The sequence below is a fragment of the Etheostoma spectabile genome, chromosome 23 (genome assembly GCF_008692095.1).
Source record: "Etheostoma spectabile isolate EspeVRDwgs_2016 chromosome 23, UIUC_Espe_1.0, whole genome shotgun sequence".
Classification (NCBI taxonomy): Eukaryota; Metazoa; Chordata; class Actinopteri; order Perciformes; family Percidae; genus Etheostoma; species Etheostoma spectabile.
In genome coordinates, this window is record NC_045755.1 from 1,791,497 (window position 1) to 1,856,815 (window position 65,319).

The 65,319-nt window shown below is 42.1% G+C and overlaps 3 protein-coding genes and 1 pseudogene across 8 annotated transcripts in view; 2 read left to right on the forward strand and 2 right to left on the reverse strand.

The window, feature by feature from the left end:
* Nucleotides 1-2,441, forward strand: part of LOC116673142 (RAC-beta serine/threonine-protein kinase) — a 42,809-nt gene extending 40,368 nt beyond the window's left edge. For all 6 annotated transcript variants that reach the window (XM_032505306.1, XM_032505309.1, XM_032505307.1 and 3 more), the window contains 2 exons: nucleotides 11-113; nucleotides 230-2,441. In XM_032505306.1, the coding sequence (XP_032361197.1) occupies nucleotides 11-113; nucleotides 230-309 (183 nt within the window). In that variant the 3' untranslated portion in view covers nucleotides 310-2,441. The remainder of the gene's footprint in view (nucleotides 1-10; nucleotides 114-229) is intronic.
* A 34,334-nt stretch (nucleotides 2,442-36,775) lies between these two features.
* Nucleotides 36,776-41,926, reverse strand: LOC116673136 (uncharacterized). Its single transcript, XM_032505291.1, has 2 exons — nucleotides 41,881-41,926; nucleotides 36,776-39,740 (listed from the first exon to the last, which is right to left on the reverse strand). The coding sequence occupies exon 2, from the start codon at nucleotides 39,505-39,507 to the stop codon at nucleotides 38,428-38,430; it is 1,080 nt and encodes a 359-aa protein (XP_032361182.1). The 5' UTR covers nucleotides 39,508-39,740; nucleotides 41,881-41,926; the 3' UTR covers nucleotides 36,776-38,427.
* Nucleotides 41,927-45,009: 3,083 nt separating this feature from the next.
* LOC116673456 (centrosomal protein of 112 kDa-like) lies at nucleotides 45,010-45,942 on the reverse strand (annotated as a pseudogene).
* Nucleotides 45,943-57,391: 11,449 nt separating this feature from the next.
* On the forward strand, nucleotides 57,392-60,491 carry LOC116673457 (fish-egg lectin). Its single transcript, XM_032505811.1, has 5 exons — nucleotides 57,392-57,440; nucleotides 58,444-58,680; nucleotides 59,084-59,307; nucleotides 59,424-59,551; nucleotides 60,350-60,491. Exons 1-5 carry the CDS (start codon nucleotides 57,392-57,394, stop codon nucleotides 60,489-60,491), a joined length of 780 nt encoding a protein of 259 aa, XP_032361702.1.
* The last annotated feature ends 4,828 nt before the right edge of the window (nucleotides 60,492-65,319 follow it).

Genomic DNA, 65,319 nt, shown 5'->3' on the forward strand with positions numbered 1-65,319 from the left:
CCTGCGCCAGCTTACCCCACTGTTCAAACCACAAGTGACATCAGAGACAGACACCCGGTACTTTGATGATGAGTTCACAGCACAGACCATCACGCTCACTCCTCCAGATAAGTGTAGGTATCCCCTGACTGGACAGCGACACTCAGTGTCAGTGCCTGATCCACCACTTTCCATGATCACACTCTTTACTTGAATGCGACGACTGACTTCTGCTTTCTTGTTCTTACAGATAACAGTCTGGACTGTGAGGACCCTGGCCAGCAAGCGCATTTCCCACAGTTCTCCTACTCTGCTAGCATAAGAGAGTGATAGCATCTCTGCTACACACACACACACAAACACACAACAAAACAAATGAGGCATGAACACCTTGGCCACATCCTTACAGCTATAAAATGATCAGAACCTCCATCTTTAATGAGGTTTAGTTCATCAGCATCAAAGTGCCTCAGCTAGCGTCCATATTGTTTTATAGAAGCCCCTTCTGTCAACACTACGGGCAAAGCCTCCACATACTGACTGTACTGTATCAAACGGGACTTCAAGACCTCACAAAGTCATCAGCACAACTGAAAAACAACTGTCTGAACCATCTTTGGATGGCCTTTAACTACTGCTGCTTTTCAATATAAACCGTTCATTTTTAGCACTCTTTTAATGGCCTTCATGAACAGTTTCTTTCATGATGTTTCCAAGTGCTCTTCTTCAAACTAGCTGTTACAACTGGTGATAGACAGGTTTGTATATGAGAAAGTTGCGGGGCAGTTTGTTGGGTGTTTCTATTAGGTGTGTGTGGATCTTTTTTCTCTCTTTCTTTTTTTTGAGAAAAAGGAGGGCATCAAGTCCAAACTGGATGCCATCAGTTGATAAAGAGGTGTTTTATGGGTCTTAATACAACACCTGCCCAACATGCATTAACAGATTAATTGATAATTCATGATTATCAAAGTGTCTCCACGGGGAAAAGCTTTGAGTAGAAGATGAGGTGTTGGCGATAGAGGCTGCCCTTTAACTGTATGCAATGAAAACACATCACTTGTTTATTAGTTTGCTCTCATCTCAAACTTTGATCATGTGACACATCCATTAATGGAAATTGGGAATACCTTTATGCACAAGGTGTATGTTATTTTTTAAGACTTAATTCTAACACATTTTTTTAAATCTTTTTTGATCAGCAAAATATACACCATGTGATTTAGGCGGATTAATAAGCACTTAGTGATTTAAAGCAGACCTCGTTTTTCTCAGATGGACCATGTTTATAATGTAACTTAAAGCATCCTGGATTGATGTCGGTGCTTATTGTTTTTTAACATCTCATGGATATGTGTATGTTGCACTGAGTATCAAAAACTGTGAGATACCAGAAACTGGTATCAAATATCTGGTCAGATTTGTTGTCTTCTAACCTTCTGTGGTCAGATTTACATTAACCATTGGTTCTAGAGTGGATGCATGTGTTTCAAAAATATTTAACATTGGAGAACTTTTACTTTGGTTAAATGAGATATAAAATGTAGAAACCCTCAAAGTAAGGTTTAAAAAGTATTGTATCTGTATTGAAACTTAGGTGTTTTATCACACTATTGGGGAAAAAAGCACCAAACCGAATTCTAGCACTTTCAGAGTTCATGTTCATATTTTGAGTGTCATCTTTTCTTAGCATTCAAAGCTAATTCTGTAATATTTCCAATTCACTTATACCTATGTTATAACATATATTAGTAGCCTTTCTATGAAAGTAGTCTTTCCTCAGATCACAATTCACCATTTTAAACTTTACCTGCTTGATAATTAAAAAGTTTGAAGTTATGGATGAAAATCCACTTGTTTTAATGTTCTCCTGGCTATTCTTACTATGTTCGAGTGCATCTACACCACTGCTGGTTTGAAGACTTGACTGTTCCAGTAGATTTGATTAAACATAAATTAGCTGGAGAGCTATCCTCTAGAAATCTAGGAATCCTCTAGGAAGCTGTGAATATCATGAACATGGTCCATTGTGAGATTTTTTTCATTTGAGTGCAATGGAGACTTGCAGGGATGTATTTTTTTTATTATTTTCAACTCTTCCCATCTATTGTAAAATGCACCCAACATTGTATTGGTGCAATGTTGTTTAGGCACTGGTAATAAATGCAGAACTTGTGCAGAAAACCTGCTCAACTTCCCGTTACACACAGAGCCTTCTATCACCTCTGTTGTTTGAAAGAAAAAAAGAAAAAATCAATTTGTTTTTCCGGTTTACTCCTCAACTTGCTGTTTTCCCCTCATCCTTCCTGTACCCTGAACCTCATTAGCAGATTAAGACAAGTCATAATAGTTGAAAGGAGATGTAAGTTTTCAGTTACATTTTCAATTCAAACAACGGATTTCTATTTGTCTTTGAATGTAATTTTGAAAGACAGTGATCCAATACACATTTTTAACTGCCTTAACACATCCTCATGTTTGTGTCTTGATTCCTTTCATCCTTCCACTGTAAGGAAACGGAAGCTTTGTTTCCACATTTGGTTTAGTAATACAGGTAACAACCACTGCAAAGCATAAACTGATTAAACTCTATACCTAGAGACAGAAAGTGTATTGTTATTTCTGCCTTCCTCACCTAAATTAGGCAGATTTAATGACTTGTAAGGTTTAGCTCCTATTTGTTTTAACGTGTTTCCAGCAGCCAATCTGAGATCACTAAAAGCTGAGCTGATAAACTGGGTGTTTACTGGCACACACTTAGCCTTGCTGATGCTTTTCTCTGCTGTAACTAACTGCAGCCTCAACCACAGCAGAGTGACTACACAAAATAGCAGCCCAGATCACTCTCCAAAGCTACAGCTGTTACATTCTGAACACAGACTGTTCATACACAGGAAGAACTTGCTTTTCAGTTTTTGCTTTACATGATTTGATGCATCTCTGCCAACTACACGCAAAGACTGTAAATGCAGTGATCACAACTTCAAATGCATTAACTTTAACTGAGTGTGGTTCATTTCACACAGTTGTCGTTACTTTTTTCACAAGCATCACATAGAAAACATAGCGTACAGAACATTTCAACCCAGAGTCTTCTGCCCACAATATTCTCAATCTAGTTCCTAATGAGAATATTTTCTGCAGACAAATGTAAAGGGAACATCAGGTTTGTTAAATGATGTAAAGGAAACAACACTTATATTGTATATAATATATTATATTGGACAATGTGAGGGTCCATTAGACTGGCAGTTATTTCAAAAGTGTCTCCATCCAAGAATATAATGGTCTTTTCCTCACAATAGTAACTTATATTTATTTCAATTTGTGTGGAATATTAACAAACGCAAATCTCATGTGCGCACTCAGAGGTACACTACCTTCAAAAGTTTGGGTCACATTAATGTCCTTATTTTTTTAAGAAAGCACTGTACTTTCAATGAAGATACTTTAAAAACTATTAACTTTGAAGAAATCACTCTATACATTGCTATGTGGTAATGACTATTCTAGCTGCAAATGTCTGGTTTTTGGTGCAATCATCTACATAGGTGTATAGAGGCCCACTTTCCAGCAACTATCTCCTCCAGTGTTCTAATGGTAACAATGTGTTTGCTCATTGGCTCAGAAGGCTAATTGATGATTAGAAAACCCTTGTGCATCATGTGTCCACATCTGAAAACAGTTTAGGTCGTTACAGAAGCTACAAAACTGACTTCCTTTGAGCAATTGAGTTTCTGAGCTCACATTTGTGGGTCAATTAAACGCTCAAAATGGCCATAAAGAGAACTTTCATCTCGAAACTCGACAGTCTATTCTTGTCCTTAGAAATGAAGGCTATTCCATTCGAGACATTGCTAAGCAATTGAAGATTTCCCCACAACGGTGTGTACTACTCCCTCAGAGGACGCACAACAGGCTCTAACCAGAGTAAAAAGAAGTGGGAGGCCGCGTTGCACAACTGAGTCAAGAAGATAAGTCTTGAGTCTCTAGTTTGAGAACAGACGCCTCACAGGTCCCAACTGGCATCATCATGAAATAGTACCCGCAAACACCAGTGTCACATCTACAGTGAAGAGCGGCTGCGGATCTGGGCTTCAGGGCAGAGTGGCAAAGAAAAGCCATATCTGAGACTGGCCAATACAAAAAAAAGATTAGATGAGGCAAAAGAACACAGACTTGGACAGAGGAAACTGGAAAAAGTGTTGTGGACGGATGAATCCAAGTTTTGAGGTGTTTGGATCACAAAGAGAAAGTTTGTGAGACGCAGATCAATGAAAGATGCTGGAAGATTGCCTGACTCCATCTGTTAGCATGGTGGAGGTAATATGATGGTCTGGGGTTTCTTTGGTGCTGGTAAGGTGGGAGATTTGTACAGGTAAAAGGATTCTGAATAAGTGAAGGCTATCACTCCATTTTGCAACGCCATGCCAACCCAGTGGCACAGCGCTTGATTGGAGCCAATTTCATCCTACACAGGACAATGACCCTAAACACCTCCAAATTGTGCAGAACTATTTAGAGCAGAAGCAGGCAGCTGGTATTCTATCGGTAATGGAGTGGCCAGCGCAGTCACCAGATCTGAACCCCCATTGAGCGTTGTGGGAGCAGCTTTGACCGTATGGTACGCAAGAAGTGCCCATCCACCATCCAACTTGTGGAGCTGCTTCTGAAGCGTGGGGTGCAATTTCTGCCAATACCTCACAATAACAGCTAGAATGCCAAATGTCTGCAATGCTGTAATTGCTGCAATGGAGGATTTCTTTACAAAAGCAAAGTTTGATGTAAAAAAAATCTTATTTCAAATCAAATCTTTCTTCTAACCTTGTCAATGTCTTGACTCTATTTCTATTCATTTCACACGTATGGTGGTGAATAAGTGTGACTTTTCAAGAAAACACAAATTTTTTTGGGTGACCCCAAACTTTTGACGGTAGTGTACGTGAACATCCTGCAGTTGGATATAAACACCAACAAGTGGAGATACGTGCTGAGCCCCCTCCTGTACTGTCTCTACACCCACAACTGCGTCCGGCCCACAGCAACACCTCATCGTCAAGTTTGCTGACGAAACCACAGTGTCGAACTCATTTCAAAGGAGACGAGGCAGCCTACAGAGAGGAGGTCCTGAACTTGGCAGCTTGGTGTTCAGAGAAACACCTGGCTCTGAACACCAAGAAAACCTGGAGATTATCGTCGACTTCAGGACAAAACGCACGGACCTAGCCCCCCTGTACTCAACGGCGAGTGCGTGAGAGGTCCACACCTTCCGGTTTTTCCTCGCGTCCTCATCTCAGCTGACATCTCCTGGACGCCAACATCACAGCGGTCATCAAGAAGGCCAAGCAGCGACTACACTTCCTAAGGGTCCTCAGGAAGTACAACCTGGACTCCAACCTGCTGCTGACCTTCCACCGCTCGTCCATTGAGAGCCTGCTGACCTACTGCATCACAGTCTGGTACGGCAGCTGCACCGTGGCAGACAGGGAGAGGCTGCAGAGGGTTGTAAGGTCAGCATAAAAGATCATTGGCTGCCCTCTCCCCTCCCTGACGGATATCTACACCTCCCGCTGCCTCAGCAGAGCAGAGAACATTATCAAGGACATCTCCCACCCCGGCTCTGATCTGTTTGACCTGTTGCTCTCAGGAAGGCGCTACAGGTGCATCAGAGCACGGACCAACAGACTCAAGAACAGTTTCTTCCCAAAGGCCATAACCACCCTTAGTTCACATATCCACTGACTCCACTCCACAGTCCCCCCCCCCATCCTCCGGACTTTCTTCTTCTTCCCTCCGACTGTGCAATGCTCTTACACTGTTATATATAATACCTCAAAGGTCACTGGAATCTGTGCAATTTCATATAGGGCAATATTTAATATTTAAATATTCCATTTCATTACTGCGCAAAATGTATCTATTTGTTTTATACTTATCTCCTTTCACACAATGTGTATTCAAGCCGTTTTTATATATGCATACAGTTGCTCTCCCGACTGCACCTGCCCCCCCCCCCCCTTATTTTTTCTCTGCACTACCTACATTGTACATTTTTTTTTAATTTTTGACTTTTGATATTTTTGATATTTTAAATTCTTTTCTTATATTTTTGTGTCAACACTGTAAAGGGATTGCTTCAATCTCATCGCACAGGTACTGTGTACTTGTGCATAATGACAATAAAGGCATTCTATTCTATTCTATTCTATGGGGTGTCAGGTGTGTTTTTGTCGGCGAATTCTGGCTAGATGGATCTTGCCCGAGTTTCTGACTTGGTATTTCGTCTTAAATTAACTTTCATTGCTCTATTCCTGTGTTGTTTGTTTCACGTGCAATGCTGGATGCAGCATAATGCCAGGTGTGAACTGATGTATACACAGTTGTGGAAAAAACAGATCTGAGTCACATATGAGCAATAGCCTATACTATATTAGATAGGGACACTTTTGGTTGCAGTCTAATTCTAGCCTTTTTTTATTAGACAGTAGAGCTGCTGTGTGCTGAGACACAGCAGCCTCGCGGGGCTTTTCAACACTCCTCCAGCACGGAACACGTGCTGCCCAGGAGCTTCCACCCGCCTGTCTCACACCCACTGTCTCCTACTCTCATGTCCTTTAGGAATACAAGGCATTAATCAGCTGTTCACTGCAATAGTTGTGATCACAAAATTAGCATCGGCAAAACTATTGATTGTGTTTTTTGGTAGGCCATTTCATCATTAACAACTGAGCAATTCCCTTGTAAATATAGCAGGCTAATTCAGGAATCTTAGGAAGTTGAGATGTATTACCATATCAGGTATTACTATATCAGGTAGGCTACTGGTGCTGTTGGTGGTATCTGACCTAGTCGCAGTTTATTGCAACATGTGAGACCTGCCATAGACGTTTTTTGTCAGAGAGTCGAACTATTGGCCCCTTGTGTAGATTTGGCACAGACTATATCAGAATTAACTTTTAAAGGTCAAGGATGTTTGTTTTATTTCAATTTCTGGCATTTTTTTTAGGTCAATTTTTGTCTGGTTTATTTGCAGAGATAAATTAATGTTTACAATTCATCAATTCCTTGTCTGTTATTGAGTTAACATTCGATGAATTGTAATAAAATTGCAGAGGCATTATCCTTGTTTTGCCCAGTGAACCCTGGTTTCCCTGGCCTGGACCCAAACACGTAACTATGAAGCGGTATTTCCTGTAAAATATTTAATACCTTTGACTCACCTGAACATGCTCCATGCCGTGCAGCAGGCTGTTGTCCAGTGGGTGCGTTATCCCAGCCCTTCCAGTCTGGAGTCACGTGTTGTCTGCAAAAAAGTGATTGCCATCTGCGGGTGCGCCCTGTGCCCTAGATTATACATCGCCAATTCATCCTTTTTTCCACTTGCCAAAAAAGGATTGCAGCTTCTACCTTGTCACTAAAATGTTGATTATGCCTAAAAATGATGATTTTATTTGAGGCTTATAACTGACAAATTATAGCCCACCCATTATTTTTTACCTGTTGAAATACATTTTTAAAGGGGCATTGTAACCCATAAAATGCACTCTTGCACTTGCCAAAAATGGATTGCAGGTCCAAAATTACTTGATTTAGTTCACAAGGCTTATAATTGACAACTTATAGCTTACCCAATACTACCTGTTGAAATACCTTTAAAGGGCCAATAACATAGTAACACACTTCAAGTGAGCTGCGGACATAAACCGGGCTGTGAGCTTTAACAGGTTGTGCACACTTTGCATGGATGTCCCACGGTCACAGATGGCAATCAGTTTTCTAGGATTGCATGACCCGCCCTTCTCTGCCTCTGATTGGCTAGTACTCTTTGTCTTTATTGGTTGGATTGGTTTAGGCATGAGGAGTGAGATTGGTTAGGGTTAGAATACAGGTAAGCCAATCAGAAGCTGAGTAAGACAGTGTAGGGCGAGACATATGCCTTCACCAGGAAACGCAATGCTATATACACTCACCTAAAGGATTATTAGGAACACCTGTTCAATTTCTCATTAATGCAATTATCTAATCAACCAATCACATGGCAGTTACTTCAATGCATTTATGGGTGTGGTCCTGGTCAAGACTTTCTCCTGAACTCCAAACTGAATGTCAGAATGGGAAAGAAAGGTGATTTAAGCAATTTTGAGCGTGGCATGGTTGTTGGTGCCAGACGGGCCGGTCTGAGTATTTCACAATCTGCTCAGTTACTGGGATTTTCACGCACAACCATTTCTAGGGTTTACAAAGAATGGTGTGAAATAGGAGAAACATCCAGTATGCGGCAGTTCTGTAGGCGAAAATGCCTTGTTGATGTTAGAGGTCAGAGGAGAATGGGCCAACTGATTCAAGCTGATAGAAGAGCAACTTTAACTGAAATAACCACTTGTTACAACCGATGTTTGCAGCAAAGCATTTGTGAAGCCACAACACACGCACAACCTTGAGGCGGATTGGCTACAACAGCAGAAGACCCCACCGGGTACCACTCATCTCCACTACAAATAGGAAAAAGAGGCTACAATTTGCAAGAGCTCACCAAAATTGGACAGTTGAAGACTGGAAAAATGTTGCCTGGTCTGATGAGTGTCGATTCCAGACATTTCAATGACAAGATGACCCTTAATGTAAAAAACAATTTTTACGGTTTCTGCCTTTTTGCCCTGTTTTCTTTCCCTTCTTTGTGTTCCCTCCCTGGTCTTGTGTGTGGGTCTTGTTTTTCCTGGGTCTTGTGTTGTTGTTCTTGTCCTGTGTTCCCCTTAGTGCCTGTATGTTCTTTTTCCTTTTTCATTTTTAATTCAGTTTTCTGTCTTGTCTTGCCGTTAGGTTTACTTCCTATGTCTTCCCGCTCCTGTGATTACCTGATGTTTTCCACCTGATTCCCTGCCCTCCTGTTACCTGCCTCTCGTTACCTCTTTACCTTGTGTATTTAATGTCTGTGCTTCCCTTGTCTTTTTTCAGATCCTTCCGTATTGTCGATGTGTCCAGTCTGCGTGCCTGCTCCTGCTCCTGCTTCTTCCCGGGAGTTTGTTCCAGATCTTCCCCATGGGTTTTTCCCTGTCCCAGCCTTCCTGTTTTTTTGCATTGCCTCCCTCTCGAACCTGGTTGTGGACATTTTACGTTTGGACTTTTTGGATTTGTTGGACTTGCCTGCTCCTCTGCTCCCTGTGCCTCCTTGTGCTCTGCTTTTGGGTCCTCATTCCTGCCTACACACAACAAGCAATACTAGCAATGCATGTTAAATGTCAGATTTAATAGAATTAGACTCATTGCATTTGGTTTTTATTTCTTATAAAGGCCAAGTTATGGCCAATGTCAGAATAGGAAATGACCTTGACCCAGGTCAAAAATCTGCCAATATGGTCATGACAATATCGGAAATCAATTCCACACACCATAATAAGTCTAATTGGAGGTACCATCATTATTTGTATTCATCAATACCATATACAATCTAATTGGATGACAATATACTATACGATGCACTTGACGCACCCCTAACGGTAGGGTTCCACACAGCGAATCACCTTGCAAACTTTTTCCTTGGGGGTGTGGTCGTGAAAACAACAGGGCCAACAGGCAAAACCGCAACAGAAGAGCTGAATTATCCCCCGCAAGCAATCATTGTCCGCTTCTTGGACGCACGTGTGAAAGAGCAAGTTATACAGCAAGCATGGAAACAGAAGACTACATACGAGGGACAAACTATCTACTTCAATCAAGACTACACAAATGAAATACAAAAGAAGAGGAAACTGGTACAGGACGTCATAAAAAAACTTAAAGAGAAGAATGTGAAGGCGCAGTCTCCATATCCTGCACAATTGAAAGTGTTCCTCGACTCTGGGATTAAGACGTTTGCTACACTAAGGGAGGCTGCACCTATGCTGAAGGACATGGGGATCCACTTGGAGGAAGACGAGAGGGAGAAACTACAGAGGATGATAATGAAAGACAGCTGGATCCCAGTGACAGGGCAGAGGGGAAAGAAGAGGCAGTCACAAATTACAGAGGCGGATTTATAAGCGATCATCCAGTGATCATATTAGTATGAGAGTTGGGGTAAGGACTAAAGTAAGAACAGAAACAGAAAAATAGACACAAACCCCAAAACATATTTAAATAGCTGCTCAATATAATGCACATCAAATATTTACAGAGCTAGTTAGAGGTATTACTACCTAGATAACTTCACATGAATATTGGTTAGGGAGAGCGAAATTGATGCTCAGTTAGAGCAAATAGCAACTTTACACAACACCTTTGAAGTTGCAGGTGCACTTAGTGCTATTTTCTCAGAGAGAATACGCCATATCTCTCTGAGGATGGGACTGTTGGAAGTCACCCTTTTTTGTTACTGTATAATAGTTCTGAAGGAGATGCTTAATGTTGACCTTTTTCACTGTGTAGTTTTGTGTACCGTTGTTTTTATTTATGAGAGGTATGGAGTTGATGGATGCTGTCTTGAACTGAACTTGATATGGACAGGCTGAAACTTGTGTCTTACAATGTCCATGGTTTGAATCATCCCATTAAGAGGAGGAAGATACTGAACCAACTTAAAAACTTACAATGTTCAATTGCTCTATTACAAGAAACTCACCTGGTGGAGGATGAATATAAAAAACTAAGAAGAGAATGGGTTAATCAAGTATTCCATGCTTCATATGGCAAGAAAAGGGGCGTAGCTATATTAATCCATAAATCCATACCCTTTTCTATTGAATCAGTAATAAAAGATAATATGGGAAGATTTGTGATGGTTGTTGGCTCCATAGGAGAAATGACTATATCAGTACTAAACGTATATGCCCCGAATGAAGACAATGAAACAATCTTTAAAAATATAGCCAATGTTATTTCAAGCAACGCAAAGGGGATGGTACTGATGGGACTTCAACACGGTACAGAATGGTAAATTAGACAGGCTACCACCAGAACAGGGACAACCTTCTAGAAAAAACAGAGTATTGAATAACATCATTAAAGAGTTAGGTCTTATCGACCCATGGAGAAACAATAATCCTAGAGATAAAGATTTTACATTTTACTCAAACCCACATGGTAGTTATTCGAGGATAGATTTTTTCTGTGTATCACGGCAACATATACACAAAGGAATGCGGTATAGAAACAATAACTATAAGTGACCACCCTCCCATCACTCTAACCGTAGTGATAGTCTTCTTTTAAATATTGGAGAATGAATGTATCAATCCTATCAGATGATAAGGTAGTGGGGGAGATAAGAGAAAATCTGAAGGGATATATAGAAATAAATGGTAATGGCGAGGTATCACCTGCGACTCTATGGGATGCGGGCAAAGCAGTGATAAGGGGGAAAATCATTGAAATAACCTCTAGGTTAAGAAAGGAACGCCTAAAACAGCAGAGGGCGCTAGAGAGTAAAATCAGAGACTTAGAAGTAGAACACAAAAGTAAACCAATTGAGTCAATACTCCAAGAACTGAAAGAGAACAGACATAGATTAGATACATTATTAACATTCAAAGCAGAAGGAGCGCTACGCTTTACAAATCAAAGGTATTATGAGATGGGGAATAGAGCAAGCCGTCTTCTAGCATTTCAACTTCGAAAAGCTCAAGCAAATAGGACTGTTTCAAAAATAAATCACCCCCTTTCCAAACAGCCTGTGATAAGGCCATCAGAAGTAGCCGAGGCTTTTGCAAAATATTATAAAGACTTGTATAACTTTTTTTTTGGCACAGCAAATGGAAACTCATCCAACAAAGCACCCCACTCAACGACGGTCCCATTGTTCTACACCCGGGATCAGCTGTTAGCCCTGCGCCACACACCCCCTCTCTGCGCGGAGCGGCAGGAGATTCCGAAGGAGTTACGGAGAAGAAGAAAAGGGAGCAGAGCAGGTGTGAAGCGCAGGGAGCGGAAAAGACGGTATAAACCATGTTTACCGTCTGTCATCATGGGCAACGTTAGATCTCTGTCTAACAAGATGGAAGAGCTGACGGCGCTGACCCGACTGCAGAGAGAGTACCGGGAATGCAGCCTCATGTGTTTCACCGAGACGTGGCTGTGTGAACTTTCTCCCGACTCACACGTCACCCTGGACGGTTTTAAACTTTTACGAGCGGACAAGGAAAGCAACGGAGAGCGGTAAGAAGAAGGGAGGGGGGATCGCGTGTTTGTGATGTATAGGTGGTGCCACCCGGGACACATCAGTGTGAGGAGCAACTCTGTACCAGAGACTTGGAGCTGTTAGCAGTCAGTAATTAGGCCCATATTACCTCCCGAGGGAGTTCTCAAGGTTACGCTGTGACCGTGTACATCCCCCCCTCGGCGGTCGCTGCTGCTGCTACAGATCGATTCATACTGTGTTGTCTCAACTTCAAAACCAGCACCCCCATTCCCTTCCTCATCTCTGGGGACTTCAATCATGCTTCCCTGTCCTCTGCTCTCCCCACCTTCACCCAGTATGTTAATTGCCACACCAGAGGCGTCACAACTTTGGACTTACTGTATGCTAATATCAAAGAAGCATACACCTCATCCCCCTCCCCCCCCCTCGGCCGGTCAGATCACAATCTCGTCCATCTAGTCACAGACTACTCCCCTGTGGTGATCAAACAACAACCTGTGAAGAGGCTTGTGAAGCAGTGGTCTGAGGAGGCAAGTGATAGGCTCAGGGACTGCTTTGAAATTACAGACTGGGAAGCACTCTGCACCCCCCACGGCACCGACATTGACAGCATGACACAATGCATCACAGACTATATCAACTTCTGTGTGGAGAACACTGTGCCCTCCAAGTTGACTCAGATTGACTGACGGAGCGAGAGAGAGAGAGAGAGAGAGAGGGAGCGCATTTCTCCGTGTTCTGTGTGTGTGTGATTGATCCGAGCGGGTTTGTAGGCGGGGGGGTGCTGTGATTATCACAGAACGCTGCGCAGCCAGTTGAGGAGTTGTATTCAATCCGAACACGGATATTGACTCACATTACTCGTATAATACTTGTACTCGGCAAAAGTGCTTTATCCGTACCGAATACTCGTTTCAGCCGGGTACTCGGATCACCCTAGCTACGTGATTTGGAAAACATACTTACTGAGGTGGCCTGCGGTGACCCTGAGGCTGTTGCTGTCGCTGTTGAATAAGTTTGTACAGCCACCAGGACGGCTCTGCCAATGTTCTCGGCTAACGCTGATTTGTTGGACATTTTGCAGAGTGACCATGGCCAACAGTAGCTTACCGTACCTTGTCGGGGGCGGGCGGGGATAGGCTCTAGCTGGCCTTAATGCAATAATAAAGTGAGCCCCCCCTCGTGACTGGCTATAGTGGCTACAGGTCATAAGTCCAGCACCATTCATAAAAGTGACACTAAAAACTAGGGATAAGCCAAATACTCGGCTGAAACGAGTATCCGGTACGGATAAAGCACTTTTGCCGAGTACAAGTATTATACAAGTAATGCGAGTCAATATCTGTACTCTAATTGAATAAGTCTTCACTGACTGTCTCTCCGTTCTGTGATAGGCTAGTCACAGTGCTAGTCACAGCGCCTCTCCAATAAACTATTCTGTGATAGGCTAGTCCCAGCGCCCCTCCCCTACACTATTCTGTGATAGGCTAGTCCCAGCGCCCCTCCCTACACACACAGATTCCTCCTGTTGTTGTGTCCGACCCCTGCTCACACACACTCAGGACATGGAGAAGTGAACAGCTCTCTCTCTCTCCGTCAGGTCCGCGGGGCTTTCCCATTAACATTTAGGGTTTCTTCAGCTTCAGGTTTGTTTTATACTTCGGTTTGAACTAGTACCTAGTAACCAGGAGACTTCTGGTAACCGTGGAGTTTGTTCAGACAAAGTGCTTGGAAGAATGCGACTCGCATTGCATCTCTGCCGTCTGAGTTTTTTTTTTTTTTTTAAACCGCCTGCTGGCTCTTACCAGTTTTTTTGAGTGTCTGAAACTTTCTTGCTTTGTTTTATTAAAAAAAATAAAAGGCAGTTGCGGTATAAATAAATAATATTACAAATTAAGATACAGACACAAACACATTCCAACTTCCCGCCCCCATATCTCTCTCTCTCTTTCTCTCTCTCTCTCTCTTTGTTTGTTTCTCTCTCTCTCTCTCTCTCTCTCTCTGTGTCTCTACTCACTCATAGACACACACACTCACAAATACATGTGAAAATAATAAAGAACCCCCCCAAAAAATAATTAAGAGTTAAAAAAAGAAAGTTATATTATTGAGTATGAAAACTCTTGTTCATTACAATTTACTTAATAATTGCAACCACATTGTTGTATTTATTGTTGCAAAACTTGTTATATACTGTAGGCCTAAATAGTTTGTTTGTTACCATGAAAACACCACTGGTCTGAAGCTCAATGCTGTCATGGAAATAGTTTTCTAATCAGCAATAAATATAAAAATTTCTGATCAACCCAGATCAATTGCATGCTTAAAATAGCATACCGGTTAAAGCCCCGCCCATTTCAAGACAACCCAACCCACTTCCTGGTTGAATTTGACCACTTCCGGGTTAGGCCCCGCCCAGTCTGAGTACGGATAGGATACAGATAATTCATTCAATTTCAATTCAATTCAATTTTATTTATAGTATCAATTCATAACAAGAGTTATCTCAAGACACTATACAGATAGAGTAGGTCTAGACCACACTCCAGAATTTACAAGGACCCAACAGTTCTAGTAGTTTCCTCCAGAGCAAGCCACAGTGTGACAGTGGCGAGGAAAAACTTCCTTTTAGGCAGAAACCTCGGACAGACCCAGGCTCTTGGTAGGCGGTGTCTGACGGGCCGGTTGGGGTTAGAATGAAGAGTGGCAGAAGTCATGTGGTAAACAGATACAGATACAGATACAGATAATGCTGTACTCGCTCATCCCTAATAAAAACTCAAAGTACTCTTCTAATACAGTTTCTCCAACTGTGTTTATTATTTTAGATAGTTATTATCACGTTTATCCAAGTTCAAGAGTCCATATCCCCGGATGAGATGATGTTTATTCGTTATTTGACACTATAAACATACACTGACCTCCTCGAGCTTTTATTTTGTTACTTCCAGTTACCGTAAGTTAATTTGCATATTAGCTAAATATTTAGTTTCACCCGAAACATTTAGATTTAGCATTTAATATTTAGATTTAACATTTAGATTTAGATTTAATATTTAGATTTAACATTTAGATTTAACATTTAGATTTAGATTTTAGATTTAGATTTAACATTTAGATTTAGCATTTAGATTTAACATTTAGGTGTAACATTTAACATTTGTATTTAACTATTTTAATTATTTACAAGTTGACAAATATTGTTGTAAATTTGCTAAAAAGCCTCAAAATTTCATACCAGTTTTTTAAACATTATTTAAAGCTAAATGTGACAAAATGTACGAAAGTAAGTAAATCACTTGTATGGTTCAAAAGTTATTAAACTATGAATCAGAGGTACTTTTTTACTCGTGGGCGAGTGTCTCGGTCTCAGAGGGTTAAACGGTACAAATGTTATGGAAGGGGGTGTGGCCTGAGTGTGTGGGCGTGGTCAGATGATAGGGGTGGGCTCAGTAGCACATGTTGACCACAAATTCGAAGTTTCATGTAAATCGGATGATGTTTGTCATATAAAGCTTATTTCCTGTTGCCAGATGGTGGCATAGTTTTGTGCTCTCTTGCCCCCGTAGTCTTGTGCTCTTTCGCCCCTCTCCTTTGTCTCTGACTCTTGAGCTAGGGAGTCTGGATCTGTGGTTGGAGTCCCCTGCTGCCTCCATTTTCCTGCTTGACACCCTCTGCTACAATTTTCCATGTCTCCATGTCTCTCTCTGTCTGTCTGTCTGTCTGTCTGTCTCTCTCTCTCTCTCTCTCTCTCTCGCCCCTAACCGGTCGAGGCAGCTGCCCCCCCACCCTGAGCCATGGTTCTGCTTGAGGTTTCTGCCTCTAAAAATGTAAATGTGCTGTATTCATATAGCGATTTTCTAGTCTTAACGACTACTCAAAGTGCTTTTACATCATACAGGAAACATTCACCATTCACACACATTCATACACTGTGGCCGAGGCTGCCGTACAAGGTGCCACCTGCTAGCAAGAGCCTGGGTCTGTCCAATGTTTCTTCCAAAGGGGAATTTTTCCCCGCCACTGTCGCACTAAATGCTTGCTCTTGGGGGAACTTCTAAAACTGTTGGGTCCTTTAAATTGTAGTGTGGTCTACACCTACTCTATCTGTAAAGTGTCTTGAGATAACTCTTGTTATTCAATTCAATTAAATTTTATTTATAGTATCAATTCATAACAAGAGTTATCTCAAAACACTTTACAGATAGAGTAGGTCTAGACCACAGTCCAGAATTTACAAGGACCCAACAGCTCTAGTAGTTTCCTCCAGAGCAAGCAACAATGCGACAGTGGCGAGGAAAAACTCCCCTTTGGGAAGAAACCTCGGACAGACCCAGGCTCTTGGTAGGCGGTGTCTGACGGGCCGGTTGAGGTTAGAATGAAGAGTGGCAATAACAGTCACAAAAAAATAGTAGTTTGTAGTAGTTATTTGTAGTAGTTCATGGCATAGCAGGGCACTGTGCGGCATTACAAGGCACAACAGGACGTAGCAGGACGTAGCTGGGCACCGCAGAGCGTAGCAGGATGAACATGGCATCGCAGAACGTGTAGCGGGACCATGGCGATGGTTATGAATTGAAACTGTAAATAAAATTGAATCAAATAGAAAAAAGCTCCTCACTATTATACTTTGTTGTTGCTGGCAGACAGTTTGAGAAACATTGTTTTGAATTTTAAATTAAAAACATGACATTTTGCCGAATCCAATTCCAGACAACTCTTTAAGATAAGGTTGTGTATTTCCCTGCTGATAATTTAGACGATTATTCAATCATTTAAATAATCCTGATCTTTAATTAATTAATTAGTCTAATTAATGTCAGAAAAAAAATGAGAGCCCAAGGGGACATTTTCAATGTCTTGTTTTGTTTGACTAACAAAACTCAAGTAAGAAAGATGCAGAGAAAGACAGCAAAGTCTTATTTTGTATCCTATTTCTTCTTAAAAAAAGACAATTATTCTATTATCAAAATAGATGATTGACTAATCACTGATTTAAGCTCTAGTACAGTGCTTTATAAATATTACTAAAGTGTCATGGTTGTCATGGCATGGCTGGCCGTGAGTATTATTTTCTCTGCATTTTCTATCGTCCTGTCTTGTTTTTGTTTTGTTTTCTCCTTTTTCCACCCCTTCTCTAGTCTGAAGCCAGCTGATTGCCCACACATGCCTCCCGTCTACTATCAGTGATCCTCTCTGCCACACCTGCTCGTTTAGCAATACAGCAGTGCATGACTTTACTTCATTCTGTCAGTGAATAGCACCGAGTGAACGTCAATGTTTTCTTTCCATCTAGTGACAGTGATCATGTCGTTCAGATAAGTACTGGCACAATTATCAAGATATAGAAGGCATCCCCCTAGCGTTATTTCACTTATATTTATATATATAAGTGTTTACCTCTTCCTCCGGTGAAAACGTGTCGCTGTGTTTGGCAAGTGCTTGTGTGTGTGGTGGTGAAGCTGCGGTGGAGAGCGTGTGCTGTAAGGGAGTGAGTGCGTTAGAACCACCGGTCGAGAAGCTTGCACTGAGTGAGTAACATTTTAGACAGGACAGCTCGAACTAGTATTTTAATTGTTTATATTTACTTTACCATGCCTTTTAGACTGAGTCATATGAAAGGCTACTCATCCCTAGACAACAAGTTCACTGCATACATTCAGGCTGTGAAAAACGTCTTATGACAGTATCAAGAGATTCATTTTGGGCCCTTATAGCCATTCCACTTGATATAATCTAAAGAAAACAGAATTAGATATGGTGATACCTCATTATAGCAGTGTTGGAAATAATACAAACACCTATCCACTACTATTACCACTGCTACAGTCGGTACTAGTACTGAGCATCTGAGCAACTTAATGACAGTATAGCTTTACTCCAGATGTAGTGTAGCAAAGAAGTGACCAGTATTACTGTGTACCCCTATGGTTGGTTTATGGCTTCCCTAAATCATATTGAATTATATTATTATAAGGACGTGGGTTAATAGGAAAGACATGTCTTTTCAGAAAACATTGCAGTTTGGTTGGTAATTTAACATATTCTATTTATCTGAGAACAAAGTGCATCATTTTAAAAATCAATATTACAGATTACGATTAGCTGAGAACTCCATAAAACATTTTCACAGTATACTCAACAGTACACGTATTTGTACAACGTTGTATCCTTCAAAAGTTTTTTTTAAGGCTTGTCCAAGTCCGTTGTCTGTGAGGTTGAAACATCCACACCAGTCCAGGCTTTCAATGAACCATGTAGCTCAGATTTGGTTTTAAACTGAGAATCTGAGCTTTATTCCCCTGGTCTGCAGACTGCTCACCGCAGATGTAGCTTGGCTTCCACACCGACGTGTGGTGGGACACGTCCCTCCAGGCCGCGCACACTCGGGCTACTCTTCATTTGCCTTTAACGTCATAAATGAAAATAATGTCAAGGATCTCCGTGAAAAGAAACGATATGCGTGTCTCCATTTCAAACATCACTGCAGGTTGATTGTGGGCGACAATGGTGTCTAGGTTAGCTTACTGAAGCTCCACTGTCGAAGTTGCTGGCTAGCTATGAAACGTTAGCTATATCCGCTAGCATACACACAGGCTAAGTATAGCGAGTTAGCTTTTTGTGTAACGTAACAAAAACCCACCCATCTCGTAGGAGTAAAGCTTACTATTTCATTCAATAAAATTATGGTACAAAATTTTGCTCTAACGCCACAGGTATTATCTTGACAACATGGACGCATATATAGGCAACACCAAAGGCAGTCATAATATTTACCTAGCAGGCTAACGCTGTTGCGCTAACGTCCGACAGCGTAGCTTTAGCTAGTGTTGGAATTTAAAATGTTATATGTGCTTAAACATTGTGTGTGATTTGCCTTATACATTTAAGCTAAAAGGCAAAAGCATTGTTTCAACATAAATGAATACATGTTGGTCATGCATTAAGTTTGTTGTTCATGCATTACGTTGTTATGTAATACTCTGTTTTATAACATAAGATGTTCTGGTACATTCCGTTATAATCCAGCTCTCCTAAATGTGTCAGAAGCAGAATTGATGGTTTTGGGACACATCCTGTGTCTGGTTGTGGTTCCTCTCCCCAGCCCAACTAAAGGGCAGCATGTCATGTCCTGAAAGGGTCATAAACTATCAGTCACATTCCAATGGAAAGATAGGGAATAAGCACACAAACACATCACATCACTGTGACCTAGAGACCCTACCCTTAGTGAATAAGACCAGGGGTGCAAGAGCCAAAGAGCCAGACAAAGTAAGGGGAGAGCTGTGATAGGTTGATCCAGGTAACTTTGCCTCTAGGATATAACATCTGAGATTCTATTCAATTTTCAATTCAATTCAATTCAATTCAATTTTATTTATAGTATCAATTCATAACAAGAGTTATCTCAAGACACTTTACAGATAGACCACACTCCAGAATTTACAAGGACCCAACAGTTCTAGTAGTTTCCTCCAGAGCAAGCAACAGTGCGACAGTGGCGAGGAAAAACTGCCTTTTAGGCAGAAACCTCGGTCAGACCCAGGCTCTTGGTAGGCGGTGTCTGACGGGCCGGTTGGGGTTAGAATGAAGAGTGGTAATAACAAAAATAGAAAAAATTAGTAGTTTGTAGCAGTTCTTTGTAGTAGTTCATGGCATAGCAGGACGCTGTGCGGCATTACAAGGCACAGCAGGACGTAGCAGGACGTAGCAGGACGTAGCAGGGCACCGCAGTGTAGCAGTTGAACATGGCATCACAGAACGTGTAGCGGGACCATGGCGACAGCTGCTACCCTGATTTCGGAGCCTCTCTGATCCAAGGGAACATGCTGGGGAAAAAAGAACATAAGGACTCCGGGGAATGACTCCCCAGAGCTAGGTTAGTAACAAGCATTTCTGGGACATGGATGCACATAAATGAAAAGATGGAAAGATAGAGGAGAGAGGAGCTCAGTGTATCAAAATAAATCCCCAGCTGTCTAAAATTATTACAGCAAAACCAAGAGAGACAAGGTAAAGAGAGCTCCAGCCCGGCCGGGCCAGAACTCTCCCCAACCGGATCGGGCTGTATGCCAAGTCTCCCTTTAGTTCTATTATATTCTTGATTATATGATAGATAAATCTGAAAACTATGTGACTAACTACTACTCCCTAACAATATTCAATTCTATGCCCTAACTAGTGTATCAAAATAAGTCCCCAGCTGTCTAAAACTATTACAACAAAACCAAGAGAGACGAGGTAAAGAGAGCTCCAGCCCGGCCGGGCCAGAACTCTCCCCAACCGGATCGGGCTGTATGCCAAGTCTCCCTTTAGTTCTATTATATTCTTGATTATATGATAGATAAATCTGAAAACTATGTGACTAACTACTACCCCCAACAATATTCGTTATATGCCCTAACTAGTGTATCAAAATAAGTCCCAAGCTGTCTAAAACTATTATACAACAAAACCAAGATAGACAAGGTAACGAGAGCCAGCCCGGTCGGGCAGAACTCCCCCAACCGGATCGGGCTGATGCCAAGTCTCCCTTTAGTTATTATATGATCGATAAATCTGAAAACTATGTGACTAACTACTACTCCCTAACAATATTCGATCTATGCCCTAACTATAAGCTTTATCAAAAAGGAAAGTCTTAAGCCTACTCTTAAATGTGGAGAAGGTGTCTGCCTCCCGGACCCAAACTGGAAACCTGGTTCTACAGTAGAGGAGCCTGATAGCTGAACGCTCTGGCTCCCGTTCTACTTTTAGAGACTCTAGGAACTACCATTAACCCTGCATTCTGGGAGCGTAGTTCTCTTCTAGGGTTGTAAGGTACTATAAGCTCTTTAAGATAAGATGGCGCCTGACCATGAAGAGCTTTGTAGGTGAGAAGAAGGATTTTAAATTCTATTCTGGATTCTCAGATTCTGACTACTAATTGACTGAACCCTGAGACCAGAGCAGGATTTAGCTCCAACACTATCACTATTAGCTCAAACAACATCCCTGTCTAAGCTGTGTTTCCCTTTCCTTCCAATATTATTATAAACATAATAAAGTCACCTGGACTCGATCAAGACCATAAGCTGTTAATAGTAAAAGACCAAAAGCCATATTAGGCAAGACCAGTGGCAAAGACAACGCAGGCTGCTCTGTTTTCTCCCTAATGTGACGTCATGCAATGCATTGTGGGGGGGAAAAGAAAACACTGTAAAATAGTGCCTACTTTTATTATTTTCACTTTTGCAATATCCAACACCATCAAATACAATGGATAACAGTTCCAATATTAACTACCAACAAGCAAATTGCACAAATGTTTTGCAAAATTAAACCTGCAACATGGTTTTTTAAGTGTGTCAGATGTAGTTTAACAGGACCCAGAAGCAGACAAAGATGGAAGGTCTTTTTACAAAGTTTATTGCAGTGCAGTCAGGACCAGTAATACAACTGGGTGGCATGCTAGACATCAGGCAGTAGAAGCAGGCAGAATGTCCTTCTTAGCGTAGCAGGCAGGTAAAGAAACAAGAACCAACGTCCTCTCCACATGAATACAACGTAACAATCCGGCAAAGACTGAGGAGAACTGCAGGTCTATGTAAAGCAACACAGAAAGAGCTGATATGATGTGCTAATCAGTCAGTCAGGAGAGTGAGCTAGCCCCACCCAATTACCAGAAAGAAACAAAACACAATCAACCACACACACCCCCCCCAGCCAAGTCATAATTGAGACATCTTGACAGTACCCACACCCCCCCCCCCCCCCACCCCGACGGCCGCCCAGGCGGTCCACCGGGCTACCAGGGAACCGACGATGAAAGTCCCTGACCAGAGCGCGTCCAGGATCTGCGAGCGAGGAACCAGCTCCTCTCCTCCGGACCGTAACCCTCCAGTCCACCAGGTATGATTACCACGGCCGCGACGGCGGGAGTCTAGCAGGTGGCGGACTGTGTACACCCGTCCCCATCGACGAACCGGGGCGGAGGAGCCGGAGGCGGCGGGGGAGCAGCGGGCTGAGGGCAACTGGCTTGAGGCGGGACACATGGAAGGAGGGTGCACCCTCATGGAGCAGGGCAACTTCAGCGGACCACCACGGGGTTAATAATCCTCTCCACCACAAAAGGCCCGAGGAACCTAGGAGAGAGCTTGCGAGAAACAGTCTTTAAAGGCAAGTCCTTGGCGGACAGCCATACCTTATCCCCCTTAGACTACTTGGGAGCAGGGATACGACGGCGATTGGCTTGGTGCTGGTACTGAGCCGAGGACCTCAACAGCTTGGAGCGGGCCCGATGCCACGTCCGGTGACACCGCCGGACACGAGCCTGGACCGAGGGAACAGCGATGTCCTTCTCCTGGGAAGGAAACAGAGGAGGCTTATATCCATAAAGACACTGGAACGGCGACATGCCTGTAGCAGCAGTCGGCAGAGTGTTGTGAGCGTACCGACCCACGAACTTGAGAAGCCCATTTGGTGGGATTATCGAAACCATGCAGTGAGTGTTGCATCCATCTTCTGATTGGCACGCTCTGCTTGGCCATTGGTTTGAGGGTGATAAACCGGAAGATAAACTGACAGAAGCCCCCAGAGCAGAGCAAAAACCCCTTCCAGGACCGCAGAGATGAACTGTGGACCACGGTTAGACACAAATCCAAAGGAAGCCGTGAATCCGGAACACCTCCCGGACAAGAACCTCCGCCATTCCTGGCCAGAAGGTAATTTAGGAAGAGGGATTAGATGCACAAACTTGCTGAATCTGTCGACCACCGTGGGATGGTCGTGTTACCCTCAATGGAGGAAATCCAATCACAAAATCCAAAGCCAGGTGCGACCAAGGACGGCGAGGAAGGATAGGGGTCGCAGGAGACCGGCGGCGGGCTGTTAGACCCCTTGTTCTGGGCACACACAGGACAAGCAGCCAAAACGTCCGTGTATCCGCCTCCATGGTGGGCCACCAGAACTTCTGCGAAGAAACACCAGAGAACGAGAGACTCCAGGATGGCCGTGAGTCTAGAGAATGAGCCCATAGCAAAACCGAGATCTCATGGAAGAAGGCACAAAAAGACAACCCGGAGGGCCGTACCTGGACCAGGATGTTCACGTAGCGCAGCCCTGACTCCTCCTAATCCTCCAGGTGATCGCTCCCGATCACACAGGCGCTGGGAATCATGGTGTCCAGAGTGACAGAATCATAGTCACACTTACTGAATGCACGGGACAGCGCATCAGGTTGACGTTGCGCAAACCAGGTCTGTATGTCAGTGTGAACTGGAAACGACCAAAAAAACAACGCCCACTGGCCTGTCGGGAATTATGACGCTTGGCAGAACGAATATACTCTAAATTCTTGTGGTCGGTCCACACCACGAATGGATGCTCAGCCCCTCCAACCAGTGCCTCCACTCCTCCAGCGCCAGTTTGACTGGCAACAGCTCCCGGTCACCCACGTCATAGTTCCTTTCTGGGGAGAGAGACGACGGGAGAAAAGAAAAGCACAAGGATGCATCTTGTCATCAGCAGCCGCTGAGACAGAACAGCACCAATGCGACGTCAGAAAGCATCGACTTCAACAACAAACTGTTTAGTGGAGTCAGGCTGGACCAGAATGGGCGCTGTAGTGAACCATATCTTTAAGTCTGAAAAAGCCGCACTAGCCGTAGGCAACCACTGGAAGGTTCGAGAGGTAGAGGTGAGACACGTCGGGGGGGCAGCTACTCGGCTGTAATTGCGAATAATAAACCTCCGGTAAAGTTAGCAAATCCAAAACCTCTGCAACTGCTTCCTGTTCCCTAGTTCAGGCCACTCTACCACTGCTTTCACCTTGCATGGATCCATCCTTTCTCACCTGAGAGATTATATTGCCAAAACATGATAGTAGGTGTATGGAATTACACTTCTCTGCCTTACATAAAGACGATTCTCCAAAAGGCGTTGTAGCACCTGACGAACGTGGTGGATGTGCTCCGCTGGATCCCTGGAAAAGATCAAAATATCATCAAGATACACAAACACAATACTGTTGAGCATGTCCCTGAGGATATCATAACCATGCTCTGGAAGACTGCAGGGGCGTTGGTAAGCCCAAACGGCATCAATAGATACTCAAAGTGTCCAAGTGGCGTATTAAAGGCAGTCTTCCATTTGTCTCCCTCTTTAATGCAAACCAGGTGATAGGCATTGCGTAGGTCCAGCTTAGAGAAAATGACCGATCCCTGTAGAGAGTCAAAAGCAGAGGTCATGACAGGCAATGGGTATTTGTTCTTTACCGTAATGTTATTGAGACCTCTGAAATCAATGCAGGGCCTGAGGGTGCCATCTTTTTTTCCCACAAAGAAAAAACCTGCTCCCAGTGGAGATGAGGAGGGACGAATAATGCCAGCTGCCAGCAACTCCTTGATGTAGATCTTCATAGTCACGCGTTTAGGCTTGGATAGGTTGTAGAGGCGACTCCCCGGGAACGGAGAACCAGGCAATAACTCAATAGAGCAGTCGTAGGGACGGTGAGGCGGTAAAGAGAGGGCTTGTTGTTTGCTGAAGACCAACTGAAGGTCATGATAATCAAGAGGAACATTAGATAAGTCTGGTTCTACAGTGCCTGTCACCTGACTGGAAACGGACTGGGGTGTGGCAGAGGTTAAACAGCTTGCATGACACGCAGTACTCCAACTAATGATCCTAGAGGTGGACCAGTCAATGTTAGGGTTATGGTGAACCAACCAGGGATGGCCCAGGACTAGTGGCACAAAGGGAGAACTAATAACAAAAAAACGTATCTGTTCGATGTGGTTACCTGATAATTGTAACCTAACTGGGCAAGTGCGGGCAACCACCCGGGCCAATAAATGTAAATGTGCTGTATTTATATAGCGCTTTTCCAGTCTTAACAACTGCTCAAAGCGCTTTTACATCTACAGGATACATTCACCATTCACACACATTCATACACTGTGGCCGGGGCTGCCGTACAAGGTGCCACCAGCTCATCAGATAAACATTCACACACATTCACACTTCGATGCGCAGCACCGGGGGCAACTCGGGGTTCAATGTCTTGCCCAAGGACACTTCGACAATGACTACAGGGGCGGGGATTGAACCACCAACCTTCCGATTGGCAGGCAACCGCTCTACCACTGAGCCACAGCCGCCAATAACCATACCATCAAGGGCATAGGTCAATAGGTTATCCAGTAGTACAGTGGGGATCTTTAACTGCTCTGCTAACACTTCATCAAGGAAAACTTCATCTGCTCCAGATCAATAAGTGCTAACAGGCTACTAGACTGACCTTGGTAAGTGAGGGTGGCGTGAAGTTGAGTGCATGGACGAGGAGGATAGAGGGATAGCTGCTTTACTCGCTAGGATTCTCCTCCCTTCTAGCGAGCTTGCCTGTTGAAGGATTGTCGGGGCGCAGGATACCAGGAAGTGTCCAAAATGGCCACAATACAGACAACACTGATTAGAGATGCGGCGCTGGCGCTCCACTGGGTCCAGACGCTGGCGACCAAGCTGCATAGGCTCCTCTCTAGAAGGAGAAGCACGGCGGTAATCAGAGTTGGTGGTCCCTGGGCGAGCAGTCTCTGGAAAACGGAAGCGTCGGTGCGGGTTGACGTCACTCCCTTGTCGCGGGTTTCGAGACCTCCTCCGCTCCCGCAGGCGATTGTCAATACGAATAGAAATAGAGACTAGTGCATCCAAATCCACAGGTTCGGGATAAGAGATTAATTCATCTTTTATGACCTCACTCAGACCGCTTGGAGAGCCACCGCGTTCCAGCCGCTCCCCTCGGCCAGTGTGCGGAACTCCACGGCGAACTCAGCTACACTCCGGATCCCCTGGCGAAGAGAAAGCAACCTCGTGGAAGAGTCAGGGCCACTTGCCGGATGGTCGAAAACCTTGCATAGCTCAGAGCAGAAGGTGGCGTAGGACGAGGTAGGAGTGGACTGCTTTTCCCATACAGCGGAGGCCCACTGAAGAGCATCCCCTTTCAACAGCCCAATAACAAAAGCAATCCTGGATCTGTCCAAGACGTAGGTGCGGGGCTGTTGTTCAAAAACCAAATCACACAATGTCCCAAAACTCCCTCATACCGTTCCGGCGTGGGAACCCACGGTTCCCGATCTGGCAGTGTGACGGGTGGCGTGGGATCCGGCGGCGTGGGATCCGGTGGTGTTGCTGCAGTAGCGGATAGCTGAGTACTTAGCCCCGTGATGTCAATGGTGAGTTGTCGCAGCCCATCCATAATCTCCCTGAGAGACTGACTGTGTTGTCCGAGAGTGAATTCTTGCACTGGCACTGCATGTTTGACTGCGCCTAAGTCCGCTGGGTCCATACTTGGCCGGATTGTACTGTCAGATGTAGTTTAACAGGACCCAGAAGCAGACAAAGATGGAAGGTCTTTTTACAAAGTTTATTGCAGTGCAGTCAGGACCAGTAATACAACTGGGTGGCAGGCTAGACATCAGGCAGTAGAAGCAGGCAGAATGTCCTTCTTAGCGTAGCAGGCAGGTAAAGAAACAAGAACCAACGTCCTCTCCACATGAATACAACATAACAATCCGGCAAAGACTGAGGAGAACTGCAGGTCTATATAAAGCAACACAGAAAGAGCTGATATGAATCAGGTGTGCTAATCAGTCAGTCAGGAGAGTGAGCTAGCCCCACCCAATTACCAGAAAGAAACAAAACACAATCAACCACACACACCCCCCCCAGCCAAGTCATAATTGAGACATCCTGACAAAGTGGCGCAGATGTGTTGGATGCAGGCTGTGCGCTCTTTATTCAGAGTCCTTTATCCATGTGATATTTTGTGTTACCATTGAAGGTCACTAAAACACGATATACAAAGCCTTGGGAGCATTATGCACCACAAACATGCATGGTCAAAAGGTTGCGGAACACTGGACACATTTTTCGTATGAAAATTCGATATAAATCCCAACTTTTTTGCGGGTAATGTTGCAACCGCAAATTTCACTCTGCTTCACGCAACAGTTTCTTGTGTTTTCATTAGTAATTTTGCCATCTGTGGACAGGTTGTCATTCAGGTTCTCCCATTCACAGTCAGCAATGTATGTCCAATATATGACAAGAAGAGGTCGGACAACAAACATTTATAGAGAAATAGAAAACATGAGTCATGTACTGTTGGTACTGTTCTGGTCTGTTGTGGAGATGCCCAGCATCTATGGAGGCTGATAACAGTTTTTAGATTTCATGTGTTGCTTTCAAATAACAAAACATGATTCCACATAGAATTTTCTCTCTCTTTTCAAAAAGAAAAGTGGTTAAAAGTGCACTGAATTGCCATCTGTTGCTTAAGCCTTTTTCTTTAAAACAATATTGCCATGTATTTCTTCAGAAATTAAAAGGAAATGGTTTACGTAGCTCCTCTCCGGGAACCATCACCTTATCGTGGTGGAGAGGTTTGTGTGTCCCTATGAAGCTGAGGGCTGTGTTGTCTGGAGCTCTGTGCTCCTGGTAGGGTCTCCCGTGACAAAGAGGTCTCAGGGGAGGGGCCAGACTAAGAATGGTTCAAAGACTTCAATGGTTGAGCAAGGAAGGGATAGAGAGACCCCGCCCGGAGGAAGCCCGGGCCCCTGTCTGGAGCCAAGCCCAGACGGTGGGCTCGTGAGCGAGCGTCTGGTGGCCGGGTTTGCCACGGAGCCCGGTCGGGCACAGCCCGAACAAGCAACGTGGCACCTTTCCCTCCAGCCCATGGGCCCACCACCTGTGGGAGGATCCAAAGGGGTCGGGTGCGCTGCTACATGGGTGGCAGTGAAGGTCAGGGGCTTCGGCGGACCAGAACCGGGCGGCAGAGGCTGGCTCTGGGGACGTGGAATGTCACCTCTCTGTGGGGGAAGGAGCCGGAACTTGTCTCGGAGTCTCGGAGTCTCTGTTCTGGAACCGTACTCCTGGATACGGGTTGGACTCTGTCCTACTCCGGAGTTGCCCATGGTGTGAGGCGCCGGGTGGGTGTGGGGATACTCACAAGTCCCCGGCTGAGTGCCGCTGCGTTGGAGTTTACCCCTGTGGACGAGAGGGTCGCCTCCCTACGCCTGCGGGTGATGGTGGGGAAAACTCTGACTGTTGTTTGTGCATATGCACCAAACAAGAGTTCGGAGTATTCGGCCTTCTTGGAGACCTTGAATGGAGTCCTGTATGGGGCTCCAGTAGGGGACTCCATAGTTCTGCTGGTGGACTTCAATGCACACGTGGGCAATGATGGAGATACTTGGAGAGGCGTGATTGGGGGGAACGCACTCCCTGATCTAAACCAGAGTGGTTGTCTGTTGTTGGACTTCTGTGCTAGTCATGGATTAATCCATCCATCCATCCATTTTCATCCGCTTATCCGGTATCGGGTCGCGGGGGCAGCAGCTCCAGTAGGGGACCCCAAACTTCCCTTTCCCGAGCCACATCAACCAGCTCCGACTGGGGGATCCCGAGGCTTTCCCAGGCCAGGTTGGAGATATAATCTCTCCACCTAGTCCTGGGTCTTCCCCGAGGCCTCCTCCCAGCTGGACGTGCCTGGAACACCTCCCTAGGGAGGCGCCCTGGAGGCATCCTTACCAGATGCCCGAACCACCTCAACTGGCTCCTTTCGACGCGAAGGAGCAGCGGCTCTACTCCGAGCTCCTCTCGGATGACTGAGCTTCTCACCCTATCTCTAAGGGAGACGCCAGCCAACCTCCTGAGGAAACCCATTTCGGCCGATTGTACCCTGGATCTCGTTCTTTCGGTCATGACCCAGCCTTCATGACCATAGGTGAGGGTAGGAACGAAAATTGCCCGGTAGATCGAGAGCTTTGCCTTCTGGCTCAGCTCTCTTTTCGTCACAACGGTGCGATAAACGGAATGTAATATCGCACCCGCTGCTCCGATTCTCCGACCAATCTCACGCTCCATAGTCCCCTCACTCGTGAACAAAACCCCAAAGTACTTAAACTCCTTCACTTGGGGTAAGGACTCACTCCCTACCTGAAGAAAGCACTCCATCGGTTTCCTGCTGAGAACCATGGCCTCAGATTTAGAGGTGCTGATCCTCATCCCAGCCGCTTCGCACTCGGCTGCGAACCGATCCAGTGAGTGCTGAAGGTCACAGACCGATGACGCCATCAGGACCACATCATCTGCAAAAAGCAGCGATGAGATCCTGAGCTCACCGAACTGCAACCCCTCCCCGCCCCGACTACGCCTCGATATCCTGTCCATAAATATTATAAACAGGATTGGTGACAAAGCGCAGCCCTGGCGGAGGCCAACACTCACCTGGAACGAGTCCGACTTACTGCCGAGAACCCGGACACAGCTCTCGCTTTGGTCATACAGAGATTGGATGGCCCTGAGAAGGAACCCCCTCACCCCATACTCCCGCAGCACCTCCCACAATTTCTCCCGGGGGACCCGGTCATACGCCTTCTCCAGATCCACAAAACACATGTAGACTGGTTGGGCATACTCCCAGGCCCCCTCCAAGATCTTTGCGAGAGTGAAGATCTGGTCCGTTGTTCCACGGCCAGGACGGAATCCGCATTGTTCCTCTTCAATCCGAAGTTCGACTATCGGCCGAACCCTCCTTTCCAGCACATTGGAGTAGACTTTACCAGGGAGGCTGAGAAAGGTGATACCCCTGTAATTGGCACACACCCTCTGGTCCCCCTTTTTGAAGAGGGGAACCACCACCCCGGTCTGCCACTCCTTAGGCACCGTCCCAGACTTCCACGCAATGTTGAAGAGGTGTGTCAACCAAGACAGCCCCTCCACACCCAGAGCTTTCAGCATTTCTGGGCGGATCTCATCAATCCCTGGGGCTTTGCCGCTGTGGAGTTGTTTGACTACCTCAGCGACTTCCACCAGGGAAATTGACGACAATCCCCCATCACCCTCTAGCTCTGCCTCTACCACAGAGGGGTGTCAGCTGGATTTAGGAGTTCCTCAAGTGCTCCTTCCACCGTTCTATTACCTCCCCATTGAGGTCAACAAAGTCCACCCTTACTGTAACAGCTTGGATGATTCCTCGCTTCCCCTCCTGAGGTGGCGAACGGTTTTCCAGAAGCACCTTGGTGCCGACACGAAAGTCCTTCTCCATGTCTTCTCCGAACTTCTCCCACACCCGCTGCTTTGCCTCTGTCACGGCAGAGGCTGCCGCCCTTCGGGCCCGTCGGTACCATTGCAACTGCCTCCGGAGTCCTCCGGGATAACATATCCCGGAAAGACTCCTTCAGTCGGACGGTTCCCTGACCCTCGGTGTCCACCAGGTGTTTGTGGGTTACCGCCCCTTGAGGCACCTAAGACCCTAAGACCACAGCTCGCCGCCGCAGCTTCAGCAATGGAAACTTTGAACATTGTCCACTCAGGCTCATGCCCCCAGCCTCCACAGGGATGCCCGAAAAGCTCCGCCGGAGGTGTGAATTGAAAGTCCGTCGGACAGGGGCCTCCTCAGACGTTCCCAATTTACCGCACTACGCGTTTGGGCTTACCAGGTCTGTCTAGAGTCCTCCCCCATCCCCTGACCCAACTCACCACCAGATGGTGATCAGTTGACAGCTCTGCCCCTCTCTTCACCCAAGTGTCCAAAACATACGGCCTCAGATCAGATGAAACGGTTTAAAATCGATCATGACCTTTGGCCTGGGGCTCTGGTACCACGTAGACTTATGAGCATCCCTATGTTTGAACATGGTGTTTGTTATGGACAATCCATGACTAGCACAGAAGTCCAACAACAGACAACCATCTGGTTCAGATCAGGGAGGCCGTTCCTCCCAATCACGCTCTCCAAGTATCTCCGTCATCACCCACGTGTGCGTTGAAGTCCCCCAGCAGAACTATGGAGTCCCCTACTGGAGCCCCATACAGGACTCCATTCAGGGTCTCCAAGAAGGCCGAATACTCCGAACTCTTGTTTGGTGCATATGCACAAACAACAGTCAGAGTTTTCCCCCCCATCACCCGCAGGCGTAGGGAGGCAACCCTCTCATCCACCGGGGTAAACTCCAACGCAGCGGCGCTCAGCCGGGGGCTTGTGAGTATCCCCACACCCGCCCGGCGCCTCACACCCTGGGCAACTCCGGAGTAGGACAGAGTCCAACCCCTATCCAGGAGTACGGTTCCAGAACCGAGACTGTGCGTAGAGGTAAGCCCCACCAGATCTAACTGGTAGCGCTCCACCTCCCGCACAAGTTCCGGCTCCTTCCCCCACAGAGAGGTGACATTCCACGTCCCCAGAGCCAGCCTCTGCCGCCCGGGTCTGGTTCGTCGAAGCTTCTGACCTTCGCGCCACCCATGTGGCAGCGCACCCAACCCCACTGGTTCCTCCCACAGGTGGGCCCATGAGAGGTGCCACGTAGCTTTTCGAGCTGTGCCCGACCTGGCTCCGTGGCAAACCCGGCCACCAGGCGCTCGCTGACAAGCCCACCGTCTGGGCCTGGCTCCAGATGGGGGCCCCGGGCTTCCTCCGGGCGGGGTCCCTCAATCTCTTCCTCGTTTTTCCATAGGATTTTTGAACCATTCTTTGTCTGGCCCCTCCCCTGAGACCACTTTGCCATGGGAGACCCTACCAGGAGCACAAAGCTCCAGACAACACAGCCCTCAGGTTCATAGGGACACACAAACCTCTCCACCATGATAAGGTGATGGTTCCCGGAGAGGTAGTCATGGATTGTCCATCACAAACACCATGTTCGAACATAGGGATGCTCATAAGTGTACTTGGTATCAGAGCACCCTAGGACAAAGGTCAATGATCAATTTTATAATCGTTTCATCTGATCTGAGGCCGTATGTTTTGGACACTCGGGTGAAGAGAGGGGCAGAGCTGTCAACTGATCACCATCTGGTGGTGAGTTGGGTCAGGGGGTGGGGGAAGACTCTGGACAGACCTGGTAAGCTCAAACGGGTAGTGCGGGTAAACTGGGAACGTCTGGAGGAGGCCCCTGTCCGACGGACTTTCAACTCACACCTCCGGCTGAGCTTTTTGTTTCTTTACTCTCGCAAGGATCTTGTAGGGGGCCTGGGAGTATGCCCAACCAGTCTACATGTGTTTTGTGGATCTGGAGAAGGCGTATGACCGGGTCCCCCGGGAGAAATTGTGGAAGGTGCTGCGGGAGTATGGGGTGAGGGGGTTCCTTCTCAGGGCCATCCAATCTCTGTATGACCAAAGCGAGAGCTGTGTCCGGGTTCTCGGCAGTAAGTCGGACTCGTTCCAGGTGAGGGTTGGCCTCCGCCAGGGCTGCGCTTTGTCACCAATCCTGTTTATAATATTTATGGACAGGATATCGAGGTGTAGTCGGGGCGGGGAGGGGTTGCAGTTCGGTGAGCTCAGGATCTCATCGCTGCTTTTTGCAGATGATGTGGTCCTGATGGCGTCATCGGTCTTTGACCTTCAGCACTCACTGGATCGGTTCGCAGCCGAGTGTGAAGCGGCTGGGATGACGATAAGCACCTCTAAATCTGAGGCCATGGTTCTCAGCAGGAAACCGATGGAGTGCTTTCTTCGGGTAGGGAGTGAGTCCTTACCCCAAGTGAAGGAGTTTAAGTACCTTGGGGTCTTGTTCGCGAGTGAGGGGACCATGGAGCGTGAGGTTGGTCGGAGAATCGGAGCAGACGGTGCGGTATTACATTCTGTTTATTGCACCAGTGTGACGAAAAGAGAGCTGAGCCAGAAGGCAAAGCTCTCGATCTACCGGGCAATTTTCGTTCCTACCCTCCCCTATGGTCATGAAGGCTGGGTCATGACCGAAAGAACGAGATCCAGGGTACAAGCGGCCAAAATGGGTTTCCTCAAGAAGGTGGCTGGCGTCTCCCTTAAAGATAGGGTGAGAAGCTCAGTCATCCGAGAGGAGCTCAGAGTAGAGCCGCTGCTCCTTCGCGTCGAAAGGAGCCAGTTGAGGTGGTTAAGGTAAGGATGCCTCCTGGGCGCCTCCCTAGGGAGGTGTTCCAGGCCCGTCCAGCTGGGAGGAGGCCTCGGGGAAGACCCAGGACTAGGTGGAGAGATTATATCTCCAACCTGGCCTGGGAACGCCTCGGGATCCCCCAGTCGGAGCTGGTTGATGTGGCTCGGGAAAGGGAAGTTTGGGGTCCCCTACTGGAGCTGCTGCCCCCGCGACCTGATACCGGATAAGCGGATGAAGATGGATGGATGGATGGTTTACATAGCTATATGTCTGTCTTGATGTTGTGTGGCTTGTAAAACATCTTAGGTAGGTGTTTAGGTCTCACAAACATGTCAAGTAACTGGCTGTTTAATTATGTTCTTTTGTAGGTAGCTCCACAATCAATCACAACTCACAGAGAGCCATTTCTGGGAGGGTAGACACTGGTGTGGAATGTACCACACTTTCCCACCTCCACACCGCGGAGGTACTTGCTCTGCATAACCTTTGTCAATAATCTTATTGAGATAGTTGGAATATTCTTTGTGCAAAGTTGTTTTTTTTACAAACTTCCTCTGTAACCCAAGTATTCTATTTTTAGCCACTACTAAGTTATTTGGTAGAAGGATCTCTGGTTTCTTATGAGGTAACTTCAACCCTTTGTGTAATGTTGCAGAAGATTCCATGATTTCCATGAATCTGCCGTCTTCCCTAGACATCTCTTTGTGTTCTGAAGTATTCTCATTTAAATCATGATTGTAATGATTGTTGAGCATGAGCTCCAAGTATGATACCAAAATCCTATTTACTACCACTAAAGGAACCTCTGTGTCTACACTGTTGTTCTTATAGCAGATAGGCCACCTTCACAGCTGTTGACAATTTCCCATTGTTCCAATAACTTGGGAGCGTTGGTTCCTATCGACATGTCAACATTGGCCTTTAAGCTGGGAATATAAACCTTTGACAAATGAGACCACCTTTTAACATCTGCAGCAGTAGCAATGTTGTCTGTAGTGACTGGCGTTTTTCTGTGTGTAAGGACTTCTGGAAGAAGATAAGTTCTTTTCCTCAAAAGATTAAACGTTACAGGAAAAAATACTTTTTATTTTGAAAACAATGGGGCAGGAAAAGGTTGTTCCAGCATACTCTATACATGGATTGGACTGGTAGCTTGCTAGCTAGGAGATGAGCCTGATACTAGAAGGATCTGGCTCCATTCTACTTTTAGAGACTCTAGGAATCACAAGTAACTCTGCATTTTGGGAGAATAAGTTACTATGAGCTCTTCAAGATATGATGGTGCTAGACCATTTAGAGCTTTCTAGGTCAGGAGAAGGATTTTAAATTCAATCCTGGAACAACATTTTCCTGCCCCATCATTTTCAAAAGAAATTTTTTTTCCCTGTAATGTTCAATCTTTCCATAAGCTCCGCTGAACAGAACATAGCTGAGCTTCCAGGATCCAAAAATGCATATGTCTGTATGATGTTATTTCCTTTAGTGGACTTAACCTGTACCAGAACAATAGAAAGAATACAGCTTTCCTTCCCGACCCTTGTATGTCCACATCTCTGAGATGTAGTTGATGATAAAACTCTTAAGTAATCAGTGGCTAGTGTTAGATTGCTTGCTTGCTTGCTAACTAGTCAGATAGCAATACAAATCTAACCAAGAAAAACATGTGGGAAACTGCAGCTTTTTAAATAGAATGAAATGAATTAATGTTGCTAAACTTAATGTAAATAAAACTTGGATGGATAAACTTGTCCATAAACACATACATTTTAATCAAGAATGTGTTACGGGAGGTGACAGGAGGAGGACCCAAAAGCAGAGTCGGTGCAGGCGGGTTGAACTTAAACAACAATCTTTATTGTGATCCACAAAAACACAGGGAAGGCAAAGTCCAAAACCAGGGAATCCAAAGCAAAAAATCCAAAGACAAAAAGCAGGTAAGGGCAAGGCCACAACAAGGGGATATCCTAGGGAAGTACTCACAGGGAAAAACGGACGGAAGGAACAGGAAAACGTTAGGAACGCGGATTCACACAGCATAATAGGCTCGAGGACAACAACAATGATGCAGCACTAGACAAAGGGAACACAGAGGTTAAATACAAGAGGTAATGAGGTAATGGGGGCTGGACAATCAGACAGGCAAAAGTAAAGCTAGACAAGACTAGACAAGACAAGACAAGACAAGAAGCTGACTATCAAAAAATAAAGCAGAAAGTAGAACAAACAGACACAGGGGAACAAGACAAGGCCAGGAACACAGGACCATGGAGAAAACAGACAAAAACACAAGGAGGCCAAAGAAAGGGAAACATACACCGAAACAAAAACCCCAAACCACAACAGAATGGTGTGTATGCAACCATTTTTTTGATTGAGAGACCCCTAAATTACATTGTACGTTTAAAAGGAGGAACGTATAATTACAAACATATTTATGGTTTTGATGTATATGTGAAACAGGGTTGTAGCTGGAAAAATAACAAGTTGGATTTCAAGTTTAAAATTCTAAATAAAATGGCATTTTTCAGTATTATATTTGAATGGTTCTATTGGTCTACTAATGTTATAAGTTATGTAAATGTTAATAACGAGCAGCTTTTAATACAAATAAATAAATGCGCTTAACAGAATTTTTTTTTTTAATTTGGACAGTTTTTATTTGACAAAGAAAGGTTTCTTCAAGTAAATGTATTTAGATAAATAAATGCCTTATTTGGTTCTTTTTTTTAAATACTGTAAGTATAACATAACAAGGTAAACCAATGAATACTTAAACAAAAAGAGCAAGAAAAATTAACCAGCAACAACAACTACAAAAAATAGTGTCAACTTGGCAAGGTCAGTTTTATAAATAATTATTCAATATTTTCTGTAATTAAGTGAACATTCATTCTTAAGTTGAATACATTATAATTAAAATTGTAATATGTTAGCCATAGAGCCCTTGGCAGCAGCCATAAGGCTGAGACTAACTTCTAGGGTGTAATGGTAGAAGGGTAGTGCACAAACCTATGTTTTATACAGATTTATGGTGATTATGCGGAAGCCTTGCCTTTAACAGCTTAATGCCCCGTAACAATCCGCCTTACAATCAGGTTCATTTCAGTGGCCCAAGCAAGAGTGGTATATCTGGGACATCGTATATCTTACCCCCAAATTCCACAGGATGCGGAACGGCTGAAGATCCGCTCTGGAACAGCGTTGGAGTAATTTGGTTTCCATTAAAGTCAATGTGTGTACTTCTACAGACTACGAAACGGCTACGCGTCCCAGCTGCGTGACAGCTCCGGCGATCTGCAGCCCTCCGGAGCAGATATGCAGAGCTACTATTTTTGCCGGATGCCGGAGAGTTCCGCAGTAGTTAGGCACACGGCATTTATTGCGGGACAGGAAGTCAAGCACAACAAAAAATTAAACATGCGGTTAATTTTCAAAATAAAGTAGAACGTGCTCACGGCGGATCATATTTCCCTGCACTACACCTTGAAAACACAGAGTTTTTTTCTCTCTATTCCTCTGGATGGAGACAAACTGTTGTTTTTGTGGTTCTATAATAAAGGAATTTGTAAGATCTCGTGCGTCCTTGTGACTTTAGCTGTCAGTCTTGGATCCGGACCTGGTGGGTGTTGACGGACGGCGGAGCACAGAGCAAACACGCACTGGAGCCGATCTGCAGCATTTCCGCATCCTGTGGAATCCCTGGGTCATTCCCTCCCCAAAAGACCTTGTTAAAATTAATTTGGATACATTATTGAATAAAATCTCTTGTGATGTAGATAGAATAGATGTGCAACTCTTAGGGATTGGTTGGTAAAGGGAGTTGTTACACTGAAGAATCTGTATCATGGTGGCATATTGTGTCATGGTAGCAATTTTTAGATATTCAACTTTGCCATTTGTTGGTGGGGATTGAGTTCTTCAGCCCTGAAGGCACCAGAATGTTTAGATAAGTTGTTGTTGAAAAATGGAAAAGGTCATGAGTCCTCTGGGTATTATTCTGTATTTATGTAGAACCTGGTCAGCCCTCAAGATGACATGGGAAATGGATCTAAATATTACACTGCTAGGTTGGTGGCATTTGAAATAAAATGTCATCCAAATGTTTTGCAAGATTTGGATTGGATGTAAACACTAAAAAATGGGGAAAGTATCTGAGATTTCTGTAGGGCTCCTACGAAGCTTTGTCCTGGGGAGAGAGTGTTGACTTGTGTTGTCATTTATAACATTTATACATGTTTATTTGCTCAATAGTTTTTTTATTTCTTATTTAGTAGTATAGTCTTGAATGTTGTCGTCACTGTGTCATCTTTTTTGATTTTTGTTTGGGTGGGTGGTGATGACAAAGGGGAAGGGGGATATGTTCATATGTTGTGAAATGTATTTTTTTTATTTTTTTTTATTTTTTTCAAATAATGCCCTCACTCTTAATGTTGTTTAAGTAAACTTCCAAATCTTACTTTGTCAACCAATAAATGAAGCTTGGAGCTATAGCATAATTTCAGTCAGGAACACGATCCTTTTGCATGTTTAGGTCTGAAGGTTTTATCTTTTGTGCATCCTGTCATTCACTCCTCTCATGCACTCCTCCCATGCTTGCTTATGCACTGACGCACCTACATTGCCTATAAGTCTATCATTCTGCTGCTGCCTCTGCTTAAATATGATTCTCAATATGCCTTTAGTAAGTTTATGCTACCATTATAAGCCTGGTGAGTTCACGGCTGTTTAGTTATTTCCTTCGGTTGTTGAGTGTCACAGCACTCCTCAACATGATCTTCACAGATTCATCAGTTCCATCAGCCTCTTCAGCCAATCAGTCTAATCAGAATCATCAGCCACAACCTCCACCAATTTTTAAGACTCCATGGAGGGATTTATCTTGCTGCTGCTCGATTACAATTCTTCGTGTAGAATCTATCTGCGACTTTCTGCCAAGACATTATTATCACACAACATCCGTTATAATAAACATACATCATTACTTCACATAGCCTACTTGTCTCTCCTGATTGAAATATATGACATATGCAAACAAACATGGTGCAATACCCAGTAAGGCAAGGCACTTTCAAGACACACAAGCCTCACACATTTTGCACTCTGCATGAATACCTTCACATTTGGACTTACTGTATAACTTTTTGTTAGTACTCATAATGGTTTAAAAAAGTGTCAAAAAAGTAGTTTGAATTCACTTAAACAACTCTACTATATAAGAAAACATCCAGCTGGTAAATTTAAATCTTTCACCTATCTGGACTTCCAAAAAGAAACCGTTTGCAGACAATGAAATACAGTACGTACTTCCTGAACTTAAATTAAATGTTAAGTTGTTATCTTTGGATTACAAGTGATTAAGAAAAATACTTGTTTAGGAAAATAGAAATACTGTATTTCAAATGTATGCCAGAAACATTCATATTTGTAATGACAGTGACATAGACCTGTCTCTCAGTTCTCCTCCTGGCAGTCTTGCTTGCAGCAGGGACAGCAAGGGCAGCAGCATCGATAGCAATAATGCCGGAGATGACAAAGGAGTCCGCTGGATGTCTCTGGAGCTGAATATGTTTCTTCTACCTTCATCTTCTCTTGATAAGTCTGTTGTTTTACTTGAATTGTTCCATCCCTTGGTGTTATATCAATCTTGAATGTTTGATTAGCTTCATCAATACTTGTCAGTGTTCTACACAGTTTTTCATTCTCACTGAGCATCTGAACTTTAAATTGTTGGATCTCTCTGTTTTTATCCAGTGTAGTGTTGTCTCGCTTGCAATCAATTTGGGATGTCATGTCTTTACTTATTCCTTGTTTTAACTTATTCTCCAGTAGTTCCTTTTCTTTCGGTAACCATGTTCTCTTAACAAACTGATTGATCACCTTGAGTTTTTTCTCTAGGTTGTTTTTCATCTCATGGTTCATGCAATTCATCTGATTGATCTCCTTCCGCTCCATTTTAGTATCCTTCCAGATCTTTCGCAAGCAATCTATTCTTGACATTTTCTCGTCTGTAAAATCTGGCTCTGGAGCCGGCTTGAACATCTTCTGTTTATTTTTCAATTCATCCTCTGCCACCATTAGCAGCAGACCTTTCCTCTTAGTTTTAAAGTATTTAGCTTTTCTTTCAAGATCATGTTTATCTCCCTCTAACTTCCATAGATGTTTAAATTCTTCAGTGTGGATCATGGCATCGGGTTGGAAAACACCATTCTCACATTCAAACTCTTTAGCTTTATTTAAATACTGTTCATCAACATCATGCTCCTGAAGCCATTCCTTTAAAACTTCGCTTTGTACCGCTTTGTCAAACATTATTGTCACCATATGTTTCTTCTCTTTTTGCATCAGATCATAATAACCAGTGACCTTGTTTTTCTGTTTATGAAGTTCATCACACTTGTGTTCCAGTGTTAAGTTTAATTGGAGCATGTAGTTATATTTCTGTCCAAATATGTCCATTTTCTTTGTAAAGTCCTCATGCCTCTTTTGATTCAACTCCTTGAGTTTTGTTCTGAGACTTAGAATGGAGTTCATTATACTGGTGAGCCAGACCTTTGTTATTTTCAGCTCTGTCAGTTCTCCTTGCAACCTCTTATTTTCATTTAAAAACCTTTCTCTCTCACTTTCAGTAGTTGTCTTTATTTTATACAATTGTTGTTTTTCTTGGTTTATCTTATCAAACTGGCTGTCAGCAAGTTCTTTCTTCTTTTGTAGCTCAGTCTTTGTGATTTCCAGTTTGTCTCTTTCCTCTTTGATATCTTGTATTACTTGTTCTCTCTGTCTACTGATGGTGTTAATGGCAGCTTCAACTTCTTCTTTCATCCTGTTGAGGTCCTTCCTCAAAAGTTCCATTTCTTCTCTTTCTACCAGTAAACTGTTCTTACTGGTGTCCAGTTCTTGTGTTTGTCTTTTGAACTCTTCTTCCTTGAGTACTTGTTCCTCTTGTTGTAAGGTAAGCATGTTCATGATATTGCCAAGTTTATCTTTTTCTGTCTGAAGCTGAAGGGTCAGATCTTTTGTTTTGGTTTTCTGTCTGGTGATCTCATCAAACTGACTGTCTGCATGTTCTTTGTTCTGTTGTAGCTCAGTCCTTGTGATTTCCAGTTTGTCTCTTTCCTCTTTGATATCTTGTATCACTTGTTCTAAGATGTGACTTTGTTTCAGAATGTCAGACCTTATCTTCTCCAAGTGCAGTTTCTCTTTCTTCATAATTTCTCTCTTTCTATCAGGAGCTTCTCTTTCTTTCTTCTGCTCTGCCTTTACTTCTATAAGATGTGTCTTTTCCATTTCAGCTTCTCTTTTCAGTCTTGGGTCTTTTTTGTCTTTGCATATAATTCTGACAACTCCCTTCCCACCCTTTCGTTCTCTCCCCTAATTGCTCAGTGTAAGTTTATAGGTCTTTCTGTTGTCTAGACCCCTCATGTTTTGCCCCAAACCTCAATGTTTCAGTAAATTTTTTCTTTGGGTTTTGCCCATCCATTATTTTGTTTTTCCCCTTTTGTCATCTCCTTTGTTCAGCTTTGAAGTTTTTCCCTTGAGATTTTCTATAATTTTTTTTCACTAAAAATTGATTTCTTCATTTTCACCCAGCCCTTTTTCCCCTTCCATTTTTCCTTTTCATTCTCAAGCACCGTCACCATCAGCACCTCTCAGTGTTTGAGTTGTTCTCCCTTTTCCCTGAGGTGTTAATTTCAGCTTCAACTCTTCTTTCTTCCTTTTTGGGTCCTTCCTCAAAATTTAAATTTTTCTTTTTTCTAAGTAAACGTCCTTATGTTCCACTGCTGTTTTTGTTTTTTTTGAACTCTTCTTCCTTGAGTGCTTGCCTCTTTTTTCAGGTAAACATGTTCAATAATTGGCAATTTTCTCTTTCTGTCGAAGCTAAAGGGGTCGATTTTTAATTTTGGGTTTTTCTCCTGGTGAGTCTAAAATGACTGTTGCATGTTCTTTTTTTTCCGTTGGAGTAAACCTTGTGTTTCCGGGTGTCTCTTCCCCCTTTGATATCTTGTATCACTTGTTCTAAATGTGACTTTTTTAGGATATAAACCCCTCATCAGCTCCAAGTCCTTTTCTCTTTCTTCATCTCCCCACCCCTCTCTATCCAGACCTCTCTGTCTTGCTTCTGCTCTGCCTTTAGTTCTATAAGAGTGTTCTTTTCCACTCAGCTTCTTGTTTCAGTCGATTTGGCCTTTCTTTTTTTGCCATCTCAATTTTCTGACAACAACTCTTCAACCCCGATCTCTCTCTAATAGCTCAGGGGTAAGATGTTAAAATTTTCTTTCTGTTGTCTAGAGCCTCTGCTTCTGCTCCAAACACTCACAGTTCATAAGTCTTCTTTGGTTTTGCTCCAGTCTCATGTTTTTGTTTTCACGTTTCCCCCCATCCTTTCATTCAGCTGTTGCGTTTTTCCTTCACTTTTTCTAGTGATTTCATTTCTTCAAGATTTTGATGTTCTCTTATTTCAGCTCAGACCTTTTCTCCTTCCATTCTTTCCTTTTCTTTCCCAGCATTTGTCTGTCCAGGGTCAGTGCTACTCTTCATCTGATTGAGTTGTTCTCTCTCTCCACTGATGGTGTTAATGGCAGCTTCAACTTCTTCTTTCTTCCTTTGAGGTCCATCCTCAAAAGTTCAATTTTTTCTCTTTCTACCAGTAATCGGTCCTTACTGGCTTCCACTTCTTGTGTTTTGCTTTTGAACTCTTCTTCCTTGATGCTTGTTCCTCTTGTTTTAAGGTAACATGTTCATGATATATGCCAATTTGTCTCTTTCTGTTTGAACTGAAGGGTCATGTTTATTTTGTTTTTCCTCTCTGGTGATCTCATCAAACTGACTGTCTGCATGTTCTTTGTTCCTTGGAGCTCAGACTTGGATTTCGGGTTGTCTCTTTCCTCTTTGATATCCTTGTATCACCTTGTTCTAATATGTGACTTTTGTTTCATGATGTCAGACCTCATCAGCTCCAAGTCCAGTTTTCCTTCCTCCTTCTTCATCATCTAAACTCTCTCTATCCAGATGCTCTCTGTCTTGCTTCTGGCTCTCCCTTTAGTTCTATAAATTGTGTCTTTTTTCCATTCAGCTTCTTGTTTCAGTTTATTGGTCATTTCTTTTTCTTTGCTCTCATTTCTACAAAAATCTTCAACCGTCGGATCTCTCTCTAATATCAGTGTAAGATGTTATATTTTCTTTCTGTTTTGTCTAACCCATGCTTCTGCTCCAAACCCTCCAGTTTTTCAGTAAGTCTTCATTGTTTCTCCATCTCATGTTTTTGTTTTTCACTCTTTAAATCCTTTTTTCATTCAGCTGTTGCAGTTTTTCCTTAAATTTTCTATGAATTTTATCATTCGATTGATTTCTCTTATTTTTCAGCTCAGACCTTTCTCCTTTTCATTCTTTTCCTTTTCTTTCAGCTTTGTCTTCCATGTCAGTGCTACTCTTCATCTGTTGAGTTTTTCCTCTCTCCACTGTGGTGTTAATGGCAGCTTCACTTCTTCTTCTTTCCTGTTGAGGTCCTTCCTCAAAAGTTCAATTTCTTCTCTTTCTACCATTAACGTTCCTTACTGGCTTCCACTTCTTGTGTTTGTCTTTTGACCTTCTTCCTTGTGCTTGTTTCCTCTTGTTTTAAGGTAAGCATGTTCATGATATTGCCAAGTTTGTTCTCTTTCTGTCGAAGCTGAAGGTCGATTTTTAAATGTTTGTTTTCCCCTTCCTCGGGTTTATCTCTCAAACTGACTGTTCTGCATGTTTTCTTTGTTCCGTTGGAGCTAAACCCCTTGTATTTCCCAGTTTTTCTCTTTCCTCTTTGATATCTTGTATCACTTGTTCTAATATGTATTTTTGTTTTAGGATGTCGACCTCATCAGCTCCAAGTCCAGTTTCCCCTTTCTTCATCATGCTCACTCTCTCTTCCCGACCCTCTCTGTCTTGCTTCTGCTCTGCCGTTTAGTTCTATAAATGTTCTTTTCCATTTCAGCTTCGGTTTCAGTATTGGTCATTTCTTGTCTTTGCATCTCATTTCTGACAACATACTCTTCAACCCTTCGTACTCTCTCTAATACTCATGAAAGATGTTATTTTCTTTTTTGTTTGTCTAGAGCCTCATGCTTCTGCTCCAAAACACTAAACCAGTTTCGTAGTCTTCATTGGTTTGCTCCAGTCTCATGATTTTGTTTTTCACGTATTCCCACTCATCCTTTCATTCAGCTGTTGCAGTTTTCCTTCACATTTTCTAGTGATTCATTTCATTCAGAGTTGATGTTCTCTTTTTTTCAGCTCGAACCTTTCTCCTTCCATTCTTTCCTTTTCATTCTCAAGCATTTGTCTTCCATGTCAGTGCTACTCTTCATCTGTTGAGTTGTTCTCTCTCTCCACTGATGGGTTAATGGCAGCTTCAACTTCCTTCTTTCTTCCTGTTGAGGTCCCATCCTCAAAAGTTCAATTTCTTTCTTCTTCTACCCAGTAAACGGTTCCTTACTGGCTTCCACTTCTTGTGTTTTGTCTTTTGAACTCTTTCTTCCTTGAGTGCTTGTTCCTCTTGTTTAAGGTAAGCAGTTCATGATATTGCCAAGTTTGTCTCTTTCTGTCTGAAGCTGAAGGGTCAGATGTTTATGTTTTGGTTTTCTCTCTGGTGATCTCATCAAAACTGACTGTCTGCATTTCTTGTTCCGTTGGAGCTCAGCCTTGTGATTTCCAGTTTGTCTCTTTCCTCTTTGATATCTTGTATCACTGTTCTAATTGTGACTTTGTTTCAGATGTCAGACCTCATCAGCTCCAAGTCCAGTTTCTCCTTCATCATCTCACTCTCTCTATCAGATGCTCTCTGTCTTGCTTCTGCTCTGCCTTTAGTTCTATAAGATGTGTCTTTTCCATTTCAGCTTCTTGTTTCAGTTTATTGGTCCTTTCTTGTCTTTGCATCTCAATTTCTGACAACATACTCTTCAACCCGTCTGTATCTCTCTCTAATAGCTCAGTGAAAGATGTTATATTTTCTTTCTGTTTGTCTAGAGCCTCATGCTTCTGCTCCAACCACTCAACAGTTTCAGTAAGTCTTCATTGGTTTGCTCCAGTCTCATGATTTTGTTTTTCACTCTTCACTCATCCTTTCATTCAGCTGTTGCAGTTTTTTCCTTGAGATTTCTAGTGATTTCATTTCATTCAAGATTTGATGTTCTCTTATTTTCAGCTCAGCCCTTTTCTCCTTCCATTCTTTCCTTTTCATTCTCAACCCATTTGTCTGTCCATGTCAGTGCTACTCTTCAGCTGATTGAGTTGTTCTCTCTCTCCACTGATGGTGTTAATGGCAGCTTCAACTTCTTCTTTCTTTCCTGTTGAGGTCCTTCCTAAAAAGTTCAATTTCTTCTCTTTCTACCAGTAAACGGTCCTTACTGGCTCCACTTCTTGTGTTTGTCTTTTGAACTCTTCTTCCTTGAGTGCTTGTTCCTCTTGTTTTAAGGTAAGCATGTTCATGATATTGCCAATTTGTCTCTTCTGTGTGAAGCTGAAGGGTCAGATGTTTAATGTTGGTTTTCTCTCTGGTGATCTCATCAAACTGACTGTCTGCATGTTCTTTGTTCCTTGGAGCTCAGACCTTGTGATTCCAGGTTGTTCTCTTTCCTCTTTGATATCTTGTATCACTTGTTCTAATATGTGACTTTGTTTCAGGATGTCAGACCTCATCAGCTCCAAGTCCAGTTTCTCCTTCTTCATCATCTCACTCTCTCTATCCAGATGCTCTCTGTCTTGCCTTCTGCTCTGCCTTTAGTTCTATAAGTTTGTCTTTTCCATTTCAGCTTCTGTTTCAGTTTATTGGTCATTTCTTGTCTTTGCATCTCAATTTCTGGACAACATAACTCTTCAACCCGTCTGTATCTCTCTCTATAGCTCAGTTGTAAGATGTTATATTTTCTTTCTGTTTGTCTAGAGCCTCATGCTTCTCTCCAAACACTCAACAGTTTCAGTAAGGTCTTCATTGGTTTGCTCCAGTCTCATGATTTTGTTTTTCACGTCTTCACTCTCCTTTCATTCAGCTGTTGCAGTTTTCCTTCACATTTTTAGTGATTTCATTTCATTCAAGAGTTGATGTTCTCTTATTTCAGCTCAGACCTTTCCTCCTTCCATTCTTTCCTTTTCATTCTCAAGCATTTGTCTGTCCATGTCAGTGCTACTCTTCATCTGATTGAGTTGTTCTCTCTCTCCACTGATGGTGTTAATGGCAGCTTCAACTTCTTCTTTCTTCCTGTTGAGGTCCATCCTCAAAAGTTCAATTTCTTCTCTTTCTACCAGTAATCGGTCCTTACTGGCTTCCACTTCTTGTGTTTGTCTTTTGAACTCTTCTTCCTTGAGTGCTTGTTCCTCTTGTTTTAAGGTAAGCATGTTCATGATATTGCCAAGTTTGTCTCTTTCTGTGTGAAGCTGAAGGGTCAGATGTTTAATGTTGGTTTTCTCTCTGGTGAGCTCATCAAACTGACTGTCTGCATGTTCTTTGTTCCGTTGGAGCTCAGACTTTGTGATTTCCAGGTTGTCTCTTTCCTCTTTGATATCTTGTATCACTTGTTCTAATATGTGACTTTGTTTCATGATGTCAGACCTCATCAGCTCCAAGTCCAGTTTCTCCTTCTTCATCATCTCACTCTCTCTATCCAGATGCTCTCTGTCTTGCTTCTGCTCTGCCTTTAGTTCTATAAGATGTGTCTTTTCCATTTCAGCTTCTTGTTTCAGTTTATTGGTCATTTCTTGTCTTTGCATCTCAATTTCTGACAACATACTCTTCAACCCGTCTGTATCTCTCTCTAATAGCTCAGTGTAAGATGTTATATTTTCTTTCTGTTTGTCTAGAGCCTCATGCTTCTGCTCCAAAACACTCAACAGTTTCAGTAAGTCTTCATTGGTTTGCTCCAGTCTCATGATTTTGTTTTTCACGTCTTCACTCATCCTTTCATTCAGCTGTTGCAGTTTTTTTCCCTTCACATTTTCTAGTGATTTCATTTCATTCAAGAGTTGATGTTCTCTTATTTTCAGCTCAGACCTTTCCCTTCCATTCTTTCCTTTTCATTCTCAAGCATTTGTCTGTCCATGTCAGTACTACCTTCATCTGATTGAGTTGTTCTCTCTCTCCACTGATGGTGTTAATGGCAGCTTCAACTTCTTCTTCCTTCCTGTTGAGTGTCCTTCCTCAAAAGTTCAATTTTTTTTCTTTCCTACCAGTAACGGTCCTTACTGGCTTCCACTTCTTGTGTTTGTCTTTTGAAATCTCTTCCTTGAGTGCTTGTTCCTCTTGTTTAAGGTAAGCATGTTCATGATATTGCCAAGTTTGTCTCTTTCTGTGTGAAGCTGAAGGGTCAGATGTTTAATGTTGGTTTTCTCCTGGTGACTCATCAAACTGACTGTCTGCATGTTCTTTGTTCCGTTGGAGCTCAGACCTTTTGATTTTCCAGTTTGTCTCTTTCCTCTTTGATATCTTGTATCACTTGTTTAATATGTGACTTTGTTTCAGGATGTCAGACCTCATCAGCTCCAAGTCCAGTTTCTCCTTCTTCATCATCTCACTCTCTCTATCCAATGCCTCTCTGTCTTGCTTCTGCTCTGCCTTTAGTTCTATAAGTGTCTTTTCCATTTCAGCTTCTTGTTTCAGTTTATTGGTCATTTCTTGTCTTTGCATCTCAATTTCTGACAACATACTCTTCAACCCTCTGTATCTCTCTCAATAGCTCAGTGTAAGATGTTATATTTTCTTTCTGTTTGTCTAGACCTCATGCTTCTGCTCCAAAACACTCACCAGTTTCAGTAAGTCTTCATTGGTTTGCTCCAGTCTCATGATTTTGTTTTTCACGTCTTCACTCATCCTTTCATTCAGCTGTTGCAGTTTTTCCTTGAATTTCTAGTGATTTCATTTCATTCAAGAGTTGATGTTCTCTTATTTCAGCTCAGACCTTTCGCCTTTCATTCTTTTCCCTTTTTTTCTCAAGCATTTGTCTGTCCATTCAGTACTACCCTTCATCTGATTGAGTTGTTCTCTCTCTCCACTGATGGTGTTAATGGCAGCTTCAACTTCTTTTCTTCTCTGTTGAGTCCTTCCTCAAAAGTCAACTTTCTTCTCTTTCTACCAGTAACGGTCCCTTACTGGCTTCCACTTCTTGTGTTTGTCTTTTGAATCTCTTCCTTGAGTGCTTGTTCCCTTGTTTTAAGGTAAGCATGTTCATGATATTGCCAAGTTTGTCTCTTTCTGTGTGAAGCTGAAGGGTCAGATGTTTAATGTTGGTTTTCTCTCTGGTGATCTCATCAAACTGACTGTCTGCATGTTCTTTGTTCCGTTGGAGCTCAGACTTGTGATTTCCAGTTTTCTCTTTCCTCTTTGATATCTTGTATCACTTGTTCTAAATGTGACTTGTGTTTCATGATGTCAGACCTCATCAGCTCCAAGTCCAGTTTCTCCTTCTTCATCATCTCACTCTCTCTATCCAGATGCTCTCTGTCTTGCTTCTGCTCTGCCTTTAGTTCTATAAGATGTGTCTTTTCCATTTCAGCTTCTGTTTCAGTTATTGGTCATTTCTTGTCTTTGCATCTCATTTCTGACAACATACTCTTCAACCCGTCTGTATCTCTCTCTAATAGCTCAGTGAGATGTTATATTTTCTTCTGTTTGTCTAGAGCCTCATGCTTCTGCTCCAAACCTCAACAGTTTCAGTAAGTCTTCATTGTTTGCTCCCAGTCTCTGATTTTGTTTTTCACGTTTCACTCATCCTTTCATTCAGCTGTTGCGATTTTTCCTTGCACATTTTCTAGTGATTTCATTTCATTCAAGAGTTGATCTGTCTCTTATTTTCAGCTCAGACCTTTCTCCTTCCATTTCTTTCCTTTTCATTCTCAAGCATTTGTCTGTCATGTCAGTACTACTCTTCATCTGATTGAGTTGTTCTCTCTCTCCACTGATGGTGTTAATGGCAGCTTCAACTTCTCTTCTCTTCTGTTGAGGTCCTCCTCAAAAGTTCAATTTTTTCTCTTTCTACCAGTAACGTCCTTACTGGCTTCCACTTCTTGTGTTTGTCTTTTGAACTCTTCTTCCTTGAGTCTTGTTCCTCTGTTTTAAGGTAAGCATGTTCATGATTTGCCAAGTTTGTCTCTTTCTGTGTGAAGCTGAAGGGTCAAGTGTTTAATGTTGGTTTCTCTCTGGTGATCTCATCAACTGACTTTGCTGTTCTTTGTTCCGTTGGAGCTCAGCCTTTTTGTTTCCAGTTTCTCTTTCCTCTTTGATTCTTGTATCCCTTGTTCTAATATGTGACTTTGTTTCATGATTCAACCTCATCACTCCAAGTCCCGTTTTCTCCTTTCTTCATCATCTCCCCTCTTCTATCCAGAGCCTCTCTGTCTTGCTTCTGCTCTGCCTTTAGTTCTATAAGATTGTCTTTTTTCCATTTCGCTTCTTGTTTCAGTTTATTGGTCATTTCTTTTCTTTGCATCTCAATTTCTGACAACATACTCTTCAACCCTTTGTATCTCCTCTAATAGCTCAGTGTAAGATGTTATATTTCTTTCGTTTGCTAGAGCCTCTGCTTCTGCTCCAAAACAACCCCAACAGTTCAGTAAGTCTTCATTGGTTTGCTCCAGTCTCATGATTTTTTTTTTCCCCGTCTTCATCTCCTTTCATTCAGCTGTTCAGTTTTCCTTAAATTTCTTTTAATTCATTTCTTCAAGATTGTTTTCTTTTTTTCAGCTAGACCTTTCCCTTCCCTTTTTTTCCTTTTCATTTTAAAACATTTGTCTGTCCATGTCAGTACTACTCCTTCATCTGATTGAGTTGTTCTCTCTCTCTCACTGATGGTGTTAATGGCAGCTTCAACTTCTTCTTTCTTCCTGTTGAGTCCTTCCTCAAAAGTTCAATTTTTCTCTTTCTACCAGTAAACGGTCCTTACTGGCTTCCACTTCTTGTGTTTGTCTTTTGAATCTTCTTCCTTGAGTGCTTGTTCCTCTTGTTTTAAGGTAAGCATGTTCATGATATTGCCAAGTTTGTCTCTTTCTGTCTGAAGCTGAAGGGTCAGATGTTAATGTTGGTTTTCTCTCTGGTGATTCTCAAACTGACTGTCTGCATGTTCTTTGTTCCGTTGGAGCTCAGACTTTGTGATTTCCAGTTTTTCTCTTTCCTCTTTGATATCTTGTATCACTTGTTCTAATATGTGACTTTGTTTCATGATGTCAGACCTCATCAGCTCCAAGTCCAGTTTCTCCTTCTTCATCATCTCACTCTCTCTATCCAGATGCTCTCTGTCTTGCTTCTGCTCTGCCTTTAGTTCTATAAGATGTGTCTTTTCCATTTCAGCTTCTTGTTTCAGTTTATTGGTCATTTCTTGTCTTTGCATCTCAATTTCTGACAACATACTCTTCAACCCGTCTGTATCTCTCTCTAATAGCTCAGTGTAAGATGTTATATTTTCTTTCTGTTTGTCTAGAGCCTCATGCTTCTGCTCCAAAACACTCAACAGTTTCAGTAAGTCTTCATTGGTTTGCTCCAGTCTCATGATTTTGTTTTTCACGTCTTCACTCATCCTTTCATTCAGCTGTTGCAGTTTTTCCTTCACATTTTCTAGTGATTTCATTTCATTCAAGAGTTGATGTTCTCTTATTTTCAGCTCAGACCTTTCTCCTTCCATTCTTTCCTTTTCATTCTCAAGCATTTGTCTGTCCATGTCAGTGCTACTCTTCATCTGATTGAGTTGTTCTCTCTCTCCACTGATGGTGTTAATGGCAGCTTCAACTTCTTCTTTCTTCCTGTTGAGGTCCATCCTCAAAAGTTCAATTTCTTCTCTTTCTACCAGTAATCGGTCCTTACTGGCTTCCACTTCTTGTGTTTGTCTTTTGAACTCTTCTTCCTTGAGTGCTTGTTCCTCTTGTTTTAAGGTAAGCATGTTCATGATATTGCCAAGTTTGTCTCTTTCTGTCTGAAGCTGAAGGGTCAGATGTTTAATGTTTGTTTTCTCTCTGGTGATCTCATCAAACTGACTGTCTGCATGTTCTTTGTTCCGTTGGAGCTCAGACCTTGTGATTTCCAGTTTTTCTCTTTCCTCTTTGATATCTTGTATCACTTGTTCTAATATGTGACTTTGTTTCAGGATGTCAGACCTCATCAGCTCCAAGTCCAGTTTCTCCTTCTTCATCATCTCACTCTCTCTATCCAGATGCTCTCTGTCTTGCTTCTGCTCTGCCTTTAGTTCTATAAGATGTGTCTTTTCCATTTCAGCTTCTTGTTTCAGTTTATTGGTCATTTCTTGTCTTTGCATCTCAATTTCTGACAACATACTCTTCAACCCGTCTGTATCTCTCTCTAATAGCTCAGTGTAAGATGTTATATTTTCTTTCTGTTTGTCTAGAGCCTCATGCTTCTGCTCCAAAACACTCACCAGTTTCAGTAAGTCTTCATTGGTTTGCTCCAGTCTCATGATTTTGTTTTTCACGTCTTCACTCATCCTTTCATTCAGCTGTTGCAGTTTTTCCTTCACATTTTCTAGTGATTTCATTTCATTCAAGAGTTGATGTTCTCTTATTTTCAGCTCAGACCTTTCTCCTTCCATTCTTTCCTTTTCATTCTCAAGCATTTGTCTGTCCATGTCAGTGCTACTCTTCATCTGATTGAGTTGTTCTCTCTCTCCACTGATGGTGTTAATGGCAGCTTCAACTTCTTCTTTCTTCCTGTTGAGGTCCATCCTCAAAAGTTCAATTTCTTCTCTTTCTACCAGTAATCGGTCCTTACTGGCTTCCACTTCTTGTGTTTGTCTTTTGAACTCTTCTTCCTTGAGTGCTTGTTCCTCTTGTTTTAAGGTAAGCATGTTCATGATATTGCCAAGTTTGTCTCTTTCTGTGTGAAGCTGAAGGGTCAGATGTTTAATGTTGGTTTTCTCTCTGGTGATCTCATCAAACTGACTGTCTGCATGTTCTTTGTTCCGTTGGAGCTCAGACCTTGTGATTTCCAGGTTGTCTCTTTCCTCTTTGATATCTTGTATCACTTGTTCTAATATGTGACTTTGTTTCAGGATGTCAGACCTCATCAGCTCCAAGTCCAGTTTCTCTTTCTTCATCATCTCACTCTCTCTATCCAGAGGCTCTCTGTCTTGCTTCTGCTCTGCCTTTAGTTCTATAAGATGTGTCTTTTCCATTTCAGCTTCTTGTTTCAGTTATTGGTCATTTCTTGTCTTTGCATCTCATTTCTGACAACTACTCTTCAACCCTCGTATCTCTCTCTAATAGCTCAGTGTAAGATGTTATATTTTCTTTCTGTTTGTCTAGAGCCTCATGCTTCTGCTCCAAAACACTCACCAGTTTCAGTAAGTCTTCATTGGTTTGCTCCAGTCTCATGATTTTGTTTTTCACGTCTTCACTCATCCTTTCATTCAGCTGTTGCAGTTTTTCCTTCACATTTTCTAGTGATTTCATTTCATTCAAGAGTTGATGTTCTCTTATTTTCAGCTCAGACCTTTCTCCTTCCATTCTTTCCTTTTCATTCTCAAGCATTTGTCTGTCCATGTCAGTACTACTCTTCATCTGATTGAGTTGTTCTCTCTCTCCACTGATGGTGTTAATGGCAGCTTCAACTTCTTCTTTCTTTCTGTTGAAGTCCTTCCTCAAAAGTTCAATTTCTTCTCTTTCTACCAGTAAACGGTCCTTACTGGCTTCCACTTCTTGTGTTTGTCTTTTGAACTCTTCTTCCTTGAGTGCTTGTTCCTCTTGTTTTAAGGTAAGCATGTTCATGATATTGCCAAGTTTGTCTCTTTCTGTGTGAAGCTGAAGGGTCAGATGTTTAATGTTGGTTTTCTCTCTGGTGATCTCATCAAACTGACTGTCTGCATGTTCTTTGTTCCGTTGGAGCTCAGACTTTGTGATTTCCAGTTTTTCTCTTTCCTCTTTGATATCTTGTATCACTTGTTCTAATATGTGACTTTGTTTCATGATGTCAGACCTCATCAGCTCCAAGTCCAGTTTCTCCTTCTTCATCATCTCACTCTCTCTATCCAGATGCTCTCTGTCTTGCTTCTGCTCTGCCTTTAGTTCTATAAGATTTGTCTTTTCCATTTCAGCTTCTTGTTTCAGTTTATTGGTCATTTCTTGTCTTTGCATCTCAATTTCTGACAACATACTCTTCAACCCTTCAGCATCTCTCTCTAATAGCTCAGTGTAAGATGTTATATTTTCTTTCTGTTTGTCTAGAGCCTCATGCTTCTGCTCCAAAACACTCAACAGTTTCAGTAAGTCTTCATTGGTTTGCTCCAGTCTCATGATTTTGTTTTTCACGTCTTCACTCATCCTTTCATTCAGCTGTTGCAGTTTTTCCTTCACATTTTCTAGTGATTTCATTTCATTCAAGAGTTGATGTTCCCTCTTATTTTCAGCTCAAACCTTTCTCCTTCCATTCTTCCTTTCATTCTCAAGCATTTGTCTGTCCATGTCAGTGCTACTCTTCATCTGTTTGATTTGGGTTTCTCTCTCCCACTGATGGTGTTAATGGAAGCTTCAACTTCTTCTTCTTCCTGTTGAGGTCCTTCCTCAAAAGTTCAATTTTTTTCTTTCTACCAGTAACCGTCCTTACTGGCTTCCATTTTCTTGTGTTTGTCTTTTGAACTCTTCTTCCTTGAGTGCTTGTTCCTCTTGTTTTAAGGTAAGCATGTTCATGTATTGCCAAGTTTGTCTCTTTCTGTTGAAGCTGAAGGTCGATGTTTAAGGGTTGGTTTTCTCTCTGTGACTCATCAAACTGACTGTCGCATGTCTTTGTTCCGTTGGGCTCAGACCTGTGATTTCCAGTTTGTCTCTTTCCTCTTTGATATCTTGTATCACTTGTTCTAATATGTGACTTTGTTTCAGGATGTCAGACCTCATCAGCTCCAAGTCCAGTTTCATCTTCTTCATCATCTCACTCTCTCTATCCAGATGCTCTCTGTCTTGCTTCTGCTCTGCTCCTTTAGTTCTATAAGATGTGTCTTTTCCATTTCAGCTTCTTGTTTCAGTTTGGTCATTTCTTGTCTTTGCATCTCAATTTCTGACAACATACTCTTCAACCCATCTGTATCTCTCTCTAATAGCTCAGTGTAAGATGTTATATTTTCTTTCTGTTTGTCTAGAGCCTCATGGCTTCTGCTCCAAAACACTCACCAGTTTCAGTAAGTCTTCATTGGTTTGCTCCAGTCTCATGATTTTGTTTTTCACGTCTTCACTCATCCTTTTCATTCAGCTGTTGCAGTTTTTCCTTCACATTTTCTAGTGATTTCATTTCATTCAAGAGTTGATGTTCTCTTATTTCAGCTCAGACCTTTCTCCTTCCATTCTTTCCTTTTCATTCTCAAGCATTTGTCTGTCCATGTCAGTACTACTCTTCATCTGATTGAGTTGTTCTCTCTCTCCCACTGATGGTGTTAATGGCAGCTTCAACTCTTTTCTTTCTGTTGAGGTCCTTCCTCAAAGTTCAATTCTTCTCTTCTACCAGTAATCGGTCCTTTACTGGCTTCCACTTCTTGTGTTTGTCTTTGAACTCTTCTTCCTTGAGTGCTTGTTCCTCTTTTTTTAAGGTAAGCATGTTCATGATATTGCCAAGTTTGTCTCTTTCTGTGTGAAGCTGAAGGGTCAGATGTTTAATGTTGGTTTTCCTCTCTGGTGAGCTCATCAAACTGACTGTCTGCATGTTCTTTGTCCGTTGGAGCTCAGACCTTGTGATTTCCAGTTTCTCTTTCCTCTTTGATATCTTGTATCACTTGTTCTAATATGTGACTTTGTTTCATGATGTCGACCTCATCAGCTCCAAGTCCAGTTTTCTCCTTCTTCATCATCTCACTCTCTCTATCCAGATGCTCTCTGTCTTGCTTCTGCTCTGCCTTTAGTTCTATAAGATGTGTCTTTTCCATTTCAGCTTCTTGTTTCAGTTTATTGGTCATTTCTTGTCTTTGCATCTCAATTTCTGACAACATACTCTTCAACCCTTCAGTATCTCTCTCTAATAGCTCAGTGTAAGATGTTATATTTTCTTTCTGTTTGTCTAGAGCCTCATGCTTCTGCTCCAAAACACTCAACAGTTTCAGTAAGTCTTCATTGGTTTGCTCCAGTCTCATGATTTTGTTTTTCACGTCTTCACTCATCCTTTCATTCAGCTGTTGCAGTTTTTCCTTGAGATTTTCTAGTGATTTCATTTCATTCAAGAGTTGATGTTCTCTTATTTTCAGCTCAGACCTTTCTCCTTCCATTCTTTCCTTTTCATTCTCAAGCATTTGTCTGTCCATGTCAGTGCTACTCTTCATCTGATTGAGTTGTTCTCTCTCTCCACTGATGGTGTTAATGGCAGCTTCAACTTCTTCTTTCTTCCTGTTGAGGTCCTTCCTCAAAAGTTCAATTTTTCTCTTTCTACCAGTAAACGGTCCTTACTGGCTTCCACTTCTTGTGTTTGTCTTTTGAACTCTTCTTCCTTGAGTGCTTGTTCCTCTTGTTTTAAGGTAAGCATGTTCATGATATTGCCAAGTTTGTCTCTTTCTGTCTGAAGCTGAAGGGTCAGATGTTTAATGTTGGTTTTCTCTCTGGTGATCTCATCAAACTGACTGTCTGCATGTTCTTTGTTCCGTTGGAGCTCAGACCTTGTGATTTCCAGGTTGTCTCTTTCCTCTTTGATATCTTGTATCACTTGTTCTAATATGTGACTTTGTTTCAGGATGTCAGACCTCATCAGCTCCAAGTCCAGTTTCTCTTTCTTCATCATCTCACTCTCTCTATCCAGAGCCTCTCTGTCTTGCTTCTGCTCTGCCTTTAGTTCTATAAGATGTGTCTTTTCCAACTCAGCTTCTTGTTTCAGTCGATTGGTCATTTCTTGTCTTTGCATCTCAATTTCTGACAACATACTCTTCAACCCTTCAGTATCTCTCTCTAATAGCTCAGTGTAAGATGTTATATTTTCTTTCTGTTTGTCTAGAGCCTCATGCTTCTGCTCCAAAACACTCAACAGTTTCAGTAAGTCTTCATTGGTTTGCTCCAGTCTCATGATTTTGTTTTTCACGTCTTCACTCATCCTTTCATTCAGCTGTTGCAGTTTTTCCTTCAGATTTTCTAGTGATTTCATTTCATTCAAGAGTTGATGTTCTCTTATTTTCAGCTCAGACCTTTCGCCTTCCATTCTTTCCTTTTCATTCTCAAGCATTGTCTGTCCATGTCATGCTAACTCTTCATCTGATTGAGTTGTTCTCTCTCTCCACTGATGGTGTTAATGCAGCTTCAACTTCTTCTTTCTTCCTGTTGAGGTCCATCCTCAAAAGTTCAATTTCTTCTCTTTCTACCAGTAATCGTCCTTACTGCTTCCACTTCTTGTGTTTGTCTTTTGAACTCTTCTTCCTTGAGTGCTTGTTCCTCTTGTTTTAAGGTAAGCATGTTCATGATATTGCCAAGTTTGTCTCTTTCTGTGTGAAGCTGAAGGGTCAGATGTTTAATGTTTGTTTTCTCTCTGGTGATCTCATCAAACTGGCTGTCTGCTGTTCTTTGTTCCGTTGGAGCTCAGACCTTGTGATTTCCAGGTTGTCTCTTTCCTCTTGATATCTTGTATCACTTGTTCTAATATGTGACTTTGGTTCAGGATGGGCAGACCTCATCAGCTCCAAGTCCAGTTTCTCTTCTTCATCATCTCACTCTCTCTATCCAGATGCTCTCTGTCTTGCTTCTGCTCTGCTTTAGTTCTATAAGATGTGTCTTTTCCAACTCAGCTTCTTGTTTCAGTCATTGGTCTTTCTTGTCTTTGCATCTCAAATTTTTGACAACACTCTTCAACCCTTCTGTATCTCTCTCTAATAGCTCAGTGTAAGATGTTATATTTTCTTTCTGTTCGTCTAGAGCCTCATGGTTCTGCTCCAAAACACTCAACAGTTTCAGTAAGTCTTCCTTGGTTTGCTCCAGTCTCATGATTTTGTTTTTCACGTCTTCACTCCTCCTTTCAGTAAGCTTTTGCACTTTTCCCTTCCAATTTTCTAGTGATTTCATTTCATTCAAGAGTTGATCTTTTCTTATTTTCAGCTCAGACCTTTCTCCTTCTATTCTTTCCTTTTCATTTTCAAGAATTCGTTTGTCCATGTCAGTACAACCTTTCACCTGATTAAGTTGTTCTCTCTCTCCACTGATGGTGTTAATGTCAGCCAGACAATCCAGAGACAACTAAGCAGCCAGAAAATCCAAAGACACCTAAGCAACCAGACAGTCCAGAGACAACAAAGACACCCAAGCAACCAAACAATCCAGAGACACCTAAGCAAACAGACATTCCAGGGACACCATTAACACCTAAACAACCAGAAAATCCAAAGACACCAGTAAAACTACAGCAATCGGGGGAAATATGTCAACCAGGGGGACCAGTGCCACCAGTTTTGAAAGGTAATACTGCCATCACCTGTTTATTTAGTATTTGTGATAAAAATAACTGCTGAAATAACACAAAGCACTACACATAGAAAACATAAAAGTTAGTTCATAATGTAGTCTTTAGTCAGACCCAAATTTTGGTCCGCCATTGTGTCTTAGCAGTAATGAAATGTACTGCCTAGCCGGATTAACGTACCGCTTTTTTGCTTCTTTCCTTATTTAAGTTTCCAATTTCCGAGTAGAATTAAACACAGCAAAACCAGCACTGCCAAGGTCCACCTGAGCAGACGAGGAGAGACCAATCGTTGCTTACTGACGTAAAAAGCATCTCTAACTGTGCACTGAATTTGAATTTAGGCCAGGAAAGTAGCCACAGCGTCAGATTGAATTACTTGACAGTGCAGCAACTACAGGTGGTCATATGCTCAATCGGTTTTAACCTTCTTTTTTATAGAATGGTACTTTCTAGACAGTTAACTAGATGAAAATCTTCAACAAGCTACTCACCTTTATTAGCAATTATTCATCCTTTACAGCATAGTGCAATCTGGTAGTTGAAGGTTTTTTGCTCTCTAAATGAAAGGAAATACAAGAGCTTACTTTCTCAGTTTTCTATCAAATTTCAGCACCAATTTCAAAAATGTTTGTGCGATTCTACTGCAAGAAAGTTTTAAGAGAAGACACTCTTTCTAGTTTTAAAAAAAATATATTTTTACTGGAAATATACAATACAATACTTACAGTCACAGTTACAATTTATCCTTTTTTTAAACATATATGCACATGTACACGCATATACATACACACATAAATAAAAACATAAGATTGTAGGAGAAAACAATGAACAACCCCCCCACCCACGCCCCCACCCAGCTCACCACAACTAACACACATTACTGGTTATGAATGCAAAACAATGGTAAAACAAAAACAGGCACACATTCAATCAGGTAGTACTTCTAAATTAATGAAATGGGAAATAAAGGGTCACCATTTATGGAAAGCTTTGACTGTACATCGTCTCAACAAGTATTTATTTTTTTCAATTCAAAAAAAATACATGATGTCTTTGAGCCACCAGGAAATAGAAGGATATTTTGCAGACTTCCAATGTAACAATAAGGAGCAAGGATTTGAAAGCTATGATGTCTTTTTGTGTAGAGTTAATTGCAAGTTAGGGGTCAGGAACCCCAAATATAGAAATCAGAGACCTACTATTACTTGGTATTTCAGACTGAACATGCTGTGATGATTCACAGCTCAGTTCACAACAACAAAACACACAGATCGGTCAGATTGGTCTTGTCAAGGAACCATTTGGTAACTTTTAAAACTAAACTTTCCATTCATTATCTTTATGGCATCCATTTCGGCGTCTCGCGATTGCCATCCACTCAAAACTAAACATAAGGCTATTACTCTTTGGCCGGCTCGCAAGCCCAAACAAGTGTGCTAGATCCGGTGTGGTGTTGTAGTTCTTCTAATGTTACTAGTTGTTGCAACAACATGTGTAAAAAACCACATGTGTAAAAAACTACAAAGTTTGCTAGGCCAAAAAGAACATTCTTAAAATTGACATTGTTACAGTGGGTTTGCGTTAACGACGTTAATAACACCTTTAACTGACAGCACCAATATCAGAATCAGAATCAGCTTTATTTGCCAAGTATGAGGACACATACAAGGAATTTTTCTTTGGAGCATCGTTGCTCACAATATGCTTACACATACAAAACAACCAAAACAAAATATACACACTAATATATACAAAATGTATACATACTCTAAACAGAAACAATATAGAGGCATGAGTGCAATGAAGAGTTCAATAAAAATTATTTAAATGTGGAGCATAGTGCAAAGGATACTGGGATAAATAGTATTATGTACTGTATGTACGTATTACTTGTTATTAAGCATCAAAATAATTATTCTGTTAATTAATTTACAATTACTGTCCATCACACATTTATATTTTTGTATTTGTATGTGTTGTAGTGTTAAAGTTGAGCCTGAGATTGTCATAGCCAATGACTGCTTCTTTGAAAATGTGCAAATGACAATAAATGACTAATTTTTTAGAAAATCAACAACAACTTAATTTTGTCTTCACAGCCTGGCACTGCAGTTATGCTCCGAAGCTGCTTAATGCTCAACAGATTGACGCAGGGTTGGGGAATGTGGTCGCGAGAGACAACCTCAATATTGCATATTCCCTGATTGGAGAGCAATGGCAGAGACTGAGCACGATCAGATTCAAGCATGTCTCAGTGGGACCTGCAGGACTCTGGGGATGTGACACCACAAACAGGGTCTACAAATTCGTAGCTGGCAACTTTCAATGCTCCAGTGGTAACTATTATTGTTGTCCTCATACAGTAGTTATTTTTACTTCCACATGAACAAATTCAGTCTGTATGGGGTTTCATTATTACTTCTATTTCATTTACTGTTTAATATCATCAGTGCAGTATTAAGAAAAAGTACTCAATGCAGAAAAATCCTCCCATTATAAAAACTGGAAATGAAAATAGTGTCAAAAAGAATGCTAAAAGTGTAAAAAAAAAAAAAAAAGACGGACTTCTAGGCCGGTATATTGTTGGGTAGATTGTGAAGTAGAGAGTGGCATGAACAGAAAAGACTCAAGTAAGGTACCTCAAATATGTACTTAAGTAGACAAATTGAGTAAATATACTTAGTAAAATGCCACCACTGCAGTTTGCTGACTAAATTACCCGTACCTCTCTGTCTTCAGGTGTGTCTTTGCAGCAGGTGGATGCTGGAGGTAATGATCACATTGTGGGAGTACAGCCTAACAACCAAAACACCTACTGTCTGAGTGGTTGCAATGCTTTGACCTACAGCGGAGTGGGCTCTCTGAGCTGGAGCTCCCTAGCAAAGAAGATGAGGTACTACAGCTGTGGTACCAAATTTGGATGCTGGGGAGTCGACAGGAGTTATCGGGTCTACGTCGCAAAGGTTGGATACTGCAGCACTATTCTTATCTTTTGTCTTTTAACTCTTTGTGTTTTTAGGACACATGAAACACCTTTATTCATTGATCATGACGACTCCATGTATGCTTCCTCCGACAGAACGTAAACCCAGAAAACTGCAACACCTGTGGCTGGACACAAGTGACAGGGCTATACATGAAAATGGTTGAAGTGGGGACTGACGGAAGTGTTTTTGGAGTGACAAAAGACGGAAAAATCTACCAAAGGTAAGCCGCTCTCTTTTTCTTTACAACCTGAATCATCCACAACATTAGACTAAGACTTAGACTTAGACTCTTTATTATTCCTTTTGGGATGACTCCCGCAAGGAAATTGAAATTTCAAGCATCCATTTTAGCAAGAAATACAGTAAAAAAGACAGTATAGAGATAACAATAATAACAGTAATGTTAATAATAATAACAACAATAAGAAGATTTGGCTGTAAAAGGACATTAACCTTAAATTATCAGTCAAAAGTGTCAGTGCAAGTCCAGGTGTGTATGTGCATGTATGTATTCATGTATGTATGTATGTCAGTATGTATGATACATATAGCAAGAACATTAACAATAGTACTCCTGAAAAACAAAATATAGAAACTGTTACTATCACATCAGTTATACTTTAATATTGTAAAAACTATTATATCTTGTGTGCATGTGCACTAAATTAAAAGTTTTAAAAGTCAACATGATGTTAAAATGACGGTGGTGTAACAGTATAGAGTAGGTTGTTTTGGAAAATTTGACCTCCACTCATTGCATCTCTTTCTTTAGATTGCTTAGAGTAAAAAAATTAACACGCATACTCCCTCTATGATCCATCCAACTTTATCACTTCCACCTGTGATATAAGGTTCAAGTTTAAAAGTGTGGCCTCTATTTGCAGCACTTGGTATAATCATAACTTTACATGTGCTTTACATTTACAAAATTGGAACCAAATCAGAAAAAAAACTTTAAAAGAATTAGGTTAAATTAAGATCATGGTTTTATAGATTTCTCCGGCTTCTTTCTCAACAGAGTTGGCATCACCAGTCAGCTTCAGGAAGGCACACAATGGGTCCCTGTCCCAATGTCCATGACAGTCCGTCATGTGAGCTATGACCTGCGCACGCTTTGGGCTGTTACCAACTCTGGCGTGGTCATGAAGTGCACTAGCTAATGCCACTGGTATGGCACTTGCTAAGGGTGCAACAATCTATGTTATGATTAATTTTTTTCACAGACTTGAATCTCTAAGTGGTATTTGGGCTGTCATTTATGTAAGGTTTTATCAATTTTTTAGATTTTTAAATGGGCAGTACATAATTTATAAATGAGATGTATTTTATTTTTACTCAATGTAAAAGTTGTTACTATTTATTAATTTCCTGGTTATCAGGCTATAACCTATTTTGGTAAAAGTGAAAATTATCAATGCACAAAACTGTCTAACCAATCCTTAAAAATGTGTTTTATGCGGAAATGTCTTGATATGCTGTAAGTTACATGTATATTTATTATAAATGTTTAGTGGACGCATTAAATATATACCTTTTATGTCATACATGTAAAACTTCCACCTGTGATACTTTATACTCTTTTCTGTTTAATAAATGATCATTGAAGCAGTTTTGTCTTACTTTTGTCATGCTGCATTCAACGTGTTTATGCTGTTGTGAATGCGAAAAAATTGCCAAAGTTGCCCGAGACAGAGAAACCTTCTCAATCCTAAGTCTTTTTTCTTGTAATTTTAAAAGTTAAAACGTACTTAAAATTAATCATAAAAATGATTAATTTAAGGAGCCAGATTAGTCAAAATAGCATCTCTTCTGTCTGATTTAACATGTGTCCCTATAATGCTTACGACACTACATCTGACAGAATAGAAAGGGCATCTTCAAGTCACATCAGGTCAACTTATTGTCAATTCTGCAATACGGGCCAGATATACAGAGAAATTGAAAATAAGTTTCTCTCCGACCAACGGTGAAATTAGGACACGTTCAACAAGTATAATCAAAAAGATAAGAAATATATACAATAAAAAAGATAGAAAGATAAGTAATATAAATATATATATATATATATATATATATATATATACATATACACATGACAATACATGCAATACAGTAATACATTCAAATCTAAGGCAAAACCTTACAGTGTAGATTGACTAAAGATATTGAAATTGAATTGAATTACTGATCCTGATTCCTTTGGGGGGCGGGGGTGAAGCAGCTGTGTAGGGGGAGGCTGAGGTCACCCACAATGCTGGTTGCTTGCAGGTGACTCAGGTTTGGTCGACAGGTCTCAGAGTTATACTGTATACTCTCGATAGAGATACCGCAAATTCAAAATATACAGTAAATCACTGTAAATGAAATGTTGATACCCATAATGCAATGTTCATTGCAGCAATGAACCAGAAAAGAAAATGATGGTATTTTACTGGGCATTTTGCGGTAAGTAACTGTAGAAATTACAGCAAAGTCTAACAGTGCATCTTTAAATCAACTCTATTGCACCTGATATTAGAGTTAACATAGTCCTAAAATGTTGTGTGATACCAGCCAGTGTTTGTGCGTCGAGGCTAAAGTGCATGTGTGTGTACCAATGTTTTGAAAGACATATTCTCTTTCACCATTTAGTCATAATCCAATTCAAAAACTGGATGTAAAATATAAAACAGCATAGTACATTTGATTGGCTGTCAGAAAGACAAAGGCGGTGGTGATTGGTTTCTTCATGGGGGAGACATGAGTCATGAGGAGATGACAGGGATGTTTGCCACGCAATCAGTAAAGTTTCCAATTACAGGACTTATTGAAACCACTCACACATGCATGATGATGAGAATGTGCTAATTACCCCCACACACACTTTTAGCACCTAGCATTAGGCTATCACCTTTAAAATTAGACCCTTCACCTTGCTGTGTGTGAAGAATCAGAAATCTAGTGACTGCTTATTTTGCTCCCTCTAGTGGTGTGATTTAGTCAGACATTTAATGTACAAAATACATTATATTGAAGCAAATAAAAGGCATACGTCTTTGAACTTTAACAGCCACTGAATACTTAAGATTGAAATGTTTCATTTTGAAAAACATTATATCTGAATTTATTTGTTCTGAATTCACCTCTTTGAAATTATTTTACTTTGGAAACATTATACCTGAATTGTGTTGTTCTGAATTCACCTCTTTGAAATTTAAACATGAACATTCTTGAATTCCATTTTAAAAACCTTAATTTTTTAAAACATCAGTCAAATTTGATTGCACAAATTTGGATCGAACCATTCAAATTGAATATTCGCTAAGTAACATCGGAGCCACCCAGGATAAGAGAAGTAATCAAGCCTGCATGCAATTGAACCAACCTTTGGCCTATCTGAGCACGACCTGTCTGTCACGCGATGTTACTGAGTGAATATTTTATGTTTTTCAAAATAAATTATATCAATATCAAGTATTTAGTGGTTGTGTGGCCGGGTTGGCTCAGTTGGTAAGATAAAATAAGATAAGATAAGATAAAATAAGATAAGATAAAATGAGATAAGATAAGGAAAACCTTGATTTGTCCCACAGTGGGGAAATTGTGGTTTGCAACAGCAAAGATAAAAGCAAAGATAGGTAAGTGTAATAATAATAATAATAATAATACATTTTATTTATAATGCCCTTTACATTTCACAAGGAAATCTCAAAGGGCTACAGTTAATAGGGAGTTAAAAACAGTTTCCAGAGTATGATAACAATTTACAAGCAATAATAAAACACCATAGAACTAAAATTAAAACAGTGACTGTTTAAAAGGCCTTTTGAAATAATAGTGTCTTTAGGCCCTTCTTAAAAATCTCCACAGTTTGTGGGGCCCTCAGGGACTCTGGGAGGGCGTTCCAGATATAGATAAGTGTACAAAATATAACAAACACTAAATTGCACAGGAATTATTAAATAATTAAATTGCACTTTGAAAATTGCCCAAATGAAAAATTATGCACAGATGTAATGATAATAATTGCACATGGGATGCAGGATATATTGCACAGAGACAACAGTGTTGGTTGTACAGTCTGACGGCCGTTGGAAGGAAAGATCTGCGGTATCTCTCCTTTACACAGCGGGGGTGGAGCAGCCTGACACTGAAACTGCTCTCCAGGGATGACAGGGTGTGGTGCAGGGGGTGTGACTCAGTCTGTCAGTTTGGCCAGGACCATTCTGTCTCCGTCCTCTCTCACTAAGTCCAGAGGACAGCTCAGGACAGAGCTGGATCTCTTGATCACCTTGTCCAACTTGTTTCTGTCCCTCTCAGTGATGCTGCTGCTCCAGCAGACCATAGCGTGGAGGATGGCTGACGCCACCACAGAGTCATAAAAACTCTTTAGGAGGGGTCCTGTAACTCCAAAGGACCTCAGTCTCCTTAGGAAGTACAGCCTGCTCTGACCCCTCTTGTACAGAGGATCTGTGTTGTGAATCCAGTCCAGTTTGTTGTTCAGGTGAACACCCAGGTACTTGTAAGTGTCCACTCTCTCAATGTCCATTCCCTGGATGTTCACCGGGGAGAAGACAGTCTGCGAAAATCAACCACCATGTCCTTGGTCTTCCCCACGTTGATCAGGAGGTGATTTCACTGACACCAGTCCAAAAAGTTCTATGCAGATTTTTTTTTACCTTAACTGAACAGCTTCTGAGTCATTGGAATGGTTACATGACCTTTTTAGAGTTAAATGGTGGTTGTCTCACTCCCCCCTTGTGTCTGTGAGCGGAAAAAACAACCTTGCAACTTACAAAGGATTGCATAATATCAGGTCTCGCACACATATGCCCATTCAGAAGCCGGCTAATAAGGTAACGATGGAGTTTTTCACACCATCGTCCTGGCTGAGGCCGCAAAAAAGAAGAAGAAAGCTAGGAAAGCACAGTTGGAATAACAGAAGTAGGAAGCAGTAGACTGACCGAGTGAGGAGTCAGACACAAGTAAAAAGAGGAGCTGCCAAATATCTATTCTGAAGCTTTAGGGGGGGGGGGCTCCATAGAGAAACCTGCGAACAAAAGAAGAGAAAACAGCGAAGAAATGGCCAAAACTGTATGGCGCCCCTAGCTCACATTACCCAGTTAATTTGTAGATATAAAAAAAATTTTAACTAATGAGTTTATAGTGGCTAAGTTGTTTTTAATAGTCTACTAAACAAATGGTAGGGCTTTTCATATGGTTGGCAGAATCTGAAAACATGTTTGTAGTTGTTGATGGAAAGTAATTTTATGGAACATTTTCTTTTGAGTGTTTAAAACTGTCAAGTGGCTTTAGTCAGTTTTAAGTTAGTGAACAAGTCACTTCAATATCATTACTTCGTTGTTATCTGTGGAAAGAAGAGAAAACCCCCATCTAAGAAAGCTGTCCAAGAATTAAACTGCACAACTAGACTTAACTACTCAACAAACTCAACAAACCACACCTGCTACACTTTTCTAGTTTAGCAATTGATGCACTGCTCGCCAGTTGAAGGAGGTGGTTGGAATGGATGTTCAAAGTGCAGGACTTTGACGCTGCCAACCAGGGGTTTGTGGCTTGAGTCCTGTGTGAGGTTCAGGCAAACAAAGCCCTTTGGTAAAAGTTGGGAACAATTGGATTTTACCCTGTGGAGGTGGGCGTGGTCTGCAATCAGCTACAGTGGAGAGAGGGGTGGGAATAAGTGATGAAAGCAGTGCCAGGTGAGTTTAATGTCTCAGCTGATTCTTTTTTTGTGATCAACTTTTAATTTTAATTTTTATAATTAGAAAAAAATGTAAACATAAGATTCACAAACAGTTACAAACAACACACTGGTTCATAGAAATGTGTCCCAGGGCCACAAAATCACAGAGAGACAAAACAGCACATGCAGAAACAGACACACAGACAGACATTAGAAAAGGGACCAAACACACATGCAAACAAATAGATTGCCTTCAAGGACTCCAAGTCTCCAAAGTCTTCCCCGGGGCTCCACCCACACGAGCC

Excerpts from the sequence above, each read along its gene's own strand:
- LOC116673136 (XM_032505291.1), bottom strand. The coding sequence starts at position 39,507 with ATGAACTCCATTCTAAGTCTCAGAACAAAACTCAAGGAGTTGAATCAA.
- LOC116673457 (XM_032505811.1), top strand. The coding sequence starts at position 57,392 with ATGTCTTTGAGCCACCAGGAAATAGAAGGATATTTTGCAGACTTCCAA. Across the intron at positions 58,681-59,083 it reads CAACTTTCAATGCTCCAGTG|GTGTGTCTTTGCAGCAGGTG; the intron begins GTAACTATTATT and ends CTCTGTCTTCAG. Across the intron at positions 59,308-59,423 it reads ATCGGGTCTACGTCGCAAAG|AACGTAAACCCAGAAAACTG; the intron begins GTTGGATACTGC and ends TTCCTCCGACAG.